The sequence below is a fragment of the Pinus tabuliformis genome, chromosome 6, assembly GCF_031772625.1.
Source record: "Pinus tabuliformis cultivar Carrire ecotype Pingquan chromosome 6, CPIR1, whole genome shotgun sequence".
Lineage (NCBI taxonomy): Eukaryota > Viridiplantae > Streptophyta > Pinopsida > Pinales > Pinaceae > Pinus > Pinus tabuliformis.
In genome coordinates this window covers 1,746,724,963-1,746,797,051 of record NC_142292.1, presented here as the reverse complement: position 1 = coordinate 1,746,797,051, position 72,089 = coordinate 1,746,724,963, and the positions used below count along the sequence as shown (strand labels likewise).

The following is a 72,089-nucleotide window of genomic DNA, read 5'->3' as shown; positions in this document are numbered from 1 at the left end:
GTGATTCTCACATTTGTTTTGTAGGTGTTTCTAGTGCATTTGGTAGATGGCCATTGTGTTTTATGTTGTTGATTGTATTATGAAGAAATTATTTTTTTGGTTCAGGGTTTGATGTTATGAATGAATGTGAGATTTATTTTAATTGTTAATGACTTTGTTATTTAGATTCGATGCATGCATTGTGGTCACTATTTTGCTTGAGTGGAGAACATATGATTGTGGTGATTTTATATGTTTTTTTGATGGTGTCTTGCTACTGAGAGTATGACTGTAGCATTGAATCAGAGTTGACCATAGTGTCTTGGGATCTAGTTTGAAAATGAATGAAATAAAGGTCTGCATAGTGTAGAGGAGTAGTGACCTCATGAGAGTGGAGCAGTGATTTTGTAGCACTGGAAAAAGGAAAAATTTATCCATCCAATGTTAGTTTGATAGTCCTATTGGATTTGGGCAAGGATCGTTGATCATGGTACCTTTCAGTGTATGGTAGTTCATAGATCTGTGTGAGAACATATCCTTCCGAGATTACCACTAAAATCAAGAATCATAGATCATGGGAGTCAGTTGATTGTATATGAGGTTGATTCTCCTAGTTGTCGGGAGTTAACAAATCTATGTAAAAGACTATTGGTTATCATAATAGAGATTCAAAGCAATGCACCAACAACAAGGGTCGCTTTTTCCATGGAGAAGGGCTTTCCACCAAATACCTTTTGTCTCTTGTGTGGATGTGCTTTTCATGTGTTTTTTATTGTTGCTCTAATGGTTATCTTGTTTTAGTTGCTTATATGGTTTATGTGTATGAGATAATCTAATGTGTTGCTAGTTAATATATGCATGATTTAGTAGAGAAGTTTAATTTGGTAAAATTTGTTAAGAAATCACACCACTGATTCACCCCCACCCCTTTTAGTAGTGCTCAGACATTTCCAGCAATTTCCTTTATTAAAGGAAAATTAATAAACAAATAATAAGGAAAAAAAGGAACAAAAAATATTCAATATCAAGTATGTCTTAAAAATTACAATAATTAATAAATTATCGATCAAAAGTCAAAATTCGCATTTTGCATTGTTCTATTGCCTCAATATTTTCATTGATTTTGACATGTAAGTGGAAGATTTCAAAAGTTATCCACTAATTTAACCATCATTAATGCAAAATTCCTATAAACCATTGTTGTCTTTATCCACTATCATGCACAAATACACGATGATATGAGAATTAAAGGAATCTTCGGACAAATTGTTGGCGTTATTATACATATGTTGTACTTGATGGAAACCCACTCATCTCAGCTTATAAGATTTATTTCATGTATGTAGAGAAAAGTTCACGCACTTTCATGCAAGGAAAAGCGCGTATATGTTGGAGAACTTACCTTTGGTCCATGGTAGTTAGTCCTTGGTATTTGAACCTATGGTTTTGGACCATGGTACCTCGTCAGAAGATCCATATTGGTTCGTGGTACCGTCATGTCACGCACTTTCATGCAAGTATATGTTGGAGAACTTACCTTTGGTCCAGGTAGTTAGTCCTTGGTATTTGAACCTATGTTTGGACCATGGTACCTCGTCAGGTTTGATCCCAAGTATTGGGTTCGTGGTATTGGTTTATTATGGTTTTGGTCCATGGTATTGCATCCAAAAGTGTTGATCTCACGCACTTTCATGGTTGGTTCATGGTATTAGTCCAACAGTTTTTTGATCCTATGGTTTTGGACCGTGGTATTATGGAAGGCCTAAGACTATAAAAGAGGAAGGAGATAATTTCGCAAAGCATTATCGAATGAATTGAATATCTAATAAGTGCTAGATCTGAAATATTTGTGATTGGGTTATGGTGCAGATCTGGATCTGAATGAAGGAGGAACCTTAGCGCATAAAGAAGGATAAGTTCTATTGATGGGTCATAATATTTATGCTTGAATAATAGTATCTTTGTATGATTTTGATCTGTTATATAAGGCGCATGCTTGATCTATAAATCTGCTAATCTGGGTAAATTAGTGTCTGAATATTTGAAAGAAGGAATTATCCTTTATAGATCTGCACGCAGGTTTCAGGTTGTTGAAGTAGCGTATATCCTTAAATTATGATCTAGCTGCCTCTGTCTATTGCTGCAGTATTCTGGGTTCAGAATTTGGTGTGTGGTTACTGTTACTGTGTTCTGGGTACAGCTGTCAGAGAAGTGTTTACTTGATTCAGTGCTAATTGGGAAAAGGAGATTGTTTGATGCAGATATACTTGATGATTGATTGATGTTCATGGATCCAGTTTGAAAATTTATGAAAAGTGGTCCTTGAAAGAAAAGAAGTAGGGGGTTGTAACTTCCTTCCAGGAGAGAGAGTTGTAGCTCTCTGCAGGTTGCAGCCTGCGTACTGGTAAAGGACTGAACCAATACAAAATCATTGTAAAAGGAGTTTCTAATTGAAAGAAGATAGAGACATACTGCAGCAGGTGGTTTTCACCCACATTGGGTTTCCACCTTATATCTGGTGTTCTTTGGTGTGACTATCTGTTTTTCTTGTTCACGCTCATTATTTTATGGTAATGACATACAATAATTCAAAGTATAAATATATTGAAAAATAATTAGATAATACAGATTCACCCCCCCTCTCAGTATTATTTCCAACAATTGGTATCAGAGCAGGTCCTTCTGAAGAAGCTTGATCACTTGAAGGAAGATCTAACATCATGAGCAACTACGAGAGGGAAGCATCAATCAGGCCACCAATTTTTGATGGAACAAACTTCATATATTGGAAGGTAAGAGTTACTGCCTATCTTCAATCTTTGGGTACAGAAGTATGGGACATTATAGAAACAGGGTATACTTTTCCATCAGCTACTCCTACAGATTCAGCTGAGAAGAAGGAATATGAAACAAATGCAAAGGCGGTTAATACTCTTCTACGATGTCTATCTCAATCTGAATTCATGAAGGTTATGCAATATAAATCCGCAAAAGAAATATGGGACAAGATTGTTTTGAGCTACGAAGGAGATGAACAGGTAAAATGTGCAAAACTTCAAACCCTCAGGATTCAGTATGAGAATCTCAGAATGTATAATGATGAAAGTGTGGCTAACTATTTCCTTCAGGTAGATGAGATTGTTAATTGTATGAAAAACTTGGGTGAAGAAATAAAAGAGGCTGTTGTGGTTGAAAAAGTCCTAAGATCATTGTCCCCCAAGTTTGAATCTAAAGTGTCTGCAATAGAAGAAAAGGAAAATCTACGAACTCTTACTATGTCTCAGCTACACGGAATTCTAACTGCTTATGAAATGAGAAAAGGAGGTCCATCAGACAGGAGAGAAGCTGCTTTTAAGGCTTCAGGGAAAGGAGACTACTATGAATCAAGTCACGTGCCAGAAGAAGAAGAAGAATAAAATTTTGTCAGAAATCTTCAACGGGGTACTGGAAGGTTCAGAGGTAAGCTACCTTTTGAATGTTTTGCTTGTGGAAGGGTAGGTCATTATGCTGCCAAATGTCCTCATAAGGATAAGATTGACAAAGGAAAGTAACCTGCCAGATGGAACAAGAAACAAAATGCAAATAAGAAAAGCTACTACACTCATGAAGACAGTGATGGTCTATCAAATAGTGATGAAGATGAACGAGGTAATGACTATAAACTTTTAATGGCATTTGAAGATGATGATTACATGATGCTATAGATGTGGATAGTTTTTATGAAGAGATTTCTAGACTTAAGACATGTATAGAAGAAAAGAATATGATCATTGATACTCTACAATTTCAAATTGATGAAAAAGAAAAATATCTTGAAAAGTTAGAAGGTGAAATTGTTGGCCTTAGAAAAGAAATTGAGAAAACAAAGGCTATTAATCTTAAGTTTGTCAAAGGATCTGAAACTCTGGATGAGATCATCAATGTACAGTGTTCTCCGCTAAACAAGACATGTCTGGGGTATAATGGAGAAACATCTCAAGCATCCACCTCAAAGAGTTATCTTGATGCAACAAGAAGGAATGAGAAAAAGCACAATGGAGATCACCAGGTAAAGCAGGGACGAATTACATCAAGAACTAACAAAGACTACCAGGTAAACCAGGGGAAATCTGTCTTAAGGGTGAACAAAAGCTACAACCAGCCACAGGTAAAATATTCTCAATTTGCTTCAAGAATGGATGACAATAAGAATTACAATCATTTGGGTGGTAGATTTGATAACCACAGAAGTTTCTTCAATGGCCAATGTTTCTCTTGCCATAACTTTGGTCACAAAGCAGTTCAATGTGTTGCATATAAAACAATCATGACTAGAGAAGCTCAAAAACAAAGAAGTATGACTGGGATTACAAAAAGGACCTATAACAACTTTTCGGCTCTTGAAAATGAAAGTGAATGTTCTATTTGTAATAACTTCGGTCATGATGATTCTGAATGCAGGAGCAGATTTCAGCAGACAAAGGAACAAGCCTCAAGCACTAGAACATGGAGAATAAAGGAACCACAATCAGAAAGATGTGGGATAGCCTTTTATGCAGAGGGACAGGAAAATCTATGGTACATCGACAGTGGATGTTCGAAGCATATGACAGGTGATAAAGAAAAACTTGAATCATATTCTGCTTTAGAAAAGGGAAAGAAAGTTTCTTTTGGAAATGATACTCCAGCAGCTATAAAAGGAAAAGACACAGCTCAGTTAAAAGAAAAGGTCAAAGCTGGAAATGTTTTGTATGTTGATGGCTTGAAGCATAACCTTCTGAGTGTCAGTCAGATGTGCGATCAAGGAACCGAGGTAATATTTCGATCAAATGGATGTAGCGTTCGTGATCTTGATACAGGGAAAACAGTGATCAAAGGTAGAAGAACTCCAAATAATCTATACATATTTGAAGAAGGACAACAACAATGCTATTTGAGAAAGGATGATGAACATTGGTTATGGCACCGGAGGTTGGGGCATCTAAGCTTTTCACAAATAAGGAAGGCATGCAAATATCAGGCAGTTCGTGGTCTTCCAGATATCAAAATTCGAGACAACACTATATGCAAATCACGTCAGTTTGGTAAGCAAACCAGAACCAACTTCCCAGAGAAGGAAGGATCAGCCAGCAGGCCTCTTGAACTAGTCCATACAGATGTATGTGGTCCTTTCAGGACGAGGTCACCTCGAGGAGAAGAATACTTGATATTATTCATTGACGATTTCTCCAGGTTTGTTTGGTTAGGACTTTTGAAGCACGAAGACGAAGCATTCGAAAAATTCAAATCCTTCATAGCCTTGGTTGAAAATGAATCAGGTTACAAAATTAAGTGCCTTAGTTCAGACAGAGGTGGGGAGTTTACCTCAAATGAATTTTTTGATTTCTGTGAAGAACATGGGATAAGAAGGGAATTCTCTACAGCTAGAACTCCTCAGCAAAATGGAGTGGTGGAAAGGATGAACAGAACAGTCCAACAAATGGCCTGTGCTATGCTTGATGAGTCCGGAACTCCCACAACTTTCTGGGGTGAAGCTGCGTATGTTGCGGTTGTTATTCTCAATAAAACAAATGTCCGAGTGAACAGCACTCAAACTCCTCATGAACTATGGTATGGTGAGACTCCTTCGGTAAAACACTTCAAAATCTTTGGGAGAAAATGCTATATTAAGAATACTGATGAGCAACTTGGCAAACTTGAACCTAGAGCAGATGAAGGCATTCTTCTTGGTTATTCTCCACACAGCAAAGCATATAAGTGCTACAATAAAAGACTTGGAAGAATTGTTGACAACATTGATGTAGTGGTTGATGAAAAAGGATACATTCCTAGGCAAGTAAATCATGAAAATATCGAAGAAGATGAAGACTACCCTCAAAGACAGAATGATGAAGAAGAAGAACCTCAAGAAGCACCAGAGGAACAGATAAGGGTAGAAGAGAAGACTCCATCCAGGTACGTTCAGAAGAATCATCCAGAATCTCAGATTTTGGGGCAAAAAGAAGCAGGTGTACAAACAAGAAGAAAAATTGCAGAAGCTTCAAGCTATTTGGCATTACTCTCATCCACTGAACCACAAAATATAAAAGAGGCATGCAAAGATGAATGTTGGGTCAAAGCAATGGATGAAGAACTTGAGCAGATCGAAAAGAAAAACACTTGGGAGTTGGTTCCTAGACCAAAGGATAAGAATGTTATAGGGACAAAATGGGTCTTCAAAAATAAGTTGAATGAAAATGGGGAAGTAATTAGAAACAAGGCCAGACTTGTTTGTAAAGGGTATGCGCAGGAAGAAGGAATAGATTTTGAAGAAACTTTTGCTCCTGTTGCAAGACTTGAGGCCATCCGAATGTTCCTTGCTCTCTCAAGCTTTCAAAAGTTCAAAGTATTTCAAATGGACGTGAAATCAGCCTTTCTGAATGGAGACTTAGAAGAAGAAGTATACATTGAGCAGCCAGATGGTTTCATTCTTGGAAATGATCCAAATCTTGTATGCATATTGAAAAAGGCTCTCTATGGTCTTAAACAAGCTCCAAGGGCTTGGTACTATCGTTTGGACAAATATCTTCATAAACAAGGTTTTTCAAAAGGATCAGCAGATAGCAATCTTTATATAAAAATTGAAAATGACAAATTGCTAATACTTGTTGTGTATGTAGATGACATTATCTTTGGCAGCAATGAAGAATCTATCAGTCAAAGCTTTGCCTTGGTGATGCAGAAAGAATTCGAAATGTCCTTTCTTGGAGAATTGACATATTTTCTTGGTTTGCAAATCCAACAAAATGAAGGAGGGAACTTCTTGTCTCAAACCAAGTATCTCAAGTAGATTTTGAAGAAATATGGTATGGAAGAAGCAAAACCAATATGTACACCCATGGTCACAGGATGTAACCTCAGTGCAAATGATGAATCAGCAGCAGTGCATCAACCAACTTACAGATCTATGATTGGAAGTCTACTTTATTTCACAGGTACCTGACCAGACATCATGCATGCAGTGGGAATAGTTGGAAGATTTCAGGAAAATCCAAAGGAAACTCATCTTCAGGCAGTGAAGAGAATCTTCAAATATATTCAAGGGACTCAAAACTATGGCTTATGGTATCCTAGAGATACAGATCTCACACTTCATGCTTATACAGATGCAGATTGGGCCGGAAGCATGGATGACAGGAAGAGCACAAGTGGTGGTGCATTCTTTATGGGTTCTAGATTAGTATCTTGGTTCAACAAGAAACAGAGTTCGATTGCCTTGTCTACAGCTGAAGCAAAATATGTTGCTGCTACATCTTGCTGCACTCAACTCCTTTGGATGATGCAGACCTTGCAGGATTTTCAAATCACTTGTACACCACCCATCTCCATCTTATGTGATAATACAAGTGCAATCAGCATTTCAAAGAACCCAGTTATGCATTCCAAAACCAAGCACATACCAATCAAGTATCACTTTCTCCGGGAACAAGTGCTTGAACAAAAGGTCAAGTTGGAGTATGTTCCTTCTAAGGACAGGTTACTGATATACTCACCAAACCATTGCCTAGGGAGACCTTTGAATACCTCAGGCAAAAGCTGGGGGTTGTTGATGCATCATCTTGTTGTTGAATCTCTTCTGATTGTTGGTTGTATGCAAGGTTCATCTGAAGTATATGCGTACATGTGCTGGGTTGCGGATTGGTCAAAGATCGAATGGCACAGGTTCAGGGGGAGCATATCATGCATTGTTGGCATTATGGAGGAAGTACAGAAGGAGATCATGGATGCTGGTCTGAATATTGCTGCAATACGTCTCTATCTCTTTCATGGTCATGGATTATGGTTCTTCTTTGCAGATCTGGTTTATAGCCAGGGGGAGCATGTTCTTAGGGGGAGCATAACCCTTTGCCCTTGATGTCATAGGGGGAGAGTGATTGGTTGTTGTTGCCATCAAGTCCAAAGGGGGAGATTGTTGGCATTATGATACATATGTTGTACTTGATGGCAACCCACTCCTCTCAGATAATAAATTATAATGTAGAGAAAAGTTCACGCACTTATATGCAGAGAAAAGTTTATTTCATGTAGAGAAAAGTTCACGCACTTTTATGCAGAGAAAATTTTATTTCATGTAGAGAAAAGTTCACGCACTTTTATGTAGAGAAAAGTTTATTTCATGTAGAGAAAAGTTCACTCACTTTTATGCAGAGAAAAGTTTATTTCATGTAGAGAAAAAGTTCATGCACTTTCATGCAAGGAAAAGCGGGTATATGTTGGAGAACTTACCTTTGGTCCATGGTAGTTAGTCCTTGGTATTTGAACCTATGGTTTTGGACCATGGTACCTTGTCAGAAGTGTTGATCCCAAGTATTGGATTCGTGGTATTGGTTTATTATGGTTTTGGTTCGTGGTATTGCATGTAGAGAAAAAGTTCACGCACTTTCATGCAAGGAAAAGCGTGTATATGTTGGAGAACTTACCTTTGGTCCATGGTGGTTAGTCCTTGGTATTTGAACCTATGGTTTTGGACCATGGTACCTCGTCAGAAGTGTTGATCCCAAGTATTGGGTTCATGGTATTGGTTTATTATGGTTTTGGTCCGTGGTATTGCATCCAAAAGTGTTGACCTCACGCACTTTCATGGTTGGTTCATGGTATTAGTCCAACAGTTTTTTGATCCTATGGTTTTGGACCGTGGTATTGTGGATGGCCTAAGACTATAAAATAAGAAGGAGATCATTTGGCAAAGCATTATCGAATGAATTGAATATCTAATAAGTGCTAGATCTGAAATATTTGTGATTGGGTTATGGTGCAGATCTGGATCTGAATGAAGGAGGAACCTTAGCGCATAAAGAAGGATAAGTTCTATTGATGGGTCATAATATTTATGCTTGAATAATATTATCTTTGTATGATTTTGATCTGTTATATAAGGCGCATGCTTGATCTATAAATCTGACAATCTGGGTAAATTAGTGTCTGAATATTTGAAAGAAGGAATTATCCTTTATAGATCTACACGCAGGTTTCAGGTTGTTGAAGTAGCGTATATCTTTAAATTATGATCTACTTGCCTCTGTCTATTGCTGCAATATTCTGGGTTCAGAATTTGGTGTGTGGTTACTGTTACTATGTTCTGGGTACAGCTGTCAGAGAAGTGTTTACTTGATTCAGTGCTAATTGGGAAAAGGAGATTGTTTGATGCAGATATACTTGATGATTGTATGATGTTCATGGATCTAGTTTGAAAATTTATGAAAAGTGGTCCTTGAAAGAAAAGAAGTAGGGGGTTGTAACTCCCTTCCAGGAGAGAGAGTTGTAGCTCTCTGCAGGTTGCAGCCTACGTACTGGTAAAGGACTGCACCAGTACAAAATCATTGTAAAAGTAGTTTCTAATTGAAAGAAGATAGGGACATATTGCAGCAGGTGGTTTTCACCCACATTGGGTTTCCACCTTATATCTGGTGTTCTTTGGTGTGGCTATCTGTTTTTCTTATTCATGCTCATTATTTTATGGTACTAACATACAATAATTCAAAGTATAACTATATTGAAAAAGAATTAGATAATACTGATTCACCCCCCCTCTCAGTATTATTTCCAACACAAATCCAATCATGTACTCTATCTTATTTTTTTCTCCATATCTTTGTGATGTGAATAGTTCATATTTGTACTTTTATCCAAACAAATGTTTTAACTTGTGCACTCCTCATTATATTACTTTTTATTAATTTGTAATAGAATATAATTTGCACATATTTGATTACAAACTTGAATTTTTTTCAAACAATTCTTTAAATTGTGTATTTTTGCTTTTTATTAGTTTGTAATACAATATAAATTTCACATTTTGAATTACAAACTTGAGATGCCATTAAATTTAAGACATGTCATCCTTTAATAAAACCTTCCTTTTGAATTAGTGATATTTACTCCTCTTAAGAATATTTAGAAACATATGGCACATGACTTAACACTTAATAAATAACAATGTCATTATTTATTTACATAATTTAATAAAAATTTTATAAAGAAGAGGTTAAAAATAGGGCATTATAATCTAGAAAATGATTTCTTAAATTGGATAAGTTAGGAATGGTTTACATGGGCCAAGAGATGCTTTTCTTCTTAGAGTAATGAATCCTTCATTTAAGATATACAATCTAGGCTTGAATACCATGTAAGCAATTTTGAACTACAATATGAGTTTGATAGATAAAATATTTTCCCTATGAGAGAGTTGTCGATCCAAGTGGATATTGGTGGCCACTTGCCTATTCCACTTGGACCCTCACCATTGTTTTTTTTTTTTAGTTTCCTTAATTGTAGCACAATTTACTATTTTTGGCAGTTTTTTGGGTCTTGAGCTTCTGGAGCCGTTTTGAGGCCCTAAACGACGTTTATTGGCAAGATTCATCTAAGTTACTTCACTGAAATCACATTTTAAGTTGTAATCCTCGAAGAGATATTTCCAACAAGGTACCATGTGCATCAAACGGAGATAATATGACCAAGTTATGACCCCGGGGAGTTGGCTGCCCAACTAACCCCAACGGGGCCCATAAAATCTTGGTGTTACATCCCCTTGGGTTATGGTTTTTGTTTTTTACGATTTTCTCTTATTGTTCAATAATATTTGGCCCTTGAGCCTCATTGTAATGTAGTTCAGAGGCATGTAGCCACCACATCTCTTCTCAAAGATTAGCTACCATTGCCCAAGCTAGTCTCATTACCCTTATGTTTGTAAGCATATTTCATTATTTGATATTAATGAAAGGAAGTTTTATTTTTGTTGCATCTCTGTATTTATGGTTACCCCTGTAATTTGTTGCATTCCTATTTGAATTCAGATTAGTGGCATCAGAGTGGTCCGCTCTTTCTTTGTTTTTCTTTGCATGTCCCCAATGAGGTCAGGATATAAGGATTTAGGACTCGAACTGGTCAAACCTTTGCAACACCAGCCTTGTAAATCCCGACAGCCTCCCATGGGGGAAGGAAAGAAAGACAAGGGAGCAGGATATCTTATCAAAATATTGCTCGAGGAGACCCTCAAGAAACAAAGGAACGCGATGATGGATAACTTTGCCTAGATCCTTCAATAGTTGCCCACTGGTGGCGCATCCACATCCAACAGCAACTCTAGAGGCTCCACACTTTTTAAGGTACAAGTAAACTTTGACATTCCCATCTTTGAGGGCCAAATAGATGCATACACCATAGATAAATGGTTGAATCCTCTACAAGGACATTTTTCTATTTATGATTTTTCCTACCGAAAAAAATATTACTTTTTCTCTTCTCAAAGCCGTCACCAAGTCAAGGACTGGTGCGAAACCGATTGTGAGAAGAAGGATGAAAGTACGACCTCACTGTTTTCAGCCTCTCCCACTTGGAATTCATTCCGGGATTCCATCAAGGAGCAGTACTACCCTGTCGGGAGCTACGAGGAAAAATACATAAATTGGACAACGGTGCAGCAGGGAGGGGACCAAGATGTGCTAAAGTTTACCAATGTTTTTCATATCCTCCACAGGAAGTTGGGTATCGAGGATTCTAAGAAACATTTGGTGCTCAAGTACAATGGATTCCTACATAGATACGTCCAAGATGAGATGGAGTTCCTAGACATCTCTTTGCTGAGCATGACATATCGATATGCCATCAAGATCAAGTAGATGTTTAAACAGAAGAAGTGGTAATTTGGATTTGCAAATTCAAACCAAGGGAAAGGTGCCCTCAAACCACTAAACAAAGGAAAAATCCAAGGCAGGACAACCCATGACCACCCGCCAAGGCCAAAATCAAAGGAAAACATTGCAAAGCTAAAGAAGGACATGGTAAAGTGGTGTGAGTTCCATAACAGCTCCACCCACAACACAAGTGAGTGTCGGGTCAAACAGTCCCTAGTGGTCGAGCTGAAGGCTTCATAATCAAATGCATGTTCTGACTCTGAGTCAAAACTTGACAAGTGGAATGACAAAGGGAAGCATATTATTGATGCGGATCTCAATGCAACTGTCACCACCACAAAGATCCAGAAGGAGAAACCCTAAGATCCAGAGGAGGAGGAGCGTCTCTTCAACTCCTAGATGTGGATAAAGGATTCCCCGCTGTAGTTCATTTTTGATAGCAGAAGCCAAAAGAACCTCATTGCAGTAGAAGTCATGAAGCGACTGGGCTTACTGACCACAGCACACCCATAATCGTACACCATCAAGTGGCTTCACTAAGGACGAGATCTGAGTGTCAGCCAACAATGCCACCTTCCATACAACATCAAGCCCTTCACGGATGAGGTATTATGTGGCGTCGCTCCCCTTTATGTTTGTGATGTATTAATAGGCCAACCATACATGTGGAAGTGACATGTTGTGTATGATTCAAGGCCTCACGTTGTTATTGTTACATTGTGGAATAATTTGTAAAGGATACTAGAGGTAGCACCACCTACCACCATCTATCTGGTTACCACAAAACAATGCATTAGGCTCATTTCCAAAACCGAGAATTTTTTTTCTTGATGATACGCCCTCAAGGAAGGAAGAAGACAACGGCAACAACCTCCAGACAAGGCCCCTCTGCATGAAAAAAACAAATGGACAAGGTCGTGGAGGAGGATGAGGACATCTTCACCTCCCCCACATTGGTGCCTTTGCACTGTCAGCTCAAGCACTCCATCGATCTGACCACAGGTGCATCGTTACCCAATCGACCAATCTATCGATGCTCCATTCAGGAGAACGATGAAATTGAGAGGCAAATTCAGGAGTTGATGTAGAAAGATCACATTCGGCCAAGTTCATCACCCTGTGGGAGCCCAATCGTGTTGGTACAAAAGAAGGATGGGACTTGGAGACTTTATATTGACTATCAAGTGTTGAACAAGATCACTGTCCAGAATAGGTACCGGATCCCATGGATTGATGACCTTCTGGACCAACTCAATGGGGAAAAATATTTTAGCAAGATTGGCTTGAAGTCTAGATATCACCAAGTACCAATCGAACCCTTCGATGTGTCAAAGGCTGCCTTCAAAGATAAGGAGGGCCTTTTCGAATAGTTGGTTATGCCTTTCAAGTCGATGAATGCTCCTGCAAACTTTATGATGGTGATGGATGACATCTTGTGGCCATTCACCAACTCATTTATAGTGGTATACTTGGAAGACATCCTGATCTTCAGCCAGAGTTGGGAAGAGTGCCTCCACCACATCTAACAGGTTCTCCAAACACTGCGACAACATAAGTTGTGTGCCAATTTGGAGAAATTCACTTTTGGCATGACCCAGGTTCAGTATTTGGGATACATTATTGATGAACGAGGGGTACATGTGGATCCATTCAAGATCCAAGACATTCGGGATTGGCCAGCCCTAACCACTCTAACATAGCTCTACAGCTTTCTGGGCCTTACCAATTTCTACTGCGGGTTCATGTTGGAGTTCTCTTATATCACTTGGTCCTTGAGTCAAGTCACCAAAGGAGGAGTGAAAGAAAAATTATTTTGTTCTGAATCTCAACAGAAGGCATTCACAGAGTTGAAACATCACTTCTGCTCTACACCAGTGCTCACATTACCATACTTGCAACAACCATTGGAGATCGAGGAAGATGCCTCTAAATATTCTATTGGGGCATTCCTTACTCGACAGGAGCATCCAGTGGCATATCACAATGAGACACATTCAGACACAGTCCGAAAGTATACCACTTATGAAAAAGTGATGTATTCCATTGTGTAGGCCTACTGACAATGGAGGCATTACATTTTGGGGAAGGAAACGTTCATCCACATTGACCACCAACCCTTGTAGTTCATACAGACTCAAGGGAAGTTGTATTAGGATCGCCATCAGAAGTGGTCTGCATACCTGCAATAGTTCCATTTGAATATCAAGTACAAGAAGGGTAGCACAAATAATGTTGTAGACTGCCTTAGTTGAACACCGAACATGGCTTTAACCATTTTTCTTGACTCTTGTGGACACGATACTTTTGATTGGACACTTCTCTACAAAAGCAACCCAGAATTCAACCACACATACGATACGCTCTTGGAGGGTGATCAAGTTCTAGATTTTCACCTTGAGGATGCTTTTTTATGCCACCTGGGACACCCCTATGTTCCTGGAATCTAGCATGCAAAGATGATTTGGGAAGTGCACTACAGTAGAGCCACTGGGCATTTTAGGGTCGAGAAAATTGTGGCACTACTAGAGAAGTACTTCTATTGGTTGAATCTTTGACAGGATGTTGGGAAGTACATTAGATCCTACATTTCCTGTGCCTTTGCCAAATTGACCATCAAGAAGCAAGGTCTCTATACTCCGCTTCCTAACCCTAGTCGACATTGGGAACCGATCTCCATGGATTACATGTTAGGCCTTCCTTCTACTAAGCATGGTAATGACTTTGCTTTTGTGGTCGTGAATAAATTCTCAAAGATGGCCATTATGGTGGCCTACAAGAAGACTATCACAGTAGAAGCGACTGCTAAACTATTATTTGAACGAGTGTGGGTACACTTAAGGATCCCACAGGCTCTGATCTCAAATCAGGACAGAAGGTTCCTCAGTAAATTTTGGTCCAGTCTTTGGTCGATGTTGGCTAGCAAGCTCACTAAGTCCACAACTTTCCATCCCCAAACTGATGGCCAGACAAAGGTCGTCAACAATATGATCGTACACATTTTGCACATGTACAACTCAAAACATCCACACATGGGCTGAGAGCATCTCCTCTGTCCAACATAGCTACAATATGGCTCTCCACAGCTCGACTGGCCACAACCCTTTTAAGGTGGGCTTGGGATTCCAACCACTATGTTCCATTCAACACATCCACCAATAGGTCCATGACATATTGGACAAAGCCAATGCTAAGTAAAAGCAGTGGCATGATCAACATCAGGTGCCACACAAGTTTCATGTGGGAAAAAATGTTTGGCTACATTTGCAGAAGGAGTGCCTCGTTGGGCCCCACCACAAGATTCACTCGCTTCAGTATGGGTGATACACCATCACCAAGGCTGTGGGAGATAATGCTTTTGATTTCAACATTCCCCCATTTCTTGGCCTACACCCAGTGTTGAATGTGGATCACCTTCAACCATACATTCCACCATTACTAGACACATCGGACATTGTAGAACAACTCACACCAATAGAGTTAAATAAAAACTGGATGGGACAAGCTATGACTGATCGGATCATAGACACCCAAATCAAGAACACTCGTCAACAGAAGATCCAACTGTATCAAGTTATCAAAGCTGGCCATCTCTTGTACCATGGAAAATGGCTCACTAGGGACCAACTTCAGCAGAAGTTTCCTCATCTCATGGAGGAACTCAACCTAATGGGGACCATTGCTTCCCAGGGGGAGGAATGATCCAGGTGGATATTGGTGGCCACCTGCCTATTCCACTTGGACCCTCAACATTGTTCTCTCATTTATTATTATTATTATTATTATTATTATTATTATTATTATTATTATTATTATATATTTTTATTTCTTCAGTTTCCTTAAAGGTAGCACAATTTACTATTTTTGGTAGTTTTGAGGCCCTAAACGACATTTTTTTGGCAATATTCTTTCGGGATATCTCACTGAAATTGCATTTTCCGTTGTATTCCTAGAATAGATCTTTACAATAAGGCATCATGCGCGTCAAACATAGATAATATGACTAGGCTATGACCACGAGAAGTTGGCTACCCAACTAACCCCAACGGGGCCCATAAAATCTCAGTGTTACATATCCTCAGGTTAGGGTTTTTTTTGTTTAGGGTTTTCTCTTAATGTCCAATAATAAAAAAGCCCTTGACCCTCATTGTAACGTAACTCAGAGGCATGTAGTTGCCACATCTCTTCTAAGAGATAAGCTACCATCACCTGAGCTAGTCGCATTTCCCTTCTGCTTGTAAGCATATTTCATTATTTGATATTAATGAAACGAAGTGTTATTTCTGTTGCATCTCTATATTTATGGTTATATCTGTTACAGGGAAAAGTGTCCATGTAGAACTGCTAATCCCACTAAGGTGTGGTCGCTACCTTAGAAACAAACAAAGTAAAACTACTTTTGTTTTTCTGTACGAAAGATAGATGAGAGAAGAATAAAGGAGACCAACCTCTGTCTTGCACTTGGTTCCTTGCTCGATTCCTCTCTCTTCTGATAGTCCTTTGCTACTTTCTTCCTTGTATACCCAGCTTCACAGAGTACCTATAGAATCAAAGCAGCATAACACTATACAAGAACATGGATCTATTATCATAAACAATCTAAGATCAGATTTAAATTGACCATACAAATGCACAAAACCTAGATTACACAAGAGTATGAAGGAAAACTTGAATAGCTTTATTGATAATCAAGAAAGAGCCAAGAGAGTTACAACTAGCTGTTCTGACCCAACATCATCCTCTCAGCAAGTAAGCCCTTCTTCACCTCATACAAAGCTTAGATCACCCAACACTATGATGTTGCCTCAAGAAACCAACAACAATTCCTTAAAAGATGCAAAATTTCGGCCTCCTGATCTCTGGGATGAGGGATCCATATATAGATATCTATAAGGGAGACGAGTCAGCTTGTGATTTGATTAGTTTCTTCCCTCTGATAGTTCTTGCTTCCACTTGGAGATTGATGATCTCTTACTCATCCTCGGTCGAATTCAGAGAGGCAAGTGTCACAGGAGAAGTTTCTAGAAGATTCCATGCTTCTCCACCTCGCGGATTGACACTGCCATTTGTCTCTTCTCGGCCATCGCACCCCATAGAAGGGCTTTTTGAAATGCAATGCACCCACTGAGTGTACTTAGGTGAGATGCAACGCACTGTGCCTATGGAGCAGGTGAAATGATCCTGTTTTGACCAGTTATGAGTAGTTTTTCACGGAAAACTTTTGGGAGAAGCTGTAATCAGTTGACCTTGTTCCTTTAGGGGTTGGAACAACAATTTTAGGGACTTAGGAGCCCTTGGTTTATGGACATTTTATGCTTGGGGTTGCAGTGCCCAAAAATGTCTATAACAGTTGCCCCCTAAAGCATGAGGTCGTTAATCTTTTTTGATGTCCGGTGAAATGCTTTATCATGAGGATCCGAAGTTCTTTCAAGTTGGGAGGAGACCTATAATAAGATACAATACAATACATTGTCTTCATAATATTTTCATGATCTAGCTGAGGCGGGAATTCCCATGCTCAGCTTTATAAATTCATTTTCATGTACATAGGACAGACAATCGTCTGAGTGTAGACTGATGATTCTGGTAGAGCCATTATCCCATAGAGTGGATGATTATCTATGCAGCAATGATGTACATTTTATGTCTTTATTTTCCTGAATATATATCGCAGCTCAGATGGATGAAACCAGATCCGGGGTCTTCAATCTCGTTCGATCTTCACTCAAAGTACAAGTCGATCCATGTGAGAGATGTTCTGGAGTCGAACACGGAAATACATCGCCTTATTACCAGCCAATGATGTAAGCTGTTAACATGTGCGAGAGCAATCACTAATAATGATAATGACCCTCAAGGTACTGCAGTACAATTCACGTGGTGTGAATAAAGGACTTGGCGTCGAACACCACACAAAATCTTTCGGTTAAAGGCCATTGATGTAAACCTGTTGCCAGAAGCGAGAAACTTGCCATTGAGGCATCCAAGCTTCAAAGTACTGAAAGGGGTGTCCCTAGATCGGCTTCTTGGACAATGAGCTGATGTCGACAAGAAGTGATCCATCAAAGGAGGGCCTTAATGAATCCCACATCAATGACACGGAACGGAGAAAATGATTTTAATGGAGGTGAAAACGGTCTGGTGATATAAGGTTCAGGGTGATGGTCATGAAAGAAAGGAGTGTAAATGTATTGCATCGGGTGAGACACAGGTGAATTCTCTGAGTGACTTCTCTTGAACATACCGGAAACACTGACATGATGTATTGGTATCATTAACCCCAAATGTGGATGGTGTGATGTGACCATGGTGATGTGACCGGTGAATGAAACAACCCAACCCGACTTGGATGCGGAGTGAAAGTGTCATGTTCAAGAGCGACTTGCTACCAACAAAAATTCTTCAAGTTTTCTTCCCATTTTTTCCCCAGTCATTGCTGACCAGTACCTCTTTATTTTTGTCAAGCTTGAGGAGGATAACATATGCTTGTTCTATAATTTTCCCTTCGGGCAAACCCATTGCTATGTTTTAACGAGCCTAGCGATAGTGAAACTCATTCTTGTCTGTTATGGACAAGGTTGTCTCTATTAGGTTTTAACGAGTTTAACGACAAATATAACTTGGTCCTTTTCAATTTTAGAGAGTCTGAAAAAGGACGTAAAGGAAACTCCAAAAATCCTTTTTCATCATCTAATCCCTTAAGTCCGAAAAAGTATAAAACAATAGAGAAGGGATGAATTTTTGATACTTTTAACGAGCCGAACAAAACAAGCGCTCGATCTTTTTGTGTAATAATCCCTCAGGTCCAGAAAGATTAAAATCTAAAGGAGGGATAGCACCTCCGGTCCCTTTAATGAGTTGGAGAGGCCAATGGCTCAACAATCTTTTCATATTTTACGAGTCAATTGAAAAGAGCTTAAAGGAGACTCGTCTTTGAGGAACGAATGATAAAATTGGGTAGCAGCTGATTCCAGGTAAGGTTTGAAATTTTCCAATCACGGCAGTGTTACAAGGATGGCTAGCGGAATCACTCTTTGCAGCTGTTCATCAAAAGGGGTAAACAATCAAATGGAGGTGAATGATCGGCCAATACAGAGTGGACGTGATGATGGGAACATGACCAAGGCTTTAAAGGTTGAAGTATTACATTCACGATGGTTGTTTACCGGGAATTGGTTCGTTTTTTATTGAGCTTAAATGCTGGGGGAAACATTTGCTCATTGCTTATGTTTATTTTTTAACGAGCATGAAGTCCGCGTTAAAACTACTCGATATATCCAGTCGTATAATAAGGATGTCTCATATATAAAAACGATAATTTTTCAAATCTTTGCCCCACATCCTTTCTTTATGCAAGTTAGGAAATGACCAATCCTACAAGTTTAAAGGGTTAGAGGACCTACAAATTTAAAAAATAAATGGTCGCTCTTCGCTTGCACTCCAAAAGGTTTGCATGCCCCAGGTATAAAATAGAGTTTCAAGGTCACCTTCTATTCTACCGACAAGACATTCGTTTTATCAGGAAAGTTCTACCTCTTTTAGGTTACCAAAGATTGTTTTATCTGGACCGCAAATAAAACACTTCTTCGGCGATGTCTACCGAAATAGACAAAGGCGGGTGGCACAGACGCCTCCACGCACATAACTTTGACAAGGGAATCTTATTCCAGTCCAACCCCCTTTTCCAATCATAGATGGGAGTATCAGACTAGTCATATATCTCTCACAGAAACCTATCCTATATCTGAAGTTTTCCTGCCGAAGCAGACCAAGGTGCATGCCCCCTGGGTTTTAGTCATGTCCCCCGAATCACTCGTGCTCATCAGGTGGACGGCCTGGGGATTGATGAGACATTCCTTGTGTGAAAACACCATTCAGGGACGGTATATGACTATTTGCTATTCGTGAACCGGGGAATGAAAGCTAGTCTACGAGCTTGACCACTCTTCCTTCATGCGGAAAACACATTACTCTAAAGAGTGATGAGACAATGGCTCCCATGCAATAAATATAGTCTCGTCCAAGCAGTGGATTATAATCTAGGGGTACTTGGACTACCATTATGTTCATTTGAATGGTTTTCCCTCTCAATGTTATGGGCACATTGGGAAGGATCCCTAACGGTCGACTAGTTCCTTTGTCAAAGCCTGTTAGATTTCTCATCTCAGGAAAAAGCGATGGCGAACCAAGCACTTTCCAAATAGTCGAGGAAAGGATACTCACAGAAGCCCCTTCATCTATGATGGTATCGGCCATAACCATTCGATATACTTGAGCAATGATTCAGAATGGTACACTAGCCGGTAAACAGGGTCTGCCTAGCTGATTCCAGTCGAAGGAAACAACTAGGTTGCTTGGAGGTGGGACCGAATAGACAGCCGGGTACGACTCTGACAAACTTCCTTCCTGCGGTAAAGGAATGGGTAAATTTCCCCCATGTTCATCGGAGTTTGTGTTTACGAAAAGAATTTGGACGGTGTCATCCTTGTTCTCTTCGGTGGCTGTATCATCTGAATATGAAACCTCTGAAGGCAAGACCGGGTCAACTGCCACCTCGAACTTTTGACTTTCATCTGGTATGGGTTCAGATGGTTTATCTTCAATGATAGACGCTTCGGCCGACCATCTGGGCGGGTCAGCCGGATTTTCAACTAGTGACGGACTCGGCAAGAGTTTCTTATATCCAGGAGGAAGTCGTAACGATGAAACCGGACGATCATCCAAAACTCTTTTAGCCTCATCTAAGAAGGGACAACGATGGATGGCGTGATTGCCTTCACACATTTTACAAGGAAATTTGAATTTTCCTTTTCGTCCAGGGGCTTCACTTTCACTAGTCGACAGTGTGTTTTCAACATGATCATCAGAGGTTGACGACACCGGGTTGTGCAAATGAGGAGACCAGTCCCTTCAGATCCGAGGGATGTAGGGACAATCTCTATGATAGTGGTATCCTTTGCAAATGACACATGGCGATTTAGGCCTGGTTGGTGTAGTGTGTGGATTTTCACTAGACGACGCTTGGTTGCCCCCTTTCGCCTTTGGCTCCTTCTTCTTCTTCTCTTTCTTCTTCTTAGATACTTGATTTTTGGCTTTACTGGCCCCATCAAGCGAAGAGGAAGGAGGAGAGGAAGAATTGGACGAAGAAGAGGGTTGGGGGGTAACTCTGGAATTGTCTATTTTCTAACTCAATTGTTCAAGAATCACGGTGTTCTGGATGACAGAGGTTGAGAAAAGCCATACGGGCAAACCAATCGTCAATCCTGGAAGTGACAATGTGGCCATGTGGGGTGCACCAACATCTCCCCAAGAGGAGAAGGGACTAGGATTTCCTCCAAGGGGAACTCCTTGGTTGGTAGACTCCATTTTCTCAACCTAAGACCAATGTAGGAAAGGTGGTGATTATTCTGTTTAAAATAAATTTTAGATGCTTTGACACAATTTGTTTTTTCAATTTTAAAGAGTTGAGAAAAAACAAAAGATGACTCTAGTTGCCTTCGATTTTTAATGAGCCTGAAGTGACAAATGCTCAGATGGACCTTTTCCGTTAAGGAGTTTGAAAAGGAACAAAAGGGACTGCTATGGAAATCTAGGCAGAGGGATTACCAAACCAATCGCAAAACTGCAAAATACTTTTTACGGTAAGGCAGTCAATCTTCCCGAATGTTGTGTTTAGTGCATTGCGATCGATATGGCAGCAGGCACGAATTCCTAAGGATAAAGGATTAAGCCTATTGTGGTCTCCCAAAATATACTCGACGGTACGTGGGAGCACAAGTCCGTACTGGCACTTATCATCTCAAAGTGGAGGAATCACCCAACCAACAGTGAGAACAACAGTTACCAGGCTTTACGACGTCGGAATACGTCTCTAGCCTAGACTTCTAGATGTTGTGCATTAGGTTCCAAAGTGTTGTTAGATTAATTAAATTTATTTATAGTTGATCTTGCTTAAGAAATTTGCCTTTCAGGTTGACTGTGTGATGTAGATGTACAATTCCTAAAATAAAATTTAAGATGATAAACAGCCTTTTTATCTTCTTTGTGCAATGAAAATCCTAGCTACTAAGGAAAGAGAGACAATATTCTTTCACAAAGAGCATAGAGCACACACTATATGCACTATCCTAAATCAAACCAATCAAACAGTCTAAATGCAAATGCACATGCATGTATTTGTTTTCAACCTTCTTAATATGTGAATGATAAAAAGAAAGCTAATGCGCAAATCTAAATTACTTTTCAAAGCGACAATTACTAACAAGTTTCCTTTCAAAATCAAAATGAATACAATGACAACACTTTGCGATTTGGAAATGAATACTTGCTTTCAACACTAGAAAACCTACTAATTCAGATCAAATACAATAGCAACAGGGTAATTGACTATCAAGAGCAATCAGACTCTCTTCTATGAAGCAAAACGACACTTGTGATACTTTCAAATCAAGAAACAACAGTGCAATTACGTTACTTTTTTGCAAAGGAGAACTGAAAATGACTCAACAAATACACAAAAACATTTACAGTTGTTTGTACAATGGAGGCAGAATATCAGCAAGGAAAGGGGTTTCAACCAGTGGTGTACTGACTACAGGTAGCAAAATTATTGAATAGATCTTAAAAGAGTGAATAGAAATCAAAATTCATGAACAATGCCTAGTCTGATCAGTGCACCTGTAACACAGTGAATTTGAAATGCAGCGCACCTACTACACTCGGGAAGTGCGCTGAATTTCAGATTCACAGACCAGGGACGAGACTTTACTTGGGTTCTGGGTCACAGTTTGCAGTTCAGTTCAGGGATTTTGGCCAAGCAAGTGGTAATTAGTAAATCAACAATAGGGGTAGATCTAAAGAGGTTACTAGAGCCACCACAAGGGCAATTAGAGAGTTTGTAAATCAGTTGCTTAATTCATAAACAAAACCCGGAGATTGACTGAAGCGGCATTTATCTACTTTGCATTTGCATAGAAAATGCAGTTCGAAAGCAACCTCGCTCAACTTTAGGCTCCTTCTGTAAGTTTATAAAGTAAACAAATGTAGATAAACAAACAACCTAGTCGCTCCCCAGTGGAGTCGCCATTTTGTTACAGGGAAAACTGTCTATGCAGAACTGTTAATCCCACTAAGGTGTGGTATCTACCTTAGAAACAAACAAAGTAAAACTACTTTTGTTTTCCTTTATGAAAGATAGACGAGAGAAGAATAAAGGAGACCAACCTCTGTCTTGCGCTTGGTTCCTTGCTCGATTCCTCTCTCTTTTGATAGTCCTTTGCTACTTGCTTCCTTGTATGCCCAGCTTCACAGAGTACCTATAGAATCAAAGCAGCATAACACAATACAAGAACATGGATCTATTATCATAAACAATCTAGGATCAGATGTAAATTGACCATACAAATGCACAAAACATAGATTACACAAGAGTATGGAGGAAAACTTGAATAGCTTTATTGATAATCAAGAAAGAGCCAAGAGAGTTACAACCAGTTGTTCTGACCGAGCATCATCCTCTCAGCAGGTAAGCCCTTCTTCACCTCATACAAAGCTTAGATCACCCAACACTATGATGTTGCCTCAAGAAACCAACAACAATTCCTTACAAGAGGAAAAATTCCAGCCTCCTGATCTCTGGGATGAGGGATCCATATATAGATATTTGTAAGGGAGATGAGTCAGCTTGTGATTTGATTAGTGTCTTCCCTCTGATAGTTCTTGATTCCACTTGGAGATTGATGATCTCTTACTCATCCTTGGTCGAATTCAGAGAGGCAAGTGTCACAGGAGAAGTTTTTGGAAGATTCCATGCTTCTCCACCTCGCGGATTGACACTGCCATTTGTCTCTTCTCACCCATCGCACCCCATAGAAGGGATTTTTGAAATTCAATGCACCCACTAAGTGTACTTAGGTGAGATGCAACGCACTTTGCCTATGGAGCAGGTGAAATGATCCTGTTTTGATCAGTTCTGAGTAGTTTTTCATGGAGAACTTCTGGGAGAAGCTGTAATCAGTTGACCTTGTTCCTTTAGGGGTTGGAACAACACTTTTAAGGACTTAGGAGCCCTTGGTTTATGGACATTTTATGCTTGGGTTTGCAGTGCCCAAAAATGTCTATAACAATATCTATAATTTGTTGCTTTCATGTTTAAATTTGGATCAGTTCTTGTCGATTTTTTTAGATTAGGTGGTATAAGGTGGGTATATGTCAGGCCAGGAGGTAACTCCTCAAAATGAGATTACGTTATTCATTTAGGTTGTTCATTATTATATATATGAGGGAGTGATTGTTGAGTTTCATCTCCAAATGCCTCTCCATTTCCTCTATTATTTATTTACACTATTTACAGTTTTTCACCCAATCCCTATGATTAGGCCTCAACATTCCCCCCCTTAATATGAAGGGATGTTGGTGAGTTTAAGCATTGTTCTGAATCTTTCAATATTTTCTCTTCCAAGCACTTTGGTGAACATGTCTGCAATCTGCTCATTGGTGGAACAGTGGCGAAGATGGATTGTTTTGGCCTCAACATGATGTCGAATCAAATGATATTTTGTATTGATGTTCTTTGCTCGATCATGGAACTTTGGGTTCTTGGCCAACTTTATTTCTGAGGTATTTTCAATCATGAGTGGAGTCAAATGTACTTGTTTTACTTGCAAATCTTCCAGAACTTTCTTGAGCCACACAATTTCTCTTGTTGCATCAGCTGCTGACACATATTTTGCCTCTATTTTGGAATTTGTTGGAACTCATTGTTTGCGTGATCTCCAAGAGACAGCCCCTGATCCAAGACTCATAACATAATTAGAAGTAGATACCCCGGTTTCTTTGTCTCCATCGAAGTCTCAATCAGAGTATCTAATCAAGTTGAAGTCTACCACTTGTGTATACTTGAGTACAAAGTCTTGAGTTCCCTTCAAGTACTTTAGAACTCTTTTTGTAGCAGACCAATGTCCCTCACAAGGCTTTTGCATAAACTTGGGGAGGATTCCAACAACAAAAGAAATGTATGGTCTTGTAGTAGTCAAGTAGTTGAGACTTCCTACAAGTTGTCTATACTTTGTTGCATCCTCAAATTCTTTTCCTCCAATGGATATGAGCTTTAAGTTTTTTTCCATTGCAGTAGTCAGAGGATTGCATTCAACCATGCCAAACCTGTTCAACAGATCTCCAATGTACTTATTTTGAGAAAGGAATATGGACTTCAGATGTTGAGTTACTTCAATACCAAGATAGTAATGAACATAGCCCAAGTTAGTCATTTCAAAACCTTTCCTCAATTCCTTCTTTATGGATGCAATGCAACTCTCATTGTTCACAGTCATCAAAATATCATCTACATATACCACAAGATATACAACTATTTTGCCAACTTTCTTGACAAACAAAGTTGCACCATCCAGATCATAATGTTTGAAATTGAGTTTCAGAATATGCTCAGTTAGTTTTTCATACTAGGCTCGCGGTGCACGTTTGAGGCCATACAAGGATTTCAAAATTTTTCATATTTTATATTCATGTCCTTTCACAGTAAATCCTTTAGGCTGGGACATAAACACCTTCTATTTTAGATCTCCATTAAAGAAATCGATTTTGACATCCATTTGATGGACTTTCCAACCATTATGAGCTGCTAGGGCAAAGAGTGTTAGAATGGTAGCCCATTTTTCTGTAGGGGCAAAAGTATCCTCATAATCGACCCCTTCCTTCTATGCAAAACCTTTTACCACAAGCCTCTCTTTGTGTTTGTCAAGTGAGCAATCAACATTATACTTGTTCTTGTAGACCCACTTGCAGTCAATTGGTTTGGTTCCTAATGGAGGATCAAACAGCTTCCAAGTGCCATTCTTTATCAAGGCATCATACTCCTTTTGCGTTGCTTCTTTCCATTCATCATAAGAAGCAGATTCTTTGAACGAATTTGGTTCAAAATCTGTATACAAATTCAATTCAAAATCATAAGAAACATCCATATCAACAGGTGAATCAGAGTCATCTACATCACCTCCATTTTGCCGGGTTGAATTTCTAGTTCCTATCTTTCCAACCACATCAGGATGAACACTTTCAAGTGTCTTTATCAACCACTTTGGGTGACCTTTCTAAGTGGTCCAGGATACTCAGTTGATTGAGCTAGGACTGAATCAAGATTGAGTCTCCAAATTCTGTCAATCGCATCACCCAAAGTATCATCCATTGTTGGAGTTTCATCCAGGGGAGAGAGTGCTTCAGAAGAAGATTCCACAGGTTGATCTAGTATTAGAATCCCCCCTTCAAGATGTGGAATTTGATTATCAAATTCTTGAAATGATTTTTCATTTGCGAATCTATCCAAGTGATTAAGTTGCCGCTCAACAACATTGTTGGTTTTGGATGATTCAATAAAGGTTACATCTCTAGATACAACAAACTTCTTATTAACTTCATCATATAGATGGTATGCTTTGGAGGTGTTTGAATACCCCAAGGAGATACACTTACGACTTCTTGCACCAAGTTTGTTTCTATGTACCTTTGTTATCAAGGCATAACTTGTGGAACCAAATACCCTGAGATGCTTTACTGAAGGAATGTGTCCATACCACATTTCATAAGGAGTCTTTTTTCTAATAGCATTAGATGGACATCTATTTTTTAAATATAAAACACATAGAACCGCATCAGCCCAAAAGATTAATTTTACATTTTTGAAAAACATCATGGAGTGCACCATTTTTAAGATTGTCCTATTCATTGTTTCATCTACTCCATTTTGTTGGGGATTATAAGGCACAGTTTTTTGATGTTTTATCCTATGTTGGCGAAGATAGTTTTCAAATTCATTTGAAGTGTAGTATTTTCCATTATCGGTGCGAATAGAGCTAATATGAGATTTTGCATCATTTTCCATCCATGTATGAAAGTTCTTGAATGTTTGAAAAGCATCAGATTTGTTCTTCAATAAATAAACCCAACACATTCTGGTGTAGTCATCAATAAAGGTCATCATATATTTATTTCCATTTGTAGAAGGAACAGACATTGGACCACATAAATTTAAATGAATGAGTTAAAGTTTTCTATGTGCTCTCGAATGTGAATCATGAAAAGATTGTTTGTTATGCTTTCCTAGAATGCATTTATCACATTTCTTAAGTTTCCTAAGAACTGCAACCATACCAGTAACACCATTTTTCTTCAACAAGTGGAGGTTTTCATAGCTCAAGTGACCAAATGTAGCATTACATAATAAAATTTATGGAAATTTACCTTCATCATAACGAGAATTGTATGAGAAATTTTGTGCACAAGCAGAGGTACCCTACAACTTGAGAAGCCTTTCTTCTTCTATATTTGTCATGACAAGTGAGTGGTGTGATGCTTTTCTTACCTCAACCTTTCCATAAAACATGTGAATGGAGTGTCCTTGCTAGAAGATGTGGACCAATGACAACAAGTTTCTCCTCAGTTGTGGGAGATATAAAACATGATGCAGAAGAAAGTCTAGAAGACTAGGCAATTTAAGCCTGATTGTGACAAGCCCTGATGGCTTGAGTTTTGATTTGTCTGCAAAGTATACTGCTACATATAAATTATCAGTAAATTCTTCAAAAAAATATCTTCTAAAAGTCATGTGGCAAGTTGCTCCTAAATCAAGCAACCAATCATTTTTCGAAGAAGTGAGTGAGGCATTAAAGAAGTCTTCATTTACTCCGATATTACAGTGTGCCACAACATAGTGAGCGGATTTAGGTGCTTTACCTTTCTCTTTGTCATTAGTTTTACCTATGGTTTGGTTTCTTTCTTGCTCAATTTTTTCTGAAGGCAGCTTGCATGTAGATGCATCATGTGATCCATCTCCTTTGCAACGTATGAAATGTAACTCTGACTTTTCTCCTTTAGAGTGTTTGCAACCCCTGCCTCTAAAATTTCTTCTTTCTCTTCCTCTTCAACCACCTCTTCCTCTGGAAGAATATTGAGCAAGATTCTTCTCTTTATGTGCAAGACACACATCCTATTCAGAAGACTGAGGAGTTGTCTTCTTCCCAAATCCTTTCTCTCTTTCAACAAATTTTTTCATAAGGGAGTCAAAGGTAATATCTTTGAGGTTTCCATTTTCTTGCAATCGCTCAAGATAATTTGAGCAAGTGGGATAAATTGCCTTGAGAAAATGTATCATAGGAATGTCCAGTTCAACATTAGTGACTTTGATATCATGCATAATAGATTTTACTTCTGATGCAAGAGCAAGAGGATCATCATTTTGTAATTCAAGGCTGAACAATTTAATCATGAGTTGAACAACTTCATGTGCAGATTGTGAGTCATAGAGTTCCTTCAGTTTTTGTAAGGCTTAGAAAGCATTTGAAAATGGAAAAATATGGCGACTCACCTCTTCATTTACTGATGCTGCAATCAATGCATAAGCCTTGCTATTCTTATTTTCCCAAATGGCAAATTCTTTGTCTGAGGTAGGTTGTTCTGGTTCTTTTTCTTCGTCTACAACACACACTCCTTTCCACAGCTCATTAAGGCTGGGAATGTGTTTAATTTTCCTTGACCATTCTGGATAGTTCTCTTTCCCATAGAGAACTACTCCAACAATATATATTAGTGAATGCATTCCCAAAAAAAAAATTGGCTTTTGATTTCCAAAATAAACACAACCTTTCTGGATATCTTCTGTTTTGGTGGAAAAGAATTCACTATATTAATACTTTTGATGTAGCATATATTCCTCCACTCACAAATATATTATATGATGGTTTTAACATATAAACCATGTAATATATATCCAAAAAATGATACCATCCAAAATTCTCATTCTATTATCACCATTCAAAAATGTCAATGAACTTTAATAGTACCACCATTTTCAAAGGAGTTGAATACCCTTCACACCATATACATTCACCATACCTCGAACTTTTGTCTGTGGAATTGTAGCAGTGAATTTGCAACCAGTTTGAAAAATACCCTTACTGTATTCGACGATGTGACAATAGGAGCTATGGAGTGGTGTTGAGGAACAACGATTTATATATGGTAGGGATTTATATGCATACTTTCAAAAAATTCATACTGAAATATCAACATATACAACATTTTGATATCAGACTAGTGTATGCAATGTTTTGATATTAGACCAACAACACAATCATTCAATGCATATAATTCATACCAGCAGTATGTAGCATTTTCCAGCAGTCTCCAAATAGTGCTATAATGGAGGGTCATTTGGTCTTCTACCAAACTCAGAGCGTACTCAGTCAAGCACCATGCTCCAGGGAATAATAGACTCAAATGTAGTTGTAGTCACAATGTTGGCCATAACACCATGCTTCTAGCTGTGCCACCCTTCCAGCACACAGTCGCAACACTTCCTGGCATAACATGACCATTCCACACGGCTCCAGTCTTCACAGTAGGCAAAGCAATGCCTTAATGTAGCAAACCGACCCTTCAGCACTCCCACTGCATTTAGACTAGTGAATTCAATAATGCATAAAATATTGTAGGGATATGATAGAGAAATCACCAGTGTAGGTGTAGACGATGCAAAGAAGGTGACAGTTCTACAAAAATAGACAGAACATGAGGGAATTACAAAGGGAGGAAAGCTAAAATTAGAAGTGGATCTGATACCATGTCAGGCGAGGAGGTAACTCCTCAAAATGAGATTATGTTATTCATTTAAGTTGTTCATTATATAGATGAGGGAGTGATTTCTGGGTTTCATCTCCTGATGACTCTCCATTTTCTCTATCATTTATTTACACTATTTGCAATTGTTCACCCAATCCCTATGATTAGTTATCAACAGTACATAATATTTATTATGGCCCAAGTTGTGGATTGAAACCCACATCAAACAAAAAAACTCTTATTCAATGTGCTTTGGACTCAAAATCCATGTGAAGAGATTTTAAGCTATGGTATAGGTCATGTTGATGGCATCTCTAACCCAAACCATGAATACACTATCAAATTTGTAGATTAGGTATGAAAGAGAAGTTTCTTGAATTCAACCCATTGTTTTGGCCCTAAATTCAACATTTCCTTGTAATACATGTTGTTTATGTTTAAAACCCATTATGAGAACCTTCAACACATATTTAAGCTTTATAGTTATGAAATCATTTTCCTATAACAATATTAAGAGTATAATTTCATGTATTAAGCATGATATAAATAATTAGTATAACGTAAATCATGAATATAAATACTAAACTAAAGATTGCACCTTGAATAAGCCATAAAAAAAATGGTTAAAAAATTGTAAAGAACCTTAAACCATAGAATATTTACTCTACCCTAAGAAAAGAGACGAACTGTTACTAAACTAAAGATTGCACCTTGAATAAGCCATAAAAAAAAATGGTTAAAAAATTGTAAAGAACCTTAAACCATAGAATATTTACTCTACCCTAAGAAAAGGGACGAACTGTTATGAATTAGGAATAAATCGTATTGCTTTGGTGGGTAAGCCATGTTTTATAGCTCCAGATTAGAAGTATTCCCTTCAAACCATGTTACATTTTATGGGCCAATCCTTAGCTTTGTGCCCTCAACCACGGTTGTCTCCAATATATTTCATTGCGCTCAAAATCGGTGTATTATATATCATGGTATTAACAATGAATATAGAATCTTTGTCTTAAAAGGAATTTCATGGATAAGGTGTGCTAAATTTATGGTGCAAAATTTGGTCTATGTCCTAAATTAAGGGTTTTACCCTTAAACAAATCATATTATCTTTTGAGATAAAATATTTTCGCTATATGAGAAATAAAGTTTTGATTTCAAAAGTAAATATTTTAGATATCACTTATGAATTAAATTTAATGTACTATATGATATGGTATTAATTTAAGGCGTTGTCTTTAGTGTGATTTTTGGATTTTTTGGTGATGGAAAAATTTGAGGTGAAATCTTGATTTGTATTATTTAGACTAGTTTTTTAACTGTATATATGGAGTGTGATTTTTTGGACTTTTTGGTGGTGGAAAAATTTGAGGTGAAATCTTGATTTGTATTATTTAGACTAGTTTTTTAACTGTATATATGGATTCAGCGCATTGGAAAACCCCTAGGGCACTTCAATTGCACATGATTACCCATCAAACTCGTGATTTGAATAAATTCATGCATGATTTTAGATAAATTTGACCAGAAAAAAACCCACCATAAAAACTTCCAAAAAATCACAACAACTCCTTAATCTTAACCTTTAAACTCATTGAAGTACAATAAAATTAACATATTGTTTATCTTACTTTAAACCATTGCTATAAATACAATATCATAGATTCATTTTAATATTAAAGTTATTATATATAAACAAACCAGGAAAACTAATTAAAAAATATTAATATTTTAAAAATAATATAAATATTTTAGTAACTTATTATTATTATTTAAAAACTTCATTTATAATTAAGTAGAAAATAATTTAAAAAACATTAATTACATTTATAAATTTTAATCCTATTTAAATAAAAATTTAGAACACTCTCTTATTTTAAAAGATAATTATCCGGTTAAGGATATTTAAAATTTAATAATATATTTAACCTAATTCAAGATAAAACGTTTATAAGTTACCATGGCTACGATCTATCTTTTAGAGGAGTTATTTTAATTTTTGTATGCGTATTTTAGACGTGTAACAATGTCATAGATTTGCTTTTAGATTTTACACAAAATATACAATTTGTTGAAAATATGATGTTGATTTCATTTGAAATATACAAACAAAAAGTATCACATACTTTTAGATTTTAAGCAAAATGTCTGATGTAATTGATATGATTATCAATTTGCAAACAAAAAAATTTTGCATATTTTAACTTGCAGTAATGCACTTGATATGATTACAGACAAAATGTAGGAGAAAGATGGGGTAAGTTTGATTCTAGATTTGACCTACACAACGTTACTGTATTGATTTGGTACGAAAATTGTCAAATGCATATATTTGCGGACCGTTGGAAGCTTTTATTTATAATTTTTTTTTTTAATCACTGTTTCTATTGTAAGATCATTTTGAATCAAAATTTGTTTCCAAACCATTATCTCCTTGTCTGCCAATTCCATTTTAAGAAAACGCAAATAAACTACACTACAAATATTATATTATGATGTGTGAGTCGATTTGTGCCAATATTTCACATAATCAAAACTGTATCTGTGGCATCTTCTTCTTGGAATCTTTTCCAATACCAGTGTTCCTTCCACACAATGGCCATCTCCTCAATTGGTACATTTTTGGTCTCAGGGAGAAACCAATAAACGAAAGCGGTCATCACAACAAGCCAGCCTGCAAAGAAGAGAAACAGCCCGTACTTCAAGTGGCAGAGCATGGCAAGGAATGCCTGGGCAACCACGAATGTGAAGAGAAAGTTTACAGTCACGTTGATGCTCTGCCCAGCCGACCGTATCTCCAGTGGGAAGATTTCGCTGGGAACCGGCCATCCGAGAGGACCCCATGACCACGAAAAGGACAATACGTAGAGGCAAACGCAAACCACCACTAGTATGGCGAAACTTTTGGACAGACTACCTTCTCCGCTTTCCCCAAAGTTAACGCCTAAAATTGCTGCAACAGCCACCTGTATAGAAGATAATTAATTTAACCCAAATAAGAGATGGCATCAAAACAATTTATTCTGTGCGTATTGAGAGTGTAGCAGAATTGAATTAGTGGATGGAACATGAAGTACTGACTCTAGGTTTCTCAAAAATGAAGACTCGCCTGAGAGACGAACATCACAATTCCTCCCGAGATGAATAGAAACCTTCTGCCAACCTTATCGACCGTGACAAGAGCCGCGAAAGTTCCTACCCCACCCGTGATCCCCGTCAAGACGGCAGAAAGCAAGGACGCACTGTTGCCGAAACCGAGCGTCTTGAACAGAACGGGCGCATAGAACGTGATGACGTTGATCCCTGAGAATTGCTGGAAGAAGTTAATGGCTATGGCCATAACCAGATGAGGTCTGTATCTCCTCTTTAATATGGTGCGGAAGGGATGCTTCACCGTCCTTGATACCTCGCTCGCCTCTATCAGGTCCTGGAATTCCTCCTCAACGTCGGGGGTCCCGCGGATCTTCTCGAGCATCGCCCTCGCCTTCTCGTGGTGCCCTCTTTCGACCAAGCTGTTGGGCGTTTCGGGAAGCCCCAACGATCCTATTGTCATTATGCCCGCCGGGACGGCTGCCAGACCCAGTGAGAGGCGCCATCCCCAGCCGTCCAGTCTCTGGGTGCCGTAGTTTACCAGGCCAGCCGTTACGCCGCCCGCAGTGACGAACATCTGGAAACAGACGTTTAGCGCTCCCCGGAATTTCGGAGGCGCCATTTCCGATAGATAGACAGGAACGGCCTGCAATTTCAAATGTCGGTTTTGATTGGATGAGAACTCGGCGCCAAATTATAAGTATTTAAGTTTCAAGAATTGTAATTCACTTCTGAATTTGGCTAGCCTTACAGCACTTTCTATATATATATATATATATTTGATTAGATAACATTATATATATATATTTTATTTTATTTTATGAAATAAACATTATCTTATAAATTAAAAGTGTATTAAGTATGAAGATAATACAATATATCAGATTAGAATCATTTTATTTAATGATTTATTGATGGTATATAGGAATCAATTTGTTTTTTACTCTAAAAGAGGTTTGTATTTTAATAGATTGATCTTTTTGACACTTAATAAATCTGAAGTTAAAATGAATCTAGAATAATTTAATTATTAATTATTAATAATTAGAATTTTTTAATTGAATTCTTATCTAATTTGAGTCAAACAAAATGTTAAATAATACATTATATTACAACATTAAAAAAAAAAAACTATTATACTAGAGTTCATATATATTTTAGAGTGTCCATACAATTAGATGTGTAGTTGAGCAAAGATTCATTCATACATATATATATAGAGAGAGAGATATTAGTGAGTTTTATATAGGGAGCAAGCTTATATATATATTCTTTATAAATGATTTTCAATGCATCTTTGAGAGGAAAATATATTAATAAAATAGGTTAAGGAACCATAGATAGAATATTTCAATACCTATATATAAATATATAGATATAATTGAATAATTAAATAGTTGCATAAAAAAATCCTTGTTTCATAAAGAATCAAATGGAAAATATCCCTTATCTCATAAACCAAAAGTCTATAAAGTATGGAAAATGATATAGTTATACAAACTTTGGTTCATTCCAACTCTAAATTTACCAAGGATAGAGACGGATCAAATCTCTTTTCACTCTAGAAGAGATTTGCACCTCAATAAATTTGATCCTCTGTCACATATCCCCTTTGACACCAGATTATAACTCAAAGCATATGATTAAATATATAGAACGAAAATGATATTAAAACAAGGCTTTCAATCTTTATTCTTCCTTACCAATGTTAAAGTCCTTTTATTAATACTATTTTTTGTTATGAATCATGCATTCAGTATTAAGGTTATATTTCTACTACAGTGGTTATATCGACATACAATGTTGGACCTACAGACAATATAATAACATCATTGGTTACTCGCTTTACTATGCTATAGACTTTGGCACACATTACAATAAATCATAACTGTTATTAACCCTTGATAACGTTGTTCGGACTTCCCCTAACCCAACCTAGGGTTTGGAATGTTCTGGGAGTCGTTCCACACTATACACTTAGCATATTAGGTCTCAGGATCTGAGGATGGATTCACGGCTCTCCACTCTCAGCACTAAATCGAGGGTGGAGATTATATTTTGTGTTTTGGTGGGTAACTACACACCTGACCTGCTCAACCCGAGGTTCATTTGGCACATCCACTATGAGGATTTGCTCAAAACACTCATGCGGTTAATCTGTTCTTCTAGAGAGAAATTCTAGATGTTACAAGAGCTGCAGGCAGCCGGAGTCCCTGCCGGGTATGAAAAAAATTAATAAAACATAAGGTGTATTTGTTTCCTCTGTCCACTTAGCTGTTGCAGATGTTTGGAGCGCTGATGATCAAATACATACTGCCATATACCAGTAGAAAAGGGCAGGATCTAAATCCTTCGTTAAAACTTGGTTCCTCTGTCCACTTAGTTGTTGCAAATGTTTGGAGCGCTGATGATGAAATACATACTGCCATATACTAGTAGTATACCAGTAGAAAAGGGCAGGATCTAAATCCTTCATTAAAACTTAAAAGAGACAAATCTTTCTCATGCAAAAGAACTGAACATAAATCCTATGGTTATATTGTTATTACTATTAGAAGTTTTTGGAAGTTCCAAGACAATCATCCTGGTTCAAGGATTTAGAAAAGACGGCCTCAATCCTTTTTCAAAGAGGATTGAGTAGCATAGACAGCTGCAACAGCAAGCATTGATGTGTTTTATTTGATCATTATGTCATGAAGCAAACACATCTCAATCAAGAAGATGGCCGAATTTTACATTTGAAGCATCCTGACAATATATTAAATGACTTACCAGTGACGATATATTAAATGATTTACCAGTGCATCAGAGATTTATTATTAGGACTACAATGAAGAAAATATTAAAGCAAGTAGAATGCTATATTTTCTAGGCTGTTTTGAAAGCAAATTTGATAAATGCACCAGAACATTATTCCAACAATCTAACAGATGTGGTGGGGCGCTGAAACGTGAAGCTAAAGAAAGTTCAGGAAAATTCTAGAAATTAATGATTCTCGACCTGCTTGAAGAAAGTTAAATTTTTTAAATTAGATGACCTCGAGGACCCTCGCATGAGAGCCACGTGCTTCTTCACTCCATCTCCATCATATATCATGCAAGTTTTGCACCATGCCACGTTAAGGACAGAAGCCTTTAGCCAGTAGACATTCACTAGAAGCATGTACCTTTGTCACCTTTCTTTCTTTAGCCTTTCTTTCAAAAGACAGGGGCTTATAAACAAACAGAAGCCACCTGTCACCTTCTGCATTTGCCTTAACATTCTTTATTTAACTATCTGTATCTTTCATGAGTTGTCCCATAGCACTAGGGTAGAAGCCCTTGTTGGGATGGAATGAAGGAACGGTTTATTACAGGATGGAAGTGAAGGTGCCAACAGATCTCCCGAATGTGAATCCATAACCCCACGATATAAGTGACCCACTGAAAGGGAACAGTGGCAGTCGCATCAAGCATATGGCGCGCTACAGGTATACCCAACTACCGTAGCATTCTCTACTCCAGAAAGCCAAAACTTTGCCCTTGTTCTACAGTGAGGAATCATTTTCCTTTATATAGACCCACGCAAGGAGATATGCCCATACTGGGGACTCTTCCTTCATCCTTCTTGCTAGGCTAGGGTAGGCAAAGTGACAGGCAAGAGACCCACGAATAGCACTACCCTTGTGCTTTCTTCTTCCATACTAACTCATACATATTGGTATGGAAATAAGGGCTACTGAAAGAACTAATATGTCTCTACTGGTAGACCTGCAACTACTACTTCTAGCTCCTGAATTGCTAGCGAATGACACACAAATTATGTATTTGAACCTACCTGAAAGGGTAGGAAACCCAAACCCAACTGGATGCGAGAGAAACAACGACTGAGCTAGCAGCCCGATTCCCTGAACATTACTTAAAAATATTCTATTTTAGGAAGAAGGCCAAGGCAAAGCAAGGCGGAGAGAAGCAATAAAACCAACCTGAATCTAAGACGAAAACCTAAGTCTGGAGGAAGGCGATGGCAGCAAGGTTATGGACAATAACCTTAAAAGGGTAAGCAGGATTTTGTTCTCAATTCGGTAAGCTGGTTTTCTGCCTCAGGTTTGATATCAGGGACCAGACTAGATTGGCCGCTGGTAGCTGTGATGCTAGGCTAAGTGCTATTAGTGAGACTCAGTAACCCCGGCTCCATCTATGCGGTGCTCCTTCTAAATGTGCTTACTTTTGAATTTGTCTAGTCAAATTATTAGACTAACTCAACACCCAACGATAATATGGTTGAAATATTATAGAATTTAGCCATCGTCAATTTAGCAAATATTTTGAAATCAAATCAAATCAAATGAACAACAATCAAATAAAATTTTGCAAGTGCCCATGCACTAACAATTTTTTAGTGGTCCCTGCACCACTGACGCCTCTACACAATTTATGAAATGCGACTTTCGATCGACGCCTTCCTCTGCACGCTTGCTTCAAATACAGAGTTGGAATATTACAAAAAAGGAACAAATGAGTTCTTATGTAATTTGTATTGCACACAAACATACAGATAGAACAACCAGATAATACGGATTTTCTTCAACCCTTCTAATGGAAAAGCTCTAAACCGTCTAACAGGTAGACTACGGCAAAAACACAGCCTTACTTTAAAATTGTAGTAACCAAATTGCTGTTAAAAAAAATCCAAACCTGTGTTAATGAGACTCCGTCGTTAGTTAATATTCCTTAAAGTCAATCTGACAGAGTATATTTATGGTCTTACATTTTAGATTGCTTAAATCATTTCTCCTAAAATGCTTGGAATTTGACATGTTCTTGGGCGTTTCCCGTTAAGTAAATAAATGTATTTGATAGGTGAATACAAATTTATACGTCGACATTTATTTGCATTAAAAATATGAAATTCACTATGAGCATAATAGTAAATTCATAGATACTGATGATCGAAATTTTCATAAGCAGCATGGGAGGTCCGCCAAAGCCATGGCAGCCACTTTCAAAATGAAAATAAAAAGTTATATTCTACTACAAAGGCCGGCCAAACTAGACAATTCAAAAATTTCTTGGGTCTTCGTGGAGGAAAAAAAATAGATAAAGAAACTGATAAATTCCAAGTTCGAGACATGAGCCTTAAAGGAAAAATAGAACATAGCTCGATATTCTTTTCACCAGGAGAAGTAATTGACAGTGCTTGAGACTTTGCTTTATCAGTTAGTTGGATTCCCATTTTCCCTATGCCTATACTCTGGTCAAAATTTGAGGACTCTTCACCAGAGGCATTGCATTTTTGCTCAATTTCAGGTTGTCACACCCTAGCAAAACCGAAGAAGTTGTGCTGAGAATTCTCACTTACCAACTTTACATCTTGCAGATGGATTCCTCTGTTGACATTGTCTAGTCAATGGCAAGAGAACATCAAAGCTAAAAGAGGAGTTTGGATATTTTAGTGAATGAGTTTTTCATATTTGCATTATGCCATTATATACATCATTTATTACTACAGGATATAAAGACATGGAACAATTTAACATGCTTACTCATCAAAGGTGGCAACATAGGCAGCTTAGGCAACATCTGTTGTATAAGAACCATAAATAGAGGAGAAAGCACTAGCGACATGGGCAAAGGCAGTATCTACCATAGGCATAGGCAATAGCACAGGCAATTTTAATAATCATTTGAAGTTACCATTGATGGTCCAACAGTTTCCACACCAGTGCGTGTATGTATAAGTACTTAGACAAAAGCTTAGCTGGAATCCTAATCAGAATAGCAAAAAACTGGCCCATCATTTGTACACAGAAAAGGAACCGCTGAAATGCAGAAAGCAAGGAACCGCTGAAATGCAAAAAACAAGTTTTTGAAACGCACCTGGACCTGGACCTGAGACGTTCATGAACCTCAGGAATAGCGTTCTTTGTTTATCAGGAATAGCATTCTTTGTTTTTGTCCCCTGTACCTGCTTCTGACTCCTTTACCTGTAGGTATCTTAGCCTGCCCATCTCAGTAATACACAAAAAATAATACAAAAAAGAATAGCTACACGGGAAAGATCGTCTAGAAGTAACTTATCCAACCGTCAAGAAGTAACATATCCAATAACACGTAACATGTCCAATAACATGTATTACAAGTGTCCATTAACATGTACTACACGCGGAGGAAGTAGTAGGATTGTCGTGAAGTAACATGCGCATCGATGGCGAATCTGGTATCAGGCTAAAAAACCTTTGAACATGCTACATACAACTTATTAAAAACTACATACAACATTTTCCTGGACTTTGGATAAATATAAATTGTCACAATATTTTACATTGGGATGAACCAAACCTGCCAAGCCTGCAATAAGAGGTCTATTTACTTTCAGCTGGAAACTTTCGTTAAAATTTAGATGAATAACGATGGTGACTCTAAAACTTTGGTTAAACAGTAATAAAGCCAAAATAAAATCGGTCAACGACTCAATTAATTGTCGGTCAACTATCTATCGATTGCTATAGTCCTGCTGAAGGCAGGGACTAACAAGGAGATTCTAGCCGGTGGCATGGCTCGTTTAACCATCTCAACATCACCATGATAAATACAGGTGAGATTAATCGCATTATAGGGTTTTCTTACTCATTTGACTCCTTGTTAATTGTGATTTGTTGTAATTTCCATTGGCTAATGGTACAAGGTTTTACAACAAAGGTGGGTTCTCCTACCATGCTCAGGGTGCTAGAGAACTTACCAAAAGCGATACACATATAAGGTATCTCATTTTATTTCCTCTGAGACAAGGTTTGTTTCCATTAACATTTCTTTGCTTCTCGGATTAATAGGATTCTCTAAATCGTGCTTGAACTTGCAAGATTTTGTATGACGAGTTTATTTCGTCCTACATGTTTGTTGTTTACCCTTAATCCCATACTCAGTATCCGATTGTCCCATTTATGATTGTGATAATGCTAAATTCCTTTGAACTTGCAGGTACTAATTTACATTTACTTTGACTCCACACATTTCTATGATTTGAGGCATCCACTAAGGGTTTCACTATGATCTTTTCCAAGTATGACTATACTCGCTTTGACTCGAGGACGGTTTTCCCTTGTAACCCCGTGTCACAAACGAGGGGTTTTATTTTAATACCTTAGGGAGGCTTTTGACTTTCTTTGAAATGAGCTAGGGTGAATTAGTTAGTCGTATGGCTACAGGAAAAAAAAATTTAACTTGTTGTACGGCTACAGGGTTTTATTCATGCTATCTCGCGTTATGTTTCTTTACTGAAAGTACACCATGATGAACAATCATATGTTATTTGTAGAATTACTAGCGTTCGGTCATTTCAAAAAATAAAAGGATTTTGTACTTAACTATTTTTGTTAAAGAGTTGCAGCCGTTACACCTCGAACCATTGTTTTTCAGTTTATCAAACCAGTCTTTAAGTGTGGTTAAATTGTTCAAGTTTTCTTCAGAACAAATTTGGGTATCCTTCTCTCATGAAATTTTAATCCTCACAAGTGGCCTCATCCAGGACAAAGTGCTTCCATTGCACCTTAAATTTGGTGATAACTCGCCTTTGTAGCGTTACTTTTCTCTCATCAAGTATATGTTGAAGCTTCATTAAAAACTCATTATCCGGTTCAACCTACAACCACAGTTGCAATTTTATCAATCAGTTTTCATTTATATCAACCAGCATACCCATAATATATATATATATATAATCTTTTAACAAAGAAACATGAAAAACATTGTGAATACTTATGTGACTAGGTAAGGCTAACTCGTAAGCCAAATGTCCAATTCAGGGCAAAATATGTAAAGGACCGCAATATGAGGGAGATAGCTTGGTACATCCCACCCAATGGAAAGTTCTCTTTTTGGGCTTCACCAATACATATATGTGATCCCCAACACTAAATTCTTGATAACTTCTGTTTTTATTAGCATAGTGCTTTTGCTAGTCTTGGGGTGCCTTTAAACTTAGACTTACCTTCCTTACAACTTCTTCCATTTCTTCGAGCATATCTAGGCCCATCATTATTTTTTCTTCAGTGTCACTCCAATTTATAGGTGTTCTACATTTACATCCATATAGAACTTCGAATAGAGTCATCTTGAGGGAAGCATGATAACCATTATTGCAAGAAAATTATACTAAGTGTATGTGGTCCTCCCATTTTTCCGATTGTTGCATTGCATAAAGTCTCAAAATATCTTCAATCACTTGATTCACTCATTCAGTCTTCCCATCAGTTTGAGGGTGGTATGCAGTATTGAATTTTACTTGAGTACCTATCCCTTCAAACAAGGCCTTCAAGAACACAGAAGTGAATTTAACATATCTATCAAAAATTACCACCTTCGGTATCCCATGCAATCTAAAATTTTATTTCACAAATATATTAGCAATTTGAATTGTCTTAAAAGTAGATTTCACTAGTATGAAATGAGAAGACTTAAAGTAGATTTCACTAGTATGAAATGAGAACTTACTTAGTTTGTCCACTACCACCATTATAGAGTGATTTTGTTTCTTGGTTTTAGGTAGGCCAGTAATAAAATCCAACATAATGATCTCGCACTTCCATTTTGGAATCGGTAATGGGTGAATTAGTCTGGCTAGGTGTTGATGCTAAGCTTTTACTTATTAGCATTCGAAACACCTGGCTACATACTTTGCCACCTCTTTTTTCATACCCGTCTAGAAGTATTCTTTCCTCAAGGTAGTAATCATTTTTTGGTATCCAGGATGAGCTACATAAGAACTCCTATGACATTCATTTAAAATCAGTTGCTTAATACTCATTTGATTAGGAACATATATTATATTCTGGTAAACCAACACGTTATCCTTATTTACCTCATATCCCAACTATATTTTGCTACTATCCAGATTTTAGGCTTGCTGCCATAGAAATCAGTATTTAGGATCTGTTTGAGCAACCTCATTGATATTCTCTTTGAAAGCATTTACTATTTCACTAAAGGAGATTTCATAAACAAAGTTTAACATCCTACTTAAAGCATCTACTACCCGGTTCTCCTTCCACTTTAAATGTTTACTTTCAAATTCGAACTTGCTTAGGAAGGTGGTCCAATGTGCAAGTCAGGCATTTAAATTTGGTTGCTTGAAATAATTCGTTAAACTACCATGATCGATCATTGGTCATTAGTATAAATCATTTTCACAATAAGTAATGTGGCCACGTCTTTAAAGTGTGGATCATTATCCTTAATTCTAAGTCATAAGCTAAATACTTTTGTTCACGCTCTTTTAACTTACGAGACTCGTAAGCTGCCACCCTTCCCTCCAGCATTAAGACTTCCCCTACACCTTCCTTACAGGCCTCAGTGCAAACTGTAAATTCCTTGTCTGGGTTAGAAAGTCTCAAAATAGGAGTAGTGGTAAGTAAATGTTTGAGTCGATCAAAACCATTTTGGAAATCTCCAGTCCATTTGAACACTGTACCGTTTTTTTGCAAAGTGGTAAGAGGATAAGCTAATTTTGCAAAACCTCCAATAAACCACCTATAATACCCTGCAAGTCCCATGAAAGATTTTATATCAGCCACATTCTTAGGAACGTGCGAGTACATTATCGTTTTTATCTTTTCGAGGTCCACCACAATGGAATCTTTGTTGCTTACATGTCCCAAGTATTATATACGTCCTTTGTAAAACTCACATTTGTTTTCCTTTGCATATAGTTGATGCTCCCTTAGGTTCTACAAATAAATTTTAAGATGTCTATGGTGTTCCTCCACGTTTTGCGAATAAATAATTATGTCATCTATAAATATCAATACAAATTTATCTAAGTATTGATAAAAATACATTAGTGATGAGACACATTGTTTGGTCAATTTAGTGTGTCCTAAATTGCCATATAAATTGTCAATCCGGGAGTCATAAACTGCTGAAGTGAGGTGCACTATATATGCACGATAACTGATTTCTTATTTCTTTGTCGTTTTTTATTTTTTTGGTTTTTTTTTGGGGTTTATATTTTGTTAATTCCCTAATGTGAGATGGCAATTCTAAAAGTCAAGTATGGATATATGTGCTCAAGGCAACAGTGACCTTTAGAATAATTTCCAAACTTCAAAGTTTTCAAAAAGGTTTTCAAACTTGCAATGATGAAATCAATTCCTAAAAGAAAATAAAAATGTACCTAAATTCTAATTTAACCAAACAGTGAGATAGTGACTATGAAACCCAGTATCCTTGATGTTGTATAAAAAGAAATTGAACTCAAAGAAATTCAAAAACTGCAAGCAAAGTAAACTAAATCATATTACATCAACTCATATTCTGACCCCTCACCATTCGACTCGCTCTGGCTATAGGAGGTAATCATAAACAAATTGAGTAATATGATATCTAAATTGCATAAAATGAAACTAAGATCAAACTACGCATTCATACTTCAATCCCTCACCATTTGACTCGCTCTGGCTATAGGACGTAACTGAAAATGACATGAGTAATCTAATCACCAACTTGCAGAAAAATAAACTAACATCAAACTACGATTTCATACTTCAATTCCTCACCATTTGACTCGCTTTGGCTATAGGAGGTAACTGAAAATGGCATGAGTATTCTAATATCTATCTTGCAGAAAAGTAAATGAACAAAACAAAACTGAAAGAAATAAACAGTGCTGGAATTAGAACTAAGAAAATAAATCAGTAGAAGGACAAGATTTAATTCCATGTCATTAGTCATTAAAAAGATATGTGCAGTTGCCTGGGCTGTCTATTAGAGCCTGAAAGAAAAACAGTGATCAGTTAACAGTCATTAGAAAGCATAAAAAACTATGGACAACAACCAACAAGAATACCATAAACAGTGGAATATATACGAACAAACAATTATGGCATTAGGAACGCAAAGGAAGAAAACATGAAACTATACAACAATTACAGAACCTTGGTGTGTACAGGGGCCCTCTGCACAACCTCGGCCAATCAACAATCAACCACCAATTGAGCTTAAAAATAGTGTCTTCTCATGTATTAAAATGCAGTCGTAACATAAGGATTAAGTCACAGCACAATGGGCTCGTAAAACAGTCAAAACTACATACAAAAAGCTAGTTAATATGCGTATGAGAACGCTTTATTTATAACAGAGGATGACACAACTACTTCCTAAAATCTGCACTGATAAACAGACATGTGAATAACCACGTCCAGAAATCTAGCAATATGGTAGCCGTGAAAATTAAATCCAAGGAGGGTGGCTGTTAGATTTGGTTCGTGGAGCAGTCCACAGGTGTTAGCACGCCTCCTGAGATTTAGGAATTTGCCACGCAAGTCTTCACGTGGTGAAAAACAGAGTTCTGCCACCGTAAAACTCTTAGGTTGACCACCGCTTTGAATGTCTTTGACCACGGCCTTCTGTGAGGGATTCGGCTGAATCAAGAGGACACGTTCGATGTCTGCATCATTTGCAACTTGCCCATGTGGCCGGATTCTCCTGTAGACACCTGTAACATAGACTTCAACAAAAAGGATGCGGAAAGTGACAAGATTCCATAGCTGACTGAGCAAAAATCTAGATCAAACAACAATCACAAGACATAGTTAGGAAACCATTTTATATTCTCTTTTTAAACTAATATGCAATGATTTGACAGCTTAGGAGGTTTAGGTAACTGGAAAAAAAGGCTAAAAAGGTATATAGGGAAGATGCAAGTTTGGGACTCAACACAAATAAATATTTTGCGGGCATTAGTTAATCCAAATGGGAAAATTACAAATTCGTAATGTCCATAGCGAGTTCTGAAGGTTTTTATATATATCTTCTTCTTACATTCTTATCTGATGATACCCAGAATGCATGTCAATTTTAGAAAATATTGTAGCCCCCTTCACTTGATCAAATAAATCGTCAATACAGGGCAAAATAAATTTAGTTTTGACTTTAATTTATTTAACATCCTATAGTGGATACAAAATCATCAGGTACCATTTTTTTTCCTTAAAAACAATACTGGAGCTCCCCAAAGTGACACACTTGCGCAAATGTAATTTTTGTCAACTAAATCTTGTAACCGCATTTCAAGTTCAGTCAACTCAGGAACATTCATAGGGTAGGTTTCTATAGATACGATAGTGGATCCAAGAGCATGTTGAAGAGTAATGTCTATATCCCTTTTAGGAGGCATTCCGGGAATATTTTTCTTGAAAAAAATGATCAAATTCTTGTACTATAGGAAAATTCTCCAGGGTAGTAATCTTTTCCTTAGAGTTTGTGTATCCTTCTTGCACTGTGTATAATTGACACCCCTTCCTAATACACTTTGATAATTGACAAGCCGTGATAGGTCTCAGTTTTAGGGGTCTTTTCACTCCTTGAACTTCTTGCCTTGTTTCCTCATTGTTCAAGTAACTAAATTTTTTTATCTTTACAGTTGATGAGGGACTAATTTTTTTCCAACCATTCCATACCAATCAACATATAATATTATCCCAGGGATAAAATATTCAATTTTTCTATTATTGGTTGCCCTTCCAGTTCCACCAGACAATTGTTAACTTTATCCAAAATCCTTCTCTTAGCCACCATAGCTAGTTACACCAACCACAAATTTTTAAATTTAGTGGTTTGGAAATGGAATTTTTCTACTATATTATGACTCACATAACTTAATTTAGACCCTAGATAAATTAGAATGGACACAGATTGGTTGACAATTTTACCTTCAAACTCTACCATGATCGGTTAGTACTCAACCCGGTGATCTTCTAGTGCAACATTGATTATGGGCAGGCTCCTTACAACTTCTCATACTGTGGAGGCTTATTTCAATTGTGCTACATGCAGTGTTCCTTTTCAGTTAGGGAAATTCTTGACATAATGTGGTTCCCTACAACCCCAACATTGCAAGGAAGGCATCATTGCATGTTCCGGTTGCTGACACCTAATCATAGGGATTGGGTGAACAACTGTAATTAAGTGTAAATAAATAATAGAGGAGATGGAGAGTCATCGGAAGATGAACTAAACAGTCACTCCCTCTTGTATATAATAATAAACAACCTAAATGAATAACACAATTACATTTGAGGAGTTACCTCCTGGTCTGACATGGTATCAGAGCTAGCTCCATTTTTGGCATCCCTTTCTACTCTTGTTACTTCCTTATACCATTTTTTTGCAATCTATCCACTGCCCCCTCCACAGTCGCTACCCATTAAATGCTGCCGTTGTTTAAACGCTACCCATTATATATTGTCATACGCATAACCCATTAGTCTGGAAAATCTCTGCCATTATTCTTCGCCTTCACCTCCATCACTGTGTATCCATGAAAATGTGTTATTACCTCTTGAGCTCGAAGAGTGGTAGCTGATTGTGTTAAATCTTGCGTAGTGTATCCGTGGTGCATGGTGCAATCTTGGAGTAGTGTTGTGTTCAAAGGATAGAATGGTGCTATGAGCAGAACCAGCCTGTCCATTAACCCATTTTCAATGGCTGGAATGGCACCTCCAGGCATGACAAAATGAGGCAATGTGAAACTATTTTTCGATGCCTATCCCTTAATATTTTTTGAAGGCCAGTATTATATAAATCGTGAAGCCATGTTCCATTAAAGTTATTCAAGGGTGAATTTAAATGGACATATGGTCATTACAAATGGTGGATAATTAATGACTCATGAGTGATGTTTTATAATGTTTTATATCCCTTTTTAAGACCATAAAGTGTACGAGTGTGAATGTTGTATTTTTAAAGGAATGAGTGGTGTATTTTTTAAAGGTGTGAGAGGTATGGTGCTATATGATAGTATATATTTGAAGATATATTTGAGAGCTTGCAATTTTTAAGGATATAATTGTATGCAAATTAATTAGTTGCAGAGACACATTAATTTTATTGCAAGTATTTTGGGCCCAGTTTAAATTTTATAATGCATTCACTCATCTCCATTATGGGAATAGTCCTCTCTAGAAAAGAGAACTATCCTGAATGGTCTCGGAAGATAAAACACACTCTCATTTTTAATGAGTTGTGGAAAGGAGTGTGTGTTGGAAATGGAGACAAAGAGCTAGAACAACCTACCTCAGACAAGGAATTCACCATTTGGGAAAATAAGAACAATAAGGCTTATGCATTGATTGCAGCATCAGTAAATGAAGAGGTGAGTCGCCATATTTCGTCATTTTCAAATGATTTCGAAGCCTTACAAAAACTGAAGGAACTCTATGACTCACACTCTGCTCTTGAAGTTGTTCAACTCATGATTAAATGTTCACCCTTGAATTACAAAATGACGATCCTCTTGCTCTTGCATCAAAAGTAAAATCTATTATGCATGATATCGAAGTCACTAATGTTGAACTAGATATTCCTCTGATAGCTTTTCTCAAGGCACTTTATCCCACTTGCTCAAATTATCTTGAGTCATTGCAAGAAAATAGAAACCTCAAAGATATTACCTTTGACTCCCTTGTAAAAAAATTGCTGAAAGACAGAAAGCTTTTGGGAAGAAGACAGCTCCTCATTCTTCTGAAGAGGTTGTGTGCCTTGCACATAGAGAAAAGAATCTTGCTCAAGATTCTTCTAGAGGAAGAGGTGGTCGAAGAGGAAGAGGAATAAATTTTAGAGGCAGGGGGGCAGACATGCTCAAGGAGAAAAGTCAAATTTGCACTGCATACGCTGCAAAAGAGATGGATCACATGATGCATCCACATGCAAGTTTCCTTGAGACAGAACTAAGGAGGAAATAAACCAACCCAAAGGTAAAACTAATGACAAAGAGAAAGGTAAAGCACCTGAATCCACTCACTATGTTGTAGCACATTGTAATATTGGAGTAAATGAAGGCTTATTTAATGCTTCACTTTCTTCTTGGAAAAATGATTGGTTTCTTGATTCAGGAGCAAGCTGCCACATCACTTTTAGAAGAGATTTTTTTGAAGAATTTATTGACAATGTTGATGGAGCAGTATATTTTGCAGACAAATTAAAATTGAAGCCATCAGGGCTTGACACAATCAGGCTTAAATTGCCTGGTCTTCTAGACTTTCTTCTGCATCATGTTCTATATCTCCCACAGTTGAGGTGAAACTTGATGTCCTTGGTCCACATCTGCCAGTAAGGACACTCCATTCATATTTTTGATGGCAAGCTTTAGGTGAGAAAAGCAATAGATCACTCACTTTTCATGACCAAGATAGAAGAAGAAAGGCTTCTCAAGCTGCAGGGTACCTCTACTCGTGCACAAAATCTCTCATATAATTATCATTATGAAGAAGGTACATTTCCATCAAGTTTATTATGGCAATGTACGATTTGGACAATTGAACTATGACAGCCTCTGCTTGTTGAAGAAAAATGGTGTTACTAGTTTGCCTACAATTCCTAGGAAGCTTAAGCAATGTGATGCTTGCATTCAAGGAAAGCACAACAAATAGTCTTTTTATGAGTCACATTCTAGAGCACATAGAAAACTTCAACTCATTCATTCAAATTTATGTGGTTCAATGCCTATTTCTTCTGCAAATGGAAATAAATATATGATGACATTTATTGTTGACTACACCAGAATGTGTTGGGTTTATTTATTGAAGAAAAAATCTGATTCTTTTCAAACATTCAAGAACTTTCATACATGGATTGAAAATGATGCACAATCTGATATTGGCTCTATTCGCACTAACAATGGAAAAAAAGACACTTCAAATGAATTTGAAAACTATCTTTGCCAACATGGGATCAAACATCAAACAACTGTGCCTTATAATCCCCTACAAAACGGAGTAGCTGAAAGAATGAATAGGAAAATCTTAAAATATGGTGCGCTCCATGATGTTTTTCAAAAATGTAAAATTGATGTTTTCGGCTAATGCAGTTCTATCTGTTGTATATGTAAAGAATAGATGTCCATCTAATGCTATTAGAAACAAGACTCCTTATGAAATGTGGTATGGGCACATTCCTTCGGTAAAGCATTTCAGGGTCTTTGGTTCCACATATTATGCCTTGATACCAAAGGTACATAGAAACAAACTTGGTGCAAGAAGTCATAAGTGTATCTTCCTAGGGTATTCAAACACCTCCAAATCATACTACCTCTATGATGAAGTCAATAAAAGGTTTGTTGTATCTAGAGATGTAATCTTTCTTGAGTCATCCAAAACTGACAATATTGTTGAACGGAAACTTGATTGCTTGGATAGATTCACAAATGCAAATTCATTTCAAGAATTTGATAATCAGATTCCACATCTTGAAGGGTGGATTTCTATACTAGATCAACCTGTGCAATCTTCTTCTGAAACACTCTCTCCCCCATATGAAACTCCAACGACGGATGATACTTTGAGTGATGTGATTGATAGAATTGGGAGACTCAATCTTGATTCAGTCCCAGCTCAATCAACAGAGCAGCTTGGACCATCTGAGAAAGGTCCCCCAAAGTGGCTGACAAAGACACTTGAAAGTGTTCATCGTGATGAGGTTGGAAAGATAGGAACTAAAAATTCAAACCAGCAAAATGGAGGTGATGTAGATGACTCTGATTCACCTGTTTATATGGATGTTTCTTATGATTGTGAGTTGAATTTGTCTACATATTTTGAACCAACTTCCTTCAAAGAAGTTGCTTCTCACGATGAATGGAAAGAAGCAATGCAAAAGGAGTATGATGCCTTGATAAAGAATGGCACTTGGAAGCTGGTTGATCCTCCAGTAGGAACCAAACCAATTGGCTGCAAGTGGGTCTACAAGAACAAGTATAAAGTTGATGGCTCACTTGACAAGCACAAATCTAGGCTTGTGGCAAAAGGTTTGCACAAAAGGAAGGGGTCGATTATGAGGATACTATTTCCCCCCACAGCAAAATGGGCTACCATCCGGACACTCTTTGCCCTAACAGCTCAGAACAGTTGGAAAGTGCATCAAATGGATGTAAAAACTACTTTCCTGAATGGAGATCTAAAAGAAAATGTTCTTAGGTTCCAGCCTTAAGGATTTGTTGGAAAATTACATGAACATAAAGTATGCGAACTTGTGAAATCCTTGTATGGCCTCAAACAAGCACCGTGAGCCTAGTATGAAAGACTAACTCAGCATCTTCTGAAATTCAATTTCAAACATTATGATCTTGATGATGCAACTTTCATTGTCAAGAAGGTTGGAAAAATAGTTGTATATCTTGTGGTATATGTAGATGATCTTTTGATGACATGGAACAATGAGAGCTACATTGCATCCATAAAGAAGGAATTGAGGAAAGGTTTTGAAATGACTGATTTAGGCTATGTTCATTACTATCTTGGTATTGAAGTAACTCAAAATCCAAAGTCCATATTCCTTTCTCAAAAGAAGTACATTGGAGATCTGTTGACCAGATTTGGCATGACTGAATGCAAGCCTCTGACTACTCCTATCTAACAAATGTTAAATCTCACATCCATTGAAGGAAAAGGATTTGAGGATGCAACAAAGTATAGACAGCTTGTAGGAAGTCTAAACTACCTAACTACTACCAGACCAGACATTTCGCTTGCTATTGGAATCCTCTCCATATTTATGCAAAATCCTTGTGAGGGACATTGGTCTGCTACAAAAAGAGTTCTAAAGTACTTGAAGGGAACTCAAGGCTTTGGAATCAAGGTGGGCGACTTCAGCTTGATTAGATACTCTGATTCAGACTTTGATGGAGACAAAGAAACTGGGGTATCTACTTCGGGTTATGCTATGAGTCTTGGATCAGGATCTGTCTCCTGAAGATCATGCAAAAAATTAGTTCCAGCAGATTCCGCAACAGAGGCAGAATATGTGGCAACAGTTGAGACGAAAAAAAGAAATTGTGTGGCTCAGGAAAATTCTTGAAGATTTGTAGGTAAAACAAGTACAATTGACTCCACTCATGATTGACAATACCTCGGCAATAAAGTTGGCCAAGAACCCAAAGTTCCATGATCGAACAAAGCACATCAATACAAAATATCATCTGATTTGACATCATGTTGAGGCCAAAACAATCCATCTTCGACATTGTCCCACTAATGAGCAGATTGAAGACATCTTCACCAAGCACTTGGAAGAGAAAAGCTTGAAATATTCAAAATGATGCTTGGAATCACCAACATCCCTTCAAATTAAGGGGGGGAGTGTTGACACCTAATCATAGGGATTCGGTGAACAACTGTAATTAATTGTAAATAAATAATAGAGGAAATGGAGAGTCATCGAGAGATGAACTGAACAGTAACTCCCTCTTGTATATAATAATAAACAACCTAAATGAATAACACAATTACATTTCAGGAGTTACCTCCTGGTCTGACACTGGCTCATATTTGTGAATTTGGTCAGAGGAATTTAGTTCATATTGTGATTAGGATTTTGCTTAATATTTCCTATATGTATATTCTACTGATTTTTATAAGAAATCTTGGAACCCATAGAATTCCCTCCTTTAATACTCTATGGTATTCAAGGTCCTTTCTTTTTAGACCACCATTTACTTCCTTCTCCTTTCTTCTTCATTCACTGGTAACATATTTGTGCCTTTCTAATAGCTTCGGTCATAATTTTTGGGTTATCGAATTCCAATCATTCCTTCATGTATAGTGGTGAACTACTGATAAAATTTTTGACTTTAGCTTTCTCTTCATGCCTGTAAGGAACATACCTCAACAAATTTGTAAATTTCATGAACCATTCGTTCATAGAAAGTTGCCCCAACCGAAAATCGTGAAATTATTTTGCTTTCTCATCATAAAATATTCTTGTTATGTATTTATCCTTAAAGTGTTTCTGGAAATTTTCCGAGGTCACCTCCTGTTTGTCAATTCCCTTCCATGTTTTTACTTTTTCCCACCATAAGGTAGCCTTCCCTTTTGGTTGATAAATTGCCAAGCGAGCTTTCATATTATCATCATACTCATAAATTTGGAGGTACTTGTTCATGTTAATAATCCAAACTTCAACAACCTCCTCTTGTTCTCCATCAAACATCGAAGGTTTAATATTCTTAAACTATCCCTGCAATTTAGTTATCTCCCTCTTAGGCCCCTTATGATATGACACATTATCTAATTCTTCTTCCTAGTCTCCTTTTGTGACTAAAGTATCACCTCCCTATCCATGGATGTTTTCATGATCGGATCTCGGAGCAGGGTGTCGATGGTTCTATCTATCTAAAAGGATTTTCATGATTTTCTCTTTCAATTGCATCAACCTCTCATTATCACCTCTCAATCGGGTGATTTGGTTCTTCAATTCATGTACTGTCTCCAAGATCGGAGCATTAGTATTCCATGATTCCTCTACAAGATGCACCCACATCTTGGGGTTGGCTTCTGAAAATGGTCTTGATACAACTCCTAATGTTAGTCTTACTAGTGTAGGTCCAACTCTCCTCATGGTTTCTTGTTTCTTTCACTTTGTTAAAACAAAAATTGTTGTTAATCTGATATATACCCAGTTAGGCCATAACATTGAAATGTGGCTCTAATACCACCTATCACATACCCCCTTTGACAACAGATTATAACTCAAAGTATATGATTAAATATATATAAGGAAAATGATATTAAAATAAGGTTCTCAATATTTATTCTTCCTTTCCAATATTAAAGTCCTTGTATTAATACTATTTTTTGCTATGCATCATGCTTTAATTATTAAGGTTATACTTTTAGTAGAATGGTTATATCGACATACAATGTTCCACCTATAGAAAATACAATAACATCATAGCTTACTTGCTTCACTATGCTATAGAACTTGTTATACATTTGTCTAACTCACAACTGGTATTAAACCTTGATAATGTTTCCTGGTCTTCTCCTAACCCAACCTAGGGTCATGAATGTTCTGGTAGTTTTTCTACATTGTACACTTAGCATATTAGGTCTTTGAATCTGAGGATAGATCCTAGGCTCTCTTCTCTCAGCACCAAATTGATGGTGGATATTGTATTTTGCATTTTGATGGGTAACTACCCACCTAACCCACTTAGCCTGAGGTTCATTCGGCACGTTCACTGTGAGGGTCTTCTCGACACACTGGTGTGGTTAATCTATTGTTCTAGAGAGAAATTTTAGCTATTACGAGGAGATTCTAGCTAGTGGCATGGCTTGTTTAACCAACCCATTGCTGCCATGACAGGTACTGGTGATATTACTCGCATTGGAGGGTTTTCTTACTCATTTGACTCCTTGTTAATTCAGATTTGTTGTAATTTCCATCGCTTAATGGAAGATGGTCTTACAACATAGGTTGATTCTCTTATCATGCGTGATCTTCTAGAGAACTTGCTACAAATGAGACACATATAAGGTATCTCATTTTATTTCCTTTGAGACAGGGTCTGTTTCCATTAAAATTTCTTGGCTTCCTAGATTAGTAGGATTCTTCTAATTGTGCTTGAACTTGCAGTCTTTTCTGCGACGAATTTATTTCATCTTACATGTTTGTTGTTGACCCTTAATCCCCTACTCAATATGCTATTGTCTCATTTCTAATTTTGATAATGCTAAATTCCTTTGAACTTACAGGTACCCATCTACCCTTACTTCGACTCCACACCTTTATATGATTCAAGGCATCCATTAATAGCTTCACTTCACTGTTTTCTAAGTATGACTATACTCGCTCTGACTGGAGGAGGGTTTTCCCTTCTAATCCCATGTGACGAACATGGATTTTCTTTTAATATATTAGGGAGGACTTTGACTTTTTTGAAATGAGCTATCGTGAACTAGTTAGCCATATGGCTACATGAATAAGTTTTTTAACTAGTTGCATGGCTACAGGATATGATTCCTGATTTGTCAAGTTATTTTTCTTTATTGAAATTACACCATGATGAAAAACCATATGCTATTTCCAGAAGTACTACACTTTGGTTGTTTCAAATAATTAAAGACTTTTGTACTTCACTATTTTTGTTAAAGAATTGCGGCCTTTCCACCTCCAACCATTGTTTTTTAGTTTATCAAACAAGTCTTTAAGTGTGGTTAAACTGTTCAAGTTTTCTTAAGGTTAATAATTTATTTATATCCCGTAAAGGTTTCTACAGTCCATGTTATAGTATTAATGTTATCATATAAAAATATTCTTGATTTGATTTATGAATACCTTTGTTCTACCAATTCTTGTTTTCTTATTGAGCATTCAGAATCTTACTTATGAACCTCGTTGTTAATTATAAGCAATGTAAATTTTAGTGCTTCACTGGTAATAATTGTTTTTCCTCAGGGTAGAGGGATTGTCTCGAGGTTTCCATAATGGTTTGACCAGGAGACTAACCCTTATTCTACCGAGTGACAACTCTTAAACAATTACTTTTGAACAATCCATAACCCTAGTATATGGGCTTCACCAAAATCTAGGCATTGTTTATTGATTAATAGTTTATGACCCTGCATATTGTTCTGATTCCAATTTCGATAATAACCTATAATAAAAAACAATTCCCAAAACTTATTTTTCAAAAATAAAAATAAAAAGACACATAAATCAAACAATTATACATAAAAAATTATCTATTACTTTCCCTGCATATTGCACAATCACACTAAAAGTGATGTCTTTCCTCCCTACAAATGAGACTAGTCTCTATACTACGTCTCCCCCTAAACTCTCCTCACATGATGGCTTTCTTTAAGAAACAATACTATATAGAGGAATTTCAATGACTATTTGGTCCCAACGAAACTTAGTCATTAATAATTATCTTGGCACCAACTCCACTTGGCCAACTAGCATGGAAATCAATTCTCTATTTATGTAGTTCATCTTCCTTAGGTCACCTTAGGTTCATCGTAATCCATTTGGTTTCCTTTTTTCAAGTTTTTGTCAGTCTAGGAGGTAACACCTCAATGCTAATTGTGTTTTTTTATTAATATTTTTCATGGATATATACATGGAGGGATAGACTCTTGGGCTTCACCTCTGAGTGTCCCTTCATATTATTAATCTCCTTCTTTTCTATTTACATTATTTACAAGAATTTCCTAATCCTAAAGATTATGTGTCAACATCCCCCCCCCTTAATATCAAGGGATGTTGGTGAGTCCAATCATCATTCTTAATCTTTCAAAATTTTCTCTTCCAAGCTGTTTGGTGAATATGTATGCAATCTTCTCATTTGTAGAACATTTGCAAATATGGATTGTGTTTTCCTCAACATTATGTCGAATCAGATGGTATTTTGTATTGATTTGTTTTGTTCGATCATGGAAGTTTGGGTTCTTGGCCAACTTTATTGTAAAAGTGTTGTCAATCATGAGAGTAGTTGAATGCCTTTGTTTCTCCTACAAATCTTCTAGAATTTTCGTGAGCCACACAATTTCCTTTGTTGCTTGAGCTGCTGCCACATATTCTACCTCAGTTGTGGAATCTACTGGAACTGATTGCTTGTGTGATCTCTAGGAGATAACTCCTGATCCAAGACTCATAGCATAACCTAAAGTAGAAACCCCAGTTTCTTTGTCTACATCGAAATCTGAATCAGAGTATCCAATCAAGCTGAAGTCACTCACCTGTGTATACTTGAGTTCCCTTCAAGTACTTTAGAACTATTTTTTCTGCAGTCCAATGTCCCTCACAAGGATTTTCCATAAACTTGGAGAGGGTTCCAACAAAAAATGAAATGTCTGGTCTCGTAGTAATCAGGTACTTGAGACTTCCTACAAGTTATCTATACTTTGTTGCATCCTCAAATTCTTTTCCTTCAAGGGATGTGATCTTCAACTTCTATTAGATTGGAGTAGTCAAAGAGTTGCACTCAACCATGCTAAACCTGTTCAACAAATCTCCAATGTACTTCTCCTGAGAGAGGAATATAAACTTCAGATGTTGAGTTACCTCAATACCAAGATAGTAGTGAACATAGCCCAAGTCAGTCATTTCAAAACCTTTCCTCAATTCCATCTTTCTGGATGCAATGTATCTTTCACTGTCCCTTGTCATCATAATAGCATCTACATACACTACAAGATGTATAACTATTTTTCCAACTTTCTTGACAAAGAAAGTGGCATCATCAAGATGATAATGTTTGAAGTTGGGTTGCAGAAGATGCTCAGTTAACATTTCATACCAGGCTCACAGTGCTTGCTTGAGGCCATACAAGGATTTCACAATCTTGCATAGTTTTTTTTATTGGCACTTCACAATAAATCCTTTTGGATGGGACATAAAAACATTCCCTTTTAGATCTCCATTCGAGAAAGCAGGTTTTACATCCATTTGATGGAATTTCGAATTTCTTTTAGCTGCCAAGGCAAAGCGTGTTTGGATGGTAGCCCATTTTAATTTGGGGGAAAATTCTACTCATAAGCAACCCCTTCCTTTTGTGCAAAACCTTTTTCCACAAGCCTGACTTTGTGCTAGTCAAGTGAGCCATCATATTTATACTTGTTCTCATAGAACCACTTGCAATGACTTGGTTTGGTTCCCAATGGAGGGTCAACCATCTTCGACATTCCATTTTTTTATCAAAGCATCATATTCTTTCTACATCGCTTATTTCCATTCATCACGAGAAGCGACTTCTTTTAAGGAATTTGGTTCAAAATATGTAGACAAATTTAGTTCATAGTCATAAGAAAAATCCGTATAAATCGGTGAATCAAAGTAGTCTACATCACCTCCATTTCTCCTAGTTGAATTTCTTATTCTTGTCTTTCCAACTTAGCCAAGACAAAAAATTTCAAGTGTCTTTGTCAACCATTTTGGAGGACCTTTCTAAGATGGCCGAGCCTTATCAGTTGACGTAGTTGGGGTTGAATCAAGATTTAGTCTCCCAATTCTGTCAATCACCTCACTCAAATTGTCATTACTTGCTGGAGCTTCATGTGGGGGAGAGAGTGCTTGAGAAGAAGATTCCATAGATTGATCCAGTATAGGAATCCCCCCTTCAAGATTTGGAATTTGATTGATAAATTATTGAGATGAATTTTCATGTCTCAATCTATCCAAGTGATGAAGTTGTCACTCAACAACATTGTCATCCTTAGAAGATTCAATAAAGATCACATCTCTAGATACAACAAACTCGTTATTAATTTCATCATAGAGACAATATGCTTTAGAGGTATTTGAATGCCCCAAGAAAACATAGTTACAACTCCTTGCACCGAGTTTGTTTCTTTGTTCCTTAGGTATCAAGGCATATCAGGTCGAACTAAAGACTTTGAGATGCTTTACCAAAGGAATGTGGCCATACCACATTTCATAAGGAGTCTTTTTTATAATAGCATTAGAAGGACACCTATTCTTTATATACACAACACATAGAACTACATCAACCCAAAACATCAATTTTACATTCTTTGAAAAATAATCATGGAACGTACCATATTTAAGATTTTCCTGTTCAGTATTTCAGCTACTCCATTCTGTTGGGGATTATAAGGCACATTTGTTTGATGTTTGATCCCATGCTAAGGGAGATAGTTTTCAAACTCATTTGAAATGTATTTTTTTCCATTATTAGTGTGAATAGGGCCAATATGAGGTGTGCATCATTTTCAATCCATGTATGAAATTTCTTGAATGTTTGAAAATAATCATATTTTTTCTTCAATAAATAAATCGAACACATTCTAGTGTAGTCATAAATAAATGTCATCATATATTTATTTCCATTTATAGAAAGAACAAGAATTGGGCCACATAAGTTTGGATGAATAAGTTTAACTTTTCTGTGTGCTCTGGAATGTGAATCATGAAAATACTATTTTCTATGATTTCCTGTAATACAAGCATCACATTGCTTAAGTTTCCTAGGAATTGTAAGGAAATGAGTAACAAAATTTTTCTTCAACATACGAAGGATGTCATAATTCAAGTGTCCAAATCTAGAATTCCATAAAATACTTGATGGAAATATACCTTCAACATAATGAGAACTTTATCAGAAGTTTTATGCACGAGTGTAGGTACCTTGCAACTTAAGAAGTCTTTCTTCTTATTTCCCCGTCATGACAAGTGAGTGATATGATGCTTTTCTGACCTCAACCTTGCCATCAAACATATGAATGGGGTGTCCTTGCTGGCGGATATGGATCAAAGACAACAAGTTTCTCCTCAATTTTGGGAGGTATAGAACATCATGTAGAAGAAAGTCTGGAAGACAAGGCAATTTAAGCTTGATTGTGCCAATCCCTGATGGCTTGAGTTTTGACTTATCTGCAAAATAAAATTCCCCATCAACATTGCAAGTGAATTCTTAAAAAAAAATCTGTCCTAAAATTCACGTGGCAATTTTATCTTGAATTAAGCAACCAATCATATTTCCATGAAGGAAGTGAAGCATTGAACAAGTCTTCATTTACTCAAAAATTTCTATTTGCCACAACATAATGAGAGGATTCAAGTGTTTACCTTGCAATTTATCATGGGGTTTGCCTTTGGCTTCTTTTGTTTCCTGCTCAATTTTTTACCAATGCAAATTACATGTGGATGCATCATGTCCATCTCTATTGCAACGTATGCAATGAAGATCAAAATTTTCTCCTTGGCATTGTCTGCACGCCCTACCTCTAAAATTTCTACTTCCTCTTCCTCTTTGGCCACCTCTTCCTCTAGAAGGATATTCAGCATGATTCTTCCCTCTATGTGCAAGACACAAAGATTCTTCGGAAACTGAGTAGTTGTTTTCTTCCCAAAATCCTTCTCTCTCTCAACAAACTTCTTCTCAAGTGAGTCAAAGGTAATCTCCTTGAGGTTTCCACTTGCTTGTAATGACTCAAGATAATTTGAATAAGTGGGATATAGTGACTTGAGATAAGCTATAAGAGGAATTCCTATTTGAACACCAGTGGTTTTGATATCATGCATAAGAGATCTTACTTCTGATGCTAAAGAAAGAGGATCATCATTTTTCAATTCAAGATTGAACAACTTAATCATGAATTGAACAAGTTCAAGTTTAGATTGTGAGTTATAGAGTTCCTTCAACTTTTGTAAGGCTTAAAAAGTATTTGAAAATGGTGAAATATGGGGACTCACCTCTTCATTTACAAATGCTGAAATCAACGCATAGGCCTTTCTGTTCTTGTTTTCCTAAATGGCAATCTCCTTATCTGTGGTGGGCTTTGCAGGTTCATTATCTCCTTCTCCTACTCAAACTCCTTTCCACAACTCATTGAAAATGAGCGTGTTTTATCTTACGCGACCATTTAGGATAGTTCCCTTTCCAAGAGAGAACTACTCCAACAATATATATCAATGAATGCATTTAAAAATGTATGCTACAAAAATAAATTGTACTTTTGGTGGTGTTGACGGTGCTGGACCAACCAACATGTAAGGGGATCTCCCCGATAAGAAGTCCCAATTAGAGCTCAGACTGTTTGGTGTAGGAGTCCTAGTAGTGGGTTGTATGGTAATGCCTTGACCGTGATTTCCCACAGAGGCAAGTAAGATGAATCTATTGGTAGCAAGGGTGTGATAGCTGCAATGAGTCAAGGAAGGTGCATGAGAGGTTCTAACACGTGGGGGTTGAGATGAGTGCGCCCTTGGAAACTTGTAATAGTACTCAGATGGGAAGGGAACACATGAGCGAAGATACATCATAAGTTGGAAAGCAAGTTAGCTCGCAATCCAAAGTGATGGTTAAACAAACAACACATTTCAGAAAGATTCATACATACTCATACAGAATAGTCCATACATGCATGTGTAAGAAAGCAAATACATATGCCATTTAGAATAAACAAGAAAACTGGAATACAATACAACATATGCATCAAATGTGTTGGCTCTTATTATATAAAGAAGTGTAAGTTTCAGTCATACAATACATCCATGTCCAACCACTAGCTCCAATAGTGGAACATCACAGCCACATCCGCCTGCTCCTCCAAGCAGATGTACAAGCTCCGTGCAGTGGAGAAGCCAAGGTGCGTTATAATACTGTCCAAGCTCTCTCCAAGATAGTCTTATTAGAAGCTTGCTCGACCAAAAGCCTATACAATGAGTTATGGAATATTTATAGCAAAGGGTGGGGTGACCCTTGACATTCCCCTTTGTGACAGTTCAACTACCCTCATGACTCTTCATCTACTCTATGATTGTTACATCCAACTATTGACACTTGACTTACACTTGACAAGACATAGATTACAATGCACATCTACTCATGTGAGATAACATGTCTTGAGCAAGCCAAGAAATACATCACTGACACTCAGACCGTTGTGATGAAACCAACTCTTTGACATGCTTGTGGTGGTGAAGGTGGTGAGTTGATGCAAAGCTTGGCTGTCGGTGATGGTGTGCATGCACTTCATTGTGACCTTTTGTGAAGCAAACTCTTGCCTTCGTTTCATCTGGGTGCATTGGTATGGTTCCTCCATTTGACTCTTCTGCTAGCATGCACATGGTCTTTGGGTGCGGATGAATTGGCAACACATTGATGCATAGTGTCATACGCATAAACTTTCAACTACATGTTAAGCTCCAGTCAGACTTACTTCTTGTCTTCGCCTTGGTGAGTGTGCTGAATGGGATGGATTGCATGCGTCCGCATAATCACATGCATGCTATCGAATCCCTTGCATGCAATCAACAACACTGCTCACCATGTTTGCTCTGTGCCAGCTACTGGGATAGATCTATAACTTGCACGGTTGTAATTTCATCCGTCAATGAATGTTGTGTCCCCTGTTGTTCCTGTTACTGCTGCAACTAATTCGTCTATCTGTGAAGCTTCATTTTCTTACTTGAGTTGTTTCTTCAACACATGCAACTCCATCTTTGTTCCATTCTCTCTCTTTGCACGATCTTCATGTCGTGTCGTCCCCTCATTACCTGAGTATCCAAAGTTGCTTTCATCATTAGTGGATCTGCTTGGGCTCGGAACTTTGTTCCGCCTCTATGTTGTCAACAACCTTCCTCTTGGATTCGTTACATTTGGTATGCTACCTTCAGTTGTTGTTCGTGTTGCTACTCACTATGAGGGTGTTGTTGTTATATCTTGATGTCATTATCTATGAACAACTTGATGTCTCCATGAGTAGGCAAGTTCATAGAGACTTGATCGACCGCATCCCCAAGTGTGCTCTGAAAGGTGTCTTCACCTCTGCCCTCCTGGAAACCATTGACCTATACTGCCGAGAGGCAAATAAACACATGCAGTACCTAGAGACATGGCAAGAAATCTATCAGTCGAAAACCAAAATGAACTTGAGAACTAACTTGCAACAAACTTGTGTGACTGATCATGAAGGTTGCACAATTTTGGCCAAGAGGTTAGGAGACTAACTGCCAAGACTACACAAGGCACAGTTTGGGATACTAGGAGACTGATCGACCGTTGTAACCGTGCAATGTATAGTCCAGCCTAGTTGTTGACTATTGGAATTTTGCAATGCATAATCTTAGCTAGCAATGGTTGCAAGCTCAATGACTGCATTGCGCAATTTTCTAGGCCAGCAATCATTGTCCCTCAGAAATTTGCAAAACAGTCCTAGAGGACAGTGCCTAGGAAGAGATGCACATTTCTAGATAGGAAGACAGAGCCTTCCTTCCCCGGATTGCGCAATACTATCTTAGTGAAGGCAAAGTCCGGGCCGAGGCTACCCAGACTTGCTAATGGGCTACTGAATGCGAATGTGAGTGCGAATGCATGGTGATACTAAGTGTAAGAATAAGTGAATGAGCATGCATGCAAATGGTAAATGACAAATTTAGAAAACGGAACAACATGCATGTGGGTGAGGCGAGTCACCGAACCAGTGACCGTTCATGAAAAATATTTTCATGCATGCGACAGCAGTCGGATAGCAACGAAAATTGAAACGGTACTAGCACAAGCTAATATGTATCAAAACGACAGCAAATGCTCACTGAAATCAAGAAGACAACATTCATATGAAGCGAAACACAAAAAGCACTAAAAATGCAACACTAAACATGGGAAGCAGGCTTACCCCCAAACAACTAAGCTGAATGTGCCGACAATTACTAGATGTGATGTGGGATGTCAGAGCTGCAAGGTGGATGTGAGGAATGAGCTCTGCACCGTCTGGTTGATGAGTTTTGATAACATCGAGGTTGTGACACGCATGCCACAAATCTAGGGAAAGCGACACTTGGTGGGATGTTTCTGAAATGATCCTTGCATGTAATCTCCAAATGCCAAAAATAGATCCTTGAAATAAGGGATGACTTTGCATGATACCTTGGGAGAAGCAACCCATGCATGCAAGTCTGTTTTGCTCGATCCCGGAGGGAATCAGTCAACTCAGCTGCACATGTAAGAGGTTGTTCAACTGCTAGGAGAAAGTGTGCATTTCTAGTTGAGATCTGGGCTGGCTGCCGAGGAGATTTGCACAATTTCTAGGCAGAGAAACTGGCTACTGCCCAGATTTGAGAAAATTATGGGTTGAGAAGCCCTGCTGGGGAAAATTGTGTAATTTTCACTCTTAGGGTTGGCTACTAGAATTGTGCAATTCTGGAGCCTAGCAGGCTGCCAGTCAGGATTGTACAATTTTGGGAGGGAAGGCTGGTTTCCCTCCAGAATTCTGCAATTCCTTGGGGGAGGTGCTCAACCTACAGCTGGACCATTCTGGGTGATTATCCTATCAGGGGAATGCATCGAGCTATGATTGACAGGCTGCCTTTGTGCAAGGAAAACACTGAATCTTGTGTACTTGATGAAGTAATACATGGTGTTGTGAAAATTTTGTAGGGAGGCTCCAAAACGAAGCTGACACAAAATTTTTGAGCATGGTTGTAGCCGCTACAACAGGCGGCAAAAAAAATCCGTCTTGGTGGAAAAAAATGCACTTCTAGTTTAAAAATAACATTATGATATATATATAGGACAGAGGTATTATTTTGGGTAGTTTTTATATGGGAGAGGGAGTATGGATTATGTTGGAGAGGGAGTATTTGTGGGAGGTATTACAATAAAAGAGGAGAGCAGATTCAAACCATGGCAATGTATACACAGGTGTGGGTATGGGTGGTATAGAGGTAGCATGAACTGCATAGTGGTATGACATAGTATGGGAGGAGTTTGTTATATGGGCTATGGACTGAACGTAGGAGGTAGACTGTGGACCGTGGGAGGAGTTTGAGCATGGTGGTAACCACAATTATATATATATATATATATATATATAGAGGGAGAGAGAGAGAGAGAGAGAGAGAGAGAGAGAGAGAGAGAGAGAGAGAGATGCACCGAGTGGATGGTGGAGGAGCATACAGTGTTTTGAGCGATACAACATTTGGAGCGTAAGCATTTGGGCAATAAAATATTTGGAGCATACAACGATATGACTGGGAGGTCCACGGAGCCACGAGCAACCGGTGGACTGGGAGCTCAATGTTAACCGAGAGTGGTATTACATAGGATCGATGGAATTCTCAATGTGGGAGTATTATGATATACCACAGTGGACTGGAGCAGAGGAGTGTAACACAGAATCGAGCCAACAATGCAGGTTGAGGCGCGTAGGTCTACTATGAGGTGAAAGTGAGGTGATATATCACTGTATGGGTCGAGGCATAGTGTAGTAACACCAGTCACCAGGGAAGTAATATCATTGTACAATATAATCTAGAATATAAAATCTATGAAATAGAAAGCATCAACCTTCACCGAAAAAACACTCATAGTGGATATTCACTGCAATCTTGAGAAATATGAATCCACAAAATCTTGTAGAGAATATGGCGGGGAATATAGGAACAAAATATGACATAGAACTGATAGGCGTTACAACACATAAACTAATTTGGGAGCTGTCTCTCATACCATGTCAAATCAGGATGTAACTCCTCAATGTTAATTGTGTTTTTTCATTAAGATTTCTCATGGATATATAAATGGAGGGAGAGACTCTTCGGTTTAACCTCCTAGTGTCTCTTCATATTCCTAACTACTTATTTTCTATTTACGTTATTTACATGAATTTCTTAATCCCGAAAATTAGGTGTCAATAGTTTTTATTTCTCTAGAAAAGGTTATGGGCAGGTAATAGCGTGGCCCATAAGTGTCTACCCTCCAAAGCTTGTGATGTTTATTTGAGATGACTTATGACTTCTGCATAAGATAATTAATTAAAAATTAGTAATTTTGAACTTATTGTTTTATCTTTACAAAGTCTTCATCACATCATAATGTTTTTAACCTCTCAATACTAAGTAAATTTAAAATTAAGATAGATGTAAATTAATTTAATTATTAATTATAAATTTTTAAATTTATTTTTTATAAAAATTTACTCAGCCAAAAGATTAATTATAACATTAAAAAACTACACATTGGTAAATATTATTGATATAAAGTCAACTTAATATACTAACCAAAATGTTAATTACAATCTTAAAAAAACATCTATACTACTATAATAGGTATATAATAGAGTGTCGAGTGTCATCGTGTTCAGGCACAACGAAAGTTCATTTATATTTTTGAGCGTTCATTTAATAAGATGAAAATTTATGTATATTTCCGAGTGTAGTTGAGCAAAAATTCATGTAACTATATGAAAGTTTTATATATATATATCCATTCTTGAGTGTTATATAGGGAGTAAGGTTCAGCAGTAAGGTAACATCAGCTTACCACATCTACATTATATAACTTGATTTGTGCAGAGGATGTTACAGGCCACAGACATGCCCCTCGGACATTCTACTTACTACCTTTATCCTGGAATGTGTGATGCACTGACCTGATTGCCGAAACCGACGCCTATACCCAGACAAATGCGGCCGAGAATGAGCATGACCACATTAACGGCAGCGCCGTTGAGCGCGGCCCCTGTAAGGAAAATCAACCCGCCAAACAGAATCGACATCTTCCGCCCCAAAATTCTCGTTGTGGCCGATGCAAAGAAGGAGGCAATGAGACCGGCTATGTACAGAGATGACGTGAAAGTCGTGAGCAACTGGTCGTCGAATTTACAGTAAGCATTGGTGTGGGCCTGCTTCAGCTTCCGAAAAACATTTGGGAAGAATTTCTTCAGAAAAGGATCCATGGACGTCACTCCTCCTGCAATACATACGACAACCACCTAATTTAAGAAAATTGTTGCACAGATCCATACTAAGCTTGTGCCAATCAACATTTACATCAATTTGGAATTGAGATTTGGCACCTCGAGGGGTTTGAGAGGAGAATCATTGGAGCCACAAACGCACCTGAAATCCCGAGGTCGTAACCGAAAATGAGGCCTCCGGTGGCCGACACCAAGCAGGCCATGACCACGAACGCTGTAACTCTTCCCGCATATTCCTTTCTCGTAGCAGTTGGGGCCACGAATCCCCCCGCCATGGCTGTTACTTCCGCTTCTTCTTCTCCTCTCGGCTAGAAAACCCCCAATCCATACAAGTAGAGTATAATTTCTTTATTTCGAGGCCGCTGCCCTTCACTCCTCTGCAGGGAGGCCACGAGTTGATGCAGAGGGAGTGGAGAAAGGACTAGGTATTGTCGAGCTTCCGTAATGGATATTATGTCTTTGCTCTTTCTTCAACGATAATCTCCATGGTACTGCAAAAGCTTGATCAGGCTGCAGAATATCTGATTCATACGGCTATAATCTGTATTTATATATTTATTTTATCTTTTTGACAAGTTACGGCTGTAATGTGTATTTATATATTCATTTTATCCTTTTTTAAAAGTGTTTTTTATTAAGGAAATAAGATTGAGGGTCAACCTTGAATAGTGAAATATATACGAGATATATGTATTTTTAAATTTTCATTACATTATTATGATTTAGATCTTTAATTAAATTAACAATATTTATATAATTTTGATGAGTGAAAAATGTTTGAATTATTAACGAGAAAATATGTTTGTAATTTATTGTGGCTAAGGCAGGCTTTTTACAACTTTATATGAGTAAGGGTGCAAGCCCCGGAAGTGATGATTGATGCTATGTGATTCGTTCTCCACATTTCACTAGTTTCAATCCCACTTCTTCACCCCTGTGAGCATCACCCGATGCAATGAGTGCTAAGTGAACTATTCAAAAATCATGAGAAATTAGTCACTTTACGACTACCTCTCATGGAAATGGTCATACTTTGAATGACTTACTTAACGCAGTTGAATCCCAAAAAATCTAATATAATGCACTGCGAAAATCCCCATACTTAAATAATATCATATTTGAAAATAATAAGATTAATAATAGGGAAAAAATTATTTTATTTTAATTTTAAATTAGATCTATATTTTATATAAGGATCAAATTTTTAAAAATATAATTTAATTTTTAGTATTTAATATGGCTTTGTGCCTTAGCCAAATCAAATAATTATTGGGATGGATTTTAGTCAAGGAGTGATACTGTCTTGAAGTCTACATGTGGGTCCAACAAGTCAGATGTGGCACAGGATTGATAAATACTATATAAAATTATTATAATTAATATTATACCATATAAAAATAGTATAATTGATATTACATTAAATGAAATTTATTTTATGTTTAATTAGTATGTAATAATTAAAATAAAAATATATTAATAATAATTTTTTTATAGTTATAAATAAAATATTTCAATGTTTATATTGAATAACATAGCTTTATCTCAAATTCATATAAAGAAAAGCAAAGCAATTTAAATTAAAAAATTCTCATATTTCACTATAAAAGATATAATTTATTGCATTCTTCACTTGTAATAGATATGTAATATTTAAAACATATTCATAATAAAAGAGAGTTTAAAATAAATTTTATATATTGAAAAAAATCTTATTCCATTAATAAATTCTTTTGAGATATTTATAATTCATTCATCTTTTAATATAAAATTTCCATATATATATATATATATATATATATATATATATTTATGTGTCAGTTCAATTGCTCTCAAGCAGAGCATTTTCTCTCATACTACAACTACTACAACAAACAGACTGGTATGATACTTTTTATGTCTACTTGTTCTTTTCTCTAGTTTAACATTTTTCTTATAATCTCTATGTATCTCTCATGGACATTTTAAGCTCTTTTCTATTTTTCTTATATATGCTGGATACATGGATGTTAAAAAACATATGCTTTTTCATTCTAATTTTATTAAGATGAACCATATATATAAAGAAATAGTTGAAATTGCAAGAATACACTCTTACATACAAAAATGTAATTTCATCATTTTTGTATAAATGAAATTACTAGTACCTTTATGAAAAAAGTGATTAGTTAGAGAATATATATATTATTTTATTTATTTATTTATTTTTCTCGGGAGAATGACAATTTATTCACTTTTAATATGGAGTTGAAATGTATCATTATATATAATATTTAAAAAAATATTTATAATAAAATTATTTTTATATGGAGAGAGATTCCTATAAATATATACTTTCTACTTCTAATATAATTGTAGTATACATTAACATTTTAATATGTAAAATATGAATTATAATAAAATATTTTAATGTCAACTATGTCTATAGTATATAAAACAAAATAGAGAGAATTATATATATAACCAAAATATTCGAAAAGAGTCCTATAAATATACGTTTTCTACTTCCTTATAAGATTGAGGCATGTATTAACATTTAGAGAGAATTATATATATATAACCAAAATATTGGTAAAGTGTCCTATAAATATATGTTTTCTACTTCCGAATAAGATTGAGACATGTATTAACATTTAGTGTGTAAAATATGAATCATATATAAAATATTTCAAATACCAATTATATATATATATAACAAAAATGTCTATGTATATTATTAATATATTACTCAAAATAAATACAAACTTGAATCTTGAAAGATTTGATATCTAGATATTTTATAAATTCCAAATTAAAATAAATTTATGCTAATCTTCATAATATTAATTATTAATATAAATATACTAGTTAAATTTAAGAAAATTACATTAAAGATAGTTGATATATAAGATAATTAGTATAAGATAAAGAGTAATTATTTATTTATTTTGTATATATAAATAAAAATAAAATAATTCTTTATTTAAGTAAATTAAGCAATTCAATAAAATGAAACTAGGAAAAAGACAATAAACTACGCTTTCTTCCCTATAATTGGAACTCATCACCTTCCGCCTGGCCAATGTAAGACGACCCTGCACATGGGTGTCACAAATCTAACAATATCGATGCCGCTTTCCACACGTGGTGCTATCACACAATAAACTGTGAATTAATGAAAAAGAAATACAATTTGATACTTAACTCGAAAATGGTTATACATTTTGTTAAGTTACGGCAAAATATATTAATCTCCTTATTCTCGTTGGAAGTGTGAGTGAGTAGGAGGATGACATATAGTGAATGACGAAAAAGAATCAAATCGGGAACAAATGGAAACCAAAATAAAATTCAACCATCTATATAATATTAATGTATATTTTGAAATTTTATTTTTTATATAAAAACGGTGTAATGTAAATCTCCTACAAGTGTCCTACAATTTTTTTTTATGAAGTCAACTATATTAATTTATATTTTGAAATTTTATTGTTGATATAAAAACGGTGTAGTCTAAATCTTCTACACGTGTTATGCACATTTTTCTTTTTTATGAAACTAGCTATATTAATCTATATTTTGAAATTTTACTGTTAATATAAAAACGGTGTAGTCTCAATCTTCTACAAGTGTTTTACATATTTTTTTAATGCTAACTTTATATATGAATTAAAAACTCACGAGTTTCTAAAGTAATTGTCTTATCTGTGGGGTCCTTAAAGTCTAAGCCGAAATTCGTCGTTGGTTGGATGCTTATGAGCTCATGACTCAACGAATTACAAATCAGAAAGACTAATTACTTTAAAAGACTAATTGTGCATTGAACTTAACTGAAATTTGACTTTATTTGTTTTAGGGATAGCTATAGCTATGCATTTATATAATGCATAATTGTAATGTGGACTAATTGTGCATTGAACTTAACTCAATTTTTGACTTTAGTCGTTTTAAGGGTAGCTATAGCTATGCATTTATATAATGCATAATTATATTGTGGCATTATTTTTAGTTTGAAAAAGTTATTGTGATACATTATTTTTAGTGTGGTTATGTTATTTAATAGTTTATGTGTGGAAGATTAATTGAGTATGACTAAATATGTTTAAGTTGTGGTTTATGAGGGTTAAGTATAGTTAATGATGGTTGATAATGACTCATTATGGTTGATTATGGTTGAGCATGATTGGCTATTGTAACATGGTTGAGGATGGTTGAACATGGTTGAGTATGGTTTATGATGGTTGAAGAGAGTTAACCATAGTTGACAACAGTTAACTATTGATAATAAGTGTTAACCATGGATGATGATTGTGATTATATTTGATTGCTCTTGGGCTATTTAACCACTATTGAGCTTGTTGAGTATATCTAATTGTATTTGAAATCATAAAATAGTGTTTATTAAATGCACAAAATTTCTAGATTAAAAATAATATTCTAAAGAAATAATAATGTAAGACGAGTAAGGTAAAGTACAATATTGCTAATCTATTAATTGCATGGAGTGGAGCTTTATAATCAAGATAATAAGTTGGGTCACTGAATTTTTTTTGGGAAAAATTCATAATATACGTATTACATGAAAAAATTAAAGTAATGATTCATATTTGTAGTTATAAGAATTTCATGTTTAAGTTTAATTAATAAACATGACTCGTAAGTCTTAGGGGAAACTCAATTGGGAATGACCATGAAAATGAATTGTTATGTTCAAGCAGTTTCGAGGTTCAAATCTCCCTTGTGCTTACAAGTAGAAAAAATTGAGTTTAGGTCCAACTCAATTTCAAGTTCGTAAAGTCACATCAAGTTTAATGCCTTACCCAACATATTTTATGTTGTTATCGTAAACAACCCAACATATTTTATGTTGTTGTAATAAACAACCCAACATGTTTCATGTTGTTGTCATAAACATGGATATTTTCAAACTTAAAACACATGAACCTATTCTACTCATTTCTTCTTAAAATACCTCAAACTACCAACAAATTTAACATAGGTGATTTTGGTCAAATGATCCTATAAAAAGCCCTAAGTAAAACTATTGAGAGAGAGAGGAGGGATTTTTATTTCTTAGAGAAAATTTACAACAATCAAATCAAAAATAAATACAACTTATTTCCCTTAGACATGATGCCCGGGTTTCTTAGAATTTTGTGCTGCCTCAACTACTCGATTTTTGTGCCTGAACGACCTTGGAAACAATGCCCATTTGCGTAGAAATTCGTGTTGTACATCTCTCAAAATTCATATCGAGTCACCTCTTGAAAAATGTGCCCATTTTTGTACAACCTATGTATTAAGTACATTGTAGCAGCTCTCGAAGTTCATGTCATTTGTTGTGCATTGAATTCTCAAAAACACCTCAAAATTTTTGTTATACCTACCTTGATTTTTATGTCGCTCCTAAGGATTCGTGCCTTTTCTTATCTACTATAAAGAATACTCGCTCTTTCTCTTTAGCTCAACTCCACTTGTTGAACTTATCCCCTTAGTTTTCTATCTCCTCTTCTCAAAATCTCATGAAAAATGAAGTGCCTCTTGACCTTCCTTTTCTCCTTTTATTTCTCGTGAATGAATAAAATTCCTAACCCTAGATCTCATTGATTGAGATTAAATCTCAGCATCTCAAGATCAACAATCATGACTTATTCTCAAATTAGCTCCACTGATCACTTAAGTGACCCAAATTTATAAAGTCACACTCACTTGATAAAAAGTCACCTTTTATTGATTAAATATAAGAAGCCACTTTCTAAATTTATAAAATCACTTTATAAAGTAAAGTGTGTAGAGAGTGAAATATGCTCGGTTAGTTCCACGCGCTGGGCACTACCAATGCATAAATACCTCCTCAGCTACGAGCTCTGGAATATGCCATCCACCAAATAGTTATTGATAATTAAATTAAAATTCTTGAAGACCTATTCCAAAATAGACATGTAAGAATACATCTTTTTTACCATATATATTAGTGTAGAAATTAACATGCCAATGACTTATGCTAATAAAACATAAACACAATTTTCTTTTTGAAGTATGATTAAACCATAGTTACCATATTTGACTAAATTTATAATAAAAAAATACAAAATTATGTAAAACACATAAGGATCACATGGGCTGAAGTAATAAATGTTGATCTAATACCAGCTAGAGACATCAAGCTAATTTAATAACAGTTTCTCCTTGAGTAGATCATAAAAATATATTAAGAAAAATTTATGCATTGCTACTTAAGCTTTGTCTAAGCCTAATGAGAGGCACCGGTTGGTAGAGAAAGCAAAACTAACCAGAACCTTTAGTAAAAACTCAATTACAAGTGGATTTCGTAAATTTTGAAACATATCGGTGATTTTTTTAAATATGCTCAAAATTATTTTTCATTTAAAATTGGTAAGTAACTATGGCTTAAACATATAAAATGGAACTAGAAATGTTTTTTCTTCGAAAGTAACCACCAACGTTATCAAGTACATTCGACAATTTATGAAAAAAAATAGCACATGTTTGGACTGATGGTGACTAGTCAACCACTACATCTGTTTTACTTATATCTTCATCCTTATAATGACTAGCATCAATATTTGACTTTAAACCCACATTCAATATGTACAACGCCTTTGAATAAATATTTTCTCCACTACGTAAAACCATTCTCAATAGAATACAATGGATGGGGAAAAACATGCAAAACCTCACACACGACATTCTACTCGTGAATGATATTTGGTTGTTCCACTTCGAAGTAATGCTTCCCTATGTGTTACATGTGCATTAAAAGTTGTTAATTATTGTGAGTTTTTAGGGTAGCTATTTTTAATAAATCAAATCAACTTTTATTCGATCTAGTTAGTGCTCTATTCCTATATATGTAACCATTATTTGGCTAATTAAAAATAGTGTGATTTGTGTTTGTTCTGTAACTATATTTTCTTTTTCGTTTTCTATGTTGCTATCAAAGCAAGGTTGGGCTTGACTCCCCAACGGAAGGGGATCATGAAGATGGAAATTATGTGAGGATTGATACTTTGTACATAAGTATAATTACAGTAGATTAATGTGTGTTTATTGTTTAGTCATATCTGTGCATGTAATTCTTGTGGAATTATCAGTGTATGGAATTTTTGCTGAAGACAAGGGGTGACACTTTCATTACTTGTGGGTAGAAAAACAATGGAGGTCATCCATAACATTATACCCATGAATATTCTTTCTATGTTCTCGTTTATAAGCATTCAAATTACTTCCTTACGATTATTCAAATTGATGAGGAGATTCATTTTTTGCATGGATCATAACAGATACTTTGATTTTAAAAGAATGTTTGTGGTGTTGATAAAGAAATTTTTGGGCCCTCGCGAGGAATCTAGTGCTTCAACTAATTCCAAATTGATCATTAAGGAGGCGTACAAGAAATTGATTTATCACATTGAAATTAAGTCGCTACCAACAAAAGTAAGGAATCCAGATCTACAACTTGTTTTCCTAGATATTAGTATTGCAACTTTTGTGGAATACAATATATGTCATTCGATTCTTGTCTTCTGGACATAAAAAAGAGTCCTTTCATAAAACATAGTTTTTCTTTATTTTAGATTGTAGGATGAGCAAGTTGTAACAATGTAAATTATGAAACAAAAAATGCACTGAGCACCCATTTTTTTGAGGTAGCAAAATAATCATCCGATTTTGAAAAGTGTTGATTCATAACATTTTTTCTTAGCATATTTTTCACACTTTAAATTTTTTATGTATCAAGGATAAACATTATTTTTAAAATGTTAGTGATT

General features: G+C 36.6%; 1 protein-coding gene across 1 annotated transcript; it reads right to left on the bottom strand.

Moving 5' to 3' along the window:
• Positions 1–31,783: 31,783 nt before the first annotated feature.
• Positions 31,784–64,752, bottom strand: LOC149265888 (hexose carrier protein HEX6-like). Its single transcript, XM_089406334.1, has 4 exons — positions 64,463–64,752; positions 63,994–64,313; positions 32,371–32,997; positions 31,784–32,227 (listed from the first exon to the last, which is right to left on the bottom strand). The coding sequence occupies exons 1-4, from the start codon at positions 64,593–64,595 to the stop codon at positions 31,784–31,786; spliced, it is 1,524 nt and encodes a 507-aa protein (XP_089262460.1). The 5' UTR covers positions 64,596–64,752.
• Between the last annotated feature and the right edge of the window lie 7,337 nt (positions 64,753–72,089).

Bases quoted from the DNA above. Each gene is read 5' to 3' on its own strand.
- LOC149265888 (XM_089406334.1), bottom strand. From the start codon at position 64,595: ATGGCGGGGGGATTCGTGGCCCCAACTGCTACGAGAAAGGAATATGCG. The intron at 64,314-64,462 runs GTGCGTTTGTGG...TATGTATTGCAG, and splicing joins TTACGACCTCGGGATTTCAG to GAGGAGTGACGTCCATGGAT. The intron at 32,998-63,993 runs GTCAGTGCATCA...TTGAAATTGCAG, and splicing joins GCGTCGGTTTCGGCAATCAG to GCCGTTCCTGTCTATCTATC.